Source organism: Eublepharis macularius, chromosome 2, assembly GCF_028583425.1.
Source record: "Eublepharis macularius isolate TG4126 chromosome 2, MPM_Emac_v1.0, whole genome shotgun sequence".
Lineage (NCBI taxonomy): Eukaryota > Metazoa > Chordata > Lepidosauria > Squamata > Eublepharidae > Eublepharis > Eublepharis macularius.
Window position 1 is genome coordinate 149,877,644 of NC_072791.1, and position 71,925 is coordinate 149,949,568.

The following is a 71,925-nucleotide window of genomic DNA, read 5'->3' on the forward strand; positions in this document are numbered from 1 at the left end:
TAACCGAATAAGTGCAATTTAGATCAGCCAATGGGCTGCAGGTCTCTGGGTTCACACCAGGGGGTGTGCTAAGTGCAACCGTCAGAACAAATAGTAATAATTCATAGCAATAGTAATTCATAGTAATAGGCAGCACTGATCAATTCATGCATATAAATAGCAATAATTCATATTTGTGTACATTGACTAATTCATGATTGAAGGTAATTCATATGGAATTCATGATGGGTTAAAGCACTAAAAACCAGGAGCAATTAATATACATGGATCAATTCATGGATGGTTAAAATCATAAGTAGATACATAGGATTAAAAGCAGGGACAATTAAAAGCAATTCATACAGGGTAAAGTGAAATGTGCAAGCATGGCATAATTCATCAAGGGGTAGAGTAATTCATAAATGGCTAAAATCATAAATACATATATGTGATTAAAAGCAATAGTTCATGAAGTCAAAAGCAGCAAGAATAAAAGCAAGTGCGTGGAAACAATTCATGAGGGGTAGGCGGCGGAAGGGCTCATGGGGGCAGAAAAATACACTCTGCAATTAAAAACCAAATCAATATGGCTGGATTAAAATCAAATTCATAGACTAGAACTGCCTCGGCGGAGGGAGTCGGGTTAAAAAGGCAATTCCTAAGGTTAAAATCAAATTCATAGGGATAAAGTTCATGGGCGCACTTGCAATAGATAGAGAGAGGGACTAGTTCGGGGCTAAATTCATGGGAGTAAAATTCATGGAAGCAATGGGAAGAAATTCATAAAACAATAGAGCAACAAAGATCACAGATGGCTCAGTCCGCAGTACAGCTGCTGGACTGGGTTGCATATTTACAAGAACAAGCAAGCTTAGTCCATGTGTTCCAAAACACACTTCCACCCCCCCTTGCTGTCTGCGTCAATCCGCAGAGCAGGGTCGGCAGGCGGCGAGAAGGGCTTCAGGCACACAGTTCTAGTCCTCATGGAGGTGGCGCTGCTGGCGGTCGTTTGGAGACGGGCCGTGGGCTGGGAGGCAGAGTAATAGGTCCCCCCCTAGTCCACAAGAGGGCCTCGGAGCGGTGTCCGGCAGCAGAGCGTCCATGGGGCTGGTTCAGGATCCATACACATAATAAACATAATCATAGTTCATACCAACATAAGCAACTAAACAAGGGTTAAAGGAGGGCGCCAAGAATAACCATTAGGGCAGGAGGAGGTCGGGGTTGTAATGATCCAAACGGTAAGACAGCTGGAGTTGCTGGAGCTGTCGGCGGCTCCAACAGCCCAAATAAAGTAGTGAGGCACATAACAAAACTTGAAAGGCCAAAATAACAATGATCGGGTGCAGGGCCAAATTGTAAATTCCAGTGGCAGTGGGGCTCCAGCCAAAGAGGGTCTCCCACCAGGAGTGCTCACCGGTGGTCTTAATCCGCTGGACCAGGTCCAAAATCTCCTTTCCGTTGTGGGACACAACTAAAGCAGTAGTGTCCCCGTCCCTCTGGATGCCCTGGAGGGTGCGGTGGAGCTGCGGGTGGGTCAGGAGCTCATGGATTAGCTCCAGACCGATGCCAAGGGAAACTGGCTTCACATGACGATAGATGGAGGGTGCCACCAGGATCTCTTCTTGGGTCCAGACCGGTACCGTGTAGGTGAAGTCGCAGGCTGCCACCGAAGACAGGTTGCAGAAGCAGCGGTTGACTCCCGGGATCACGGGCTTGAGCTGGAACGAGTTCAGGATCACAAAGTCGCAGGCCGTTCGCACGCAGGCACATCCTTTTCCAATGTAGACCACCACGGAGCTGTTCTCCCGGACGACCTCGAAAGGGCACTCATTGAGGGCGTCGACTTGCGGGGCTACACAGGGGTGATGAGGTGCAAAGGCTTGGTCCTGGCAAATGAAGCCGGTCTGGTCTCGATGCTGGCACCCTTGGAGGCTGACGAGCTGCCATCTGGTCGGGGTGAAGCGGGCCCAATGGTCGGGGTGGCGGGCGTAGAGGACTTCGGTGTCGCTGACTTGGAGTCCCAGAGGCACCACTGGATACACGTGGAATGACTCGTGCGCACTGGCCGTTAATAAAAATAATTTAAGCTCCTGGGTGGTCGGCGAGAATGAGGAATTTACGAGAGACCACCAGGATTCAAGCTCCAGTTCTATGGGTGACAATTTGGGCATAATCAATCTTTTAATTTCCAGGGGCAAATGCCCGTCCGTGGCTTGCCGAATTAGCCCCATGGCCACAGCCTGGTTTAATTGTTGGGCTTGCATACATGCCATGGCTATTGACACGTTGCGTTCCAAAGACTGTGTTCCTTTGAGCAGCAGAGAAAAATCTCTTTCAATTTGACTCTCCCAGTTAACTAAAATGGAGCTGATCTCGTGTTGCCCATTTGAAATGGAATTTAGGGACTGCACCACCGGTTTACCTAAGTCAGAGATGCTAGTCGTGACATGGGCAAACTTATTAGCGAGAGTCTCAATATTGACCGAATCCATGATTGCTAAGCCTCCGGCTGCAGGAGCAGTCCAGTCGGCAATGCTTCGTCTGGCACGCGAGAGAGAGGGGGAGGGATCGATCCACAGTTGTAGCCATGCATTCCAACCCTTGCTACCGGCCTCCAGATAGGGAGCGCACTGCGGCAGCCTCTGGGTTATATTTAGTTCAGCTAAGTCTATGCGGATCTCTTTTAAAGACATTTGCGGGCGGACTAGAACTTTCTCTCGAATGTCAGTTTTCAAAACATGGGAGCCCACTATATGCGTGCCGCCTTGGCTCAATTGTTTATTGCTAACAATCAAAGGGTCAATTTGGATGGTGTGGGTCTCCTGGGTCCGGATCAGCAGGGAATAATTGCCTGGTTCATGAGTCAAATTTACAAAGAGCAGCCCAAGCCGGTGAAATTTCTCTACTAGGGGCTTGGTTTGGCATTCGGGGGTCTGCTGAACCAGTATCCAATCGGGTAGGCCGTGTTTGGCTAGGTCTTCCTCTTTTACAATCCAGGTCAGGTTCTCCCAGCGCTCTATAGCGAAGGAGAGAGCTGTGCCTGAAGGGGGCGTGATAGTGACTGATGCAGACTCAGTGGTGGTAGTGCCTAGTAGGATGGTCATTCTAAAGGGGTCTCCTGCCTTCCATACTGCGGCCGACACTAAAATAACTTCACAGTATGGTCCGAGAGCCTCAGTGACAAATGGCGAGGTTTCGAAGTTGGCAGGGGTGGTATATTTGTCTACCACCGGGACTGTGGTGGGGGCTGGCCTGATACGGGGAAGAAACATACATGGGATCGGAGCAAGTGGTGACACTGTGTCAGTAGGCGAGTAACATACTAGTTCTTGGGACAGAGTTTTTACTCCCACACATAAAATAACAAGCTCTGGGGGTCGGATCCACTGCTCTTCGCAACTGCGGAAGTTAGTGCGATCCGTGGGGGTGGTCATATTGCTCTGCTGTACAACCTTGCAGACCATCATTTCATTTCCTGCTAGTGTATTGATGCATCTCCAGTGGGGGTAGGGCATTAATTTGGACGGGCGTCCCTCTGTTAGGGTGCCTGCCAGCATGAGCAAACACAGAGTAGCCAGGTGCCTCATCTCCTGGCCTTCCTTTCCTTTTTGTGCCGAAAATATCCTGGGGAGACCTGCGGATATAAGTACAGGTTCCCTGAGTTTGTTGCAGCAAAATAAATGAAGTGAAGTAGGGAGAAAGAAAAGGGAGGGCGTTTTTCTGCCAGCACTGTCTATTAAGCGGGGTTCGAACGAGAAGTCCCAGAGCACTAAGCGAGCCTTCCAGCTTGTTGCTCTGGGGAACTCCTGTGCGGAGGCTTCTTCCTAAAGCGTGTATATTTCAGGGGGGACGTCTTTGCGTCGGGCAAGGGTCGGCTATACGTTAGGCGGGATTATGCAAACTTGCCCCAGGGGTCCCTGGGTGCCTAGGCTATGTGGCCTTCAGGTGCCCCTTGCTCGGTGGTGGGCTGCTTTTATTTTGCGGGCTGAGGGGTGTTGGTCCGGCTCGGCCTGGCCTTGCCGTTTCAAAAAGAAAAAAAAACTAGAGAGCGGTTTCCATTAACTATAAGGGTTGCTGCAGACGGGGGCCCTCGCTTTAATTTTCAAAAAATAGGCCTTCGTCATATATTTGCAGGACAACCAATTTTTGGGGGGGGACTCCCTCGGGAGGCCCCATCTTCTAGTTAAGAGAAAAACGATAAGAAAAAGAAAAAGGAAAAATACACTGAGCAAAAGAAAAATGCACTGAGCAAAAAGAAAAACACACGGAGCGAGAAGCATACGGGTCTGGGGTACTTTTAGGTTGCCCTTACTTGGGGTGCCTGGCAGGGCTTCATTATAACTTCAATATGTCTCCCCCCCTTCTTTTCCCTTGTACGGTACGGGCAAGGGAAAAGATTACGTGGGGCGGGCGGCTGCTGGCGGAAAGGGCCGAAGTGGAGCCGAGGGCGCTCGGCGGCGTTTATCGAAAAGCGTCGGAGGCGGCCGAGATCTGTCGGCGCCACTGAGTCTAGGTGAATCGGGGGTCATCTTGGCGCAGGGGATCCTGGCTATGTAAATGAGGCACGCTGCCCCTTGTGCGTGGCGAACGCACCTCAATAACACATTCCAGAGGTAACATATTTACAGAATACTGGCGGGTCTTTTACTTTTGCACTAAAGCGTACTAAGTGGTGGCGCCGTATAGCAACTCACCGTGACGGATATGAACATTAGTAAAAGAGGGATGTTGGGCTATCTGGGGGTCCTTTTCCAGGGGAGGCACGGCCCTCAAAGCCAAAGCCGACCATCATGCGAAAGCATGGGTCCGGCAGGCGAGACCCCGAATCTACGTAGATGCGGGATCTTCACCAGCACGGCGGGTGATATATTTTCGAATACAGGGTGGTTCCACCATGGTGGTTCCACCATGTTCAAAAGAATACAGTCACCTCTGGGCTCAAGCCTCTCCAAACACTTCCACACACAGCAAATCTCTTTTGCCTGTGCAATTTTTTTCCGAACATGCGGCTTACAATCCAATTAAGAATCACCTTCGGCGGTGGTCCCACTTGGCCTTGGTTGCCGTGTCTTCCCCAAGGGTCCCGACTGTGGGGCCCGCCTAATGAAGTTAAAGAATAGAATTGGAAAAACTCTTGACACTCACACTTACATCTACATATTCTGCTGTTTCTTTTATACTAAAGCTACAAAGGTCTGGTCTAAGGGGACCCAGGGTATCTCTGGCCCAGGGTGAAGGGATATTTGGCGAATCACTGGGCAGAGGGGGGCTGGGCTGGTGGCGGTTCCCCCAGGGTCGTACACAGGAGGGGCGGTTTGCAGCGGCTTCCCTTTCCATTCTTTTAATTGAGAGGCGTGAAAGTATTTTAGCCACGTTCCTCCTGTCTTTCTCTGGATGGCTACCTGATAGACAGCTGGGGAGACTCTTTTTGTGATAGGGACTGGGCCTTGCCATTTGGCTGCTAGCGAATGCGCCTTTTGCGAAAACTTCCTGTATAGGACGAGCTGTCCTTCCTCCCACTGCCTGGGGTTCCTGACCCATCCCAATTTGCGGTCCATATCCTTCTGAGCTGTGCCCAACTTCTGGGCCACTTGCATGTGGACGGCGTGTATAGACGAGAGCAGGTCTTGGACCCAAGCATCATTAATCACTACAGGCTGCATATCGGAAGGGAGCTGCGTATCTAGCCAGAAGGCTTCTGGGAGCTGCATTCTTCGCCCTGTCATCACCATATGGGGTGTGAGCCCGTGAACTGCGGTAGTGCCTCTAATGGCCATTAGGATTATGGGGAGTTTTTCATCCCAGTCTCTCCCGGAGGAGCGAACCATCTTGCGGAGAGCCTCCTTGAGGGTCCGGTTGGTCCTTTCTATGGCGCCTGAAGCTTGAGGGTGGCCGGCTATGTGGAACCGTTGCTGGATGCCTAGTGCTTTACAAAGCTCCTGCGTAACTTCTCCGATAAAGTGTGAGCCTAAATCGGAGTCCATGACTCGCACAATGCCCCATCTGGAAAAGACATTGTTGAATAGTAGTTTGGCTGTGGTGGCTGCATTATTGCGCTTGCACGGAAACGCTTCGACCCATTTGCTAAAGGGGTCTATGACAGTGAGGCAGTAGCGATTGCCGCGAGCAGTGGGGGGAAGGGGGCCGATAAAGTCAATCTGTATGCGAGCCCAGGGTCCATCAATTCTCTGATGCTGGAGGGGAGCTCTAGGTCCGGTGGGGTCTGCATTGACCATAGCGCAGGACAGACAGTTGTCTACCCATTGCGCTACTTCGGTGCGCATGCCAGGCCACCAACCAACCTCTTTTACCCTTTCCAGAGTCAGATCCTTGCCTCGGTGTCCCTGCTCGTGGACAAACTGAATTAAGTCAGCCCTAACTTCCAATGGCACTACCCAATGGCGTTCGCCGGCTGCATCTACTGCCCAAACTATGCCTTCCTCTTCTCTGATCATGAGTCTCCCTGTCTGATCCCTTCCTGCGGCTAGGAGGTCAGTTATTTCTGGGTCAGATCGCTGCAGTTGTGCTAGGTCTAGTGTTCCTGCGGTTCCCTGAGCTTGGCTGCGGGCTTGTGCCCGAGTGGTGACAGGGCGGAGGGGACAATCGGTGGCAGATTCTGGTAGGGGAGCATTTTCAGTGGCGGCTGCCTTGGCTGCGAGGTCTGCCTGGTCATTCCAGTAAGCGGTCTCTGAGTTCGTCTTCTGGTGTCCCTTGACATGGGTCACCTGCGTTGGGCCTGAGCGAGACTGGAGGAGTGCTGCTACTTGCTGCCATAGCTGTAGGTGGGCTACGGGTTTCCCGTCGCTAGCTCTCCACCCCTGATTCTGCCACACCGGGAGCCAGACCGTGGCGGCTTTGGCCGTCCAATCCGAGTCTGTGTAAATGGCAAGTGGGCTTTCTGGGGGCTCAAACTCAAGCACTGCCAGAAGCGCTTGTACCTCAGCCGCTTGGCTGGAATGGGGGCGGGCTGGACCTTTGAGAGTATGGGCGTCGCTCACTCGCACGGCGCCGTAGCCTGTCCGAGGGGAGCCTCCAACGTGAAAGGAGGAGCCGTCACAGAACCAGCATGTGAAGCCGTTCTGTCGGGCTTCCTCTAGCGGGCCTCCCCAAGTGACTGGCCTGCGGTGGCGGGTCCAGGGGGCACTCGTGCTCGGTCCCGGTTACCAATAGGCCATAAGGGGCTGGAGGCTCGGTGGTCTCCTTTTTAAATTCTACTCCGCGGTTGACCAGGGCCAGGGTCCACTGTGCTATGCGGGCGTTTGAGACTTGTCCGTCTTGTATTTTTCCCGACAGGATATATTTGAGGGGCGTGTGAGTGGTTTGAACTATTGTACGTGAACCTCCTATGATAAATTCCCAATGGGTCAGACTCCAAACCAGAGCAAGGCATGTCTTCTCGCATGGGCTAAACTTAGTTTCTACTGCGGTTAGGTTGCGCGAGGCATAGGCTACTACTCTAGCGGTTCCTGCTTGCTGCTGGGTGAGCGTAGCTCCTATGCTCTTGTCTGATACTGCTAACTGGATAAAGAATGGCTGAGTTACATCTGGATGGGCTAGGGCCGGGGCTGCGGCCAGGCTGCGCTTTAGCTCGGCTAAGGCTGTCTGTTGCTCCGGTCCCCACTCCCAGGGAGTGTTCTTCTTGAGGAGAGCATAAAGGGGGCGAGCTTTGTCTGCAAAGGACTCGATGAAGTCTCGGGAAAAGTTAAAAGTTCCTAGAAGGGCTCTGAGGGAGGGGACATCGGTGGGTGCAGGCAGCTTGGAAATGACCTCCATTCGCTGGGCGTCCGGGGTGCGACCCTCGGGTCCCAGGGTCAGACCCAGGTACTTGACGCTGGTCTGAACCAATTGGGCCTTTTCCCTGCTTGCCTTGAACCCAGTCTCGCGGAGGAGTTCCAGGACTTCCCTGGTGATTTGGCGGGCTAATTCTTCCGTGGGGGCGTGGACTAAAATGTCATCCACGTAGCTCAGTACGTGGGGCCTCGAGGAGGGTTGGAGGTGTTCCCACATCTGAACTACATGGGCATGACAAATGCTGGGGCTGGAGTGGAATCCCTGGGGTGTCCGCTTGAATGCGTATTGCTGGCCGCGGAAAGTGAACGCGAACTTGTACCAGCAAGACTCATGCAACCGGATAGAATGGAAAGCATTGGCCAGGTCTATGACCGAGTAGAACCGGGACCCAGCGGCAATGGCCGTTAGGATCTCATTATACTTGGCCACAACCGGGGCAACTGGAGGGGTGGTGGCACTCAGGGCACGGAAGTCGACCGTCATTCTCCAGGTCACTCCATCTGCTTTCAGAACTGGCCACAATGGGGCGTTGCAGATGGACTGCATCGGGAGTATGACGTCCCACTTAAGGAGTCCTTCTATGGTCTTGGCTATCCCTGCCTCAGCTTCTGCTGGGTACTTGTACTGTCGTTGGGGAGGGGGGTCCTTTCCTTCAATCAGGACGCAGGCGCCCTTTACTATCCCACACTCGGCCTTATCTGTCACCCATACTTCGGGAAAGTCCTGAACCCAGGGGTCTCCTGTGATGGGGGCGAGAGGAAGGGGGGCCTTGAGGGCTGCGCATCGATGGACCGCATTAACAAAGTCTGGGCCTCCCGGGATGCGCCACAGGAGCCCGTTTGCTAAGTCAATGGTCAGTCCCTCGGCACGGAAAAATGGCATGCCCAAAAGTCCATCATCTTCTCCCCGGTTTGCGCACGCCGAAATCCGGGTGGCCAGGTTCCCAACGGAGAGGGGGATATCCTGCCAGACCGGGGATTCCTGCGTGCCGCCTCCAAAACCGGCGAGCTGCATGGTTGTGGGGGTCTGGGTGCCCTTTGTGACTAAGGTGGGCCGGAGTATATTAAGTGAGGCTCCGGTGTCTATAAGGAGAGTGGCAGGCTTCTTCTTTTCCCCGGGAGTCCCGATCCCTGCCTTTACTGTCGGTCTCCCCCATGTGTCCGGCTTTAGTTTGGCAACTATGCCCACGGAGGGAGACTGGGACTCGGGGCAACCCTATTCTGATCCTGCACTCTGGTCGGTGGAAGCGGTGCTTCCTCTAAAGGGGTTGTTGGGGCTCGGGCGCTCCCGGACCGCAGCTATCGGGGGACTCGAGAAGGGAGGGTCTGGCGGTAAAGGGGGCACCGACGGAGGTACTGGGGGCTGTTGCTGGTCTTCCCACTCCATGATCGCCTTCATTAGAACGGACGTGGGCTTTCCGTCGAAGAGCTCCATTTTCGCTCCAATGTTTTTGAGGCGCATCCAAAGTTCCCAACGGAGGGAGTCCCTGGACTGGGGCGTGCTGCCGCGGTCCCGGTAGCCCTCGTGGTCGCCCTGTGATGCTCCCCAAGCATTAGACTGATCTGGAGGCGGGTAGACCTGATGGTGGTACGGGTGCGATGCTCGCGAGTGAGAAGGGGCTATGGGTGCATCCTGTAGTCGGGGCTCGTGGGGTCCTTGCTGGGAGGAGGAACTGTAACTCGGGGCGGGCGCAAAGGAGACTCCCGGGCGGTAGTCCCTCGGTCCCCTTCCCTGGTTAAAGCTACTGCTCCTTCCCCTCAGGATTCCTCCCCTTGCCTCCGGATACGGGCTGCGTCCCTGTGGTCGGTATTGAGAGTGGGGGCCATGATTGGCATAGGTGACTGCACTTATCGGCTCGCTCTCCTTCCTACGAGAGGCCGGGGGCTTCACATGGCGGATGGCGCCGGTTTCTCGCAACAGGCCAGCAATGCTTCTGATGCGAGCCTCCAGGTCTCCCCATGAGATGCTCCCGGGCTCCACTCCTGCCAGTGCTAGGCGGGTGGTACTATTGAGTCCATCTAAGACTGCTCTCCTGAATTCTAATTCGTCAAAGTTGGGTACATCGCTTGCATCTAGGTCCACTTCGTCTGCTAGCTCAGCAAGAAGCTGTTTCCTAGCTAAATATGCCTCTGGGTCCTCTCCGGGTTTCTGGGACTCCGCAATGTACAGGGCTTTCAAGCTTTTAGTGGGCCACAGGAATGCACAAATTTCTTTAATTGCTCCGTACTGACTGCGGGTGGCTAGCCTTCGGTTAGAGATATAGGCGTTCAGGGCCGAGACTATTTCAGGGGCAGCGCATTGGCGAGCCAGTTGGGCTACATCGGAACCACTAGCGGAAGGCTGAGAGGTGGTCACATGGGTGAACCACTGGATGGCTGTGTCTCGGTTTAGGGGTCCCATACGATCTGCTATGGCTTGGAGCTCATCGGGCCTCCAATTGCGGGTTTCTTTAACGACCCGGTCTGTTTTCCTGCCATCCTCGTCCATGGATACAATTTCCTTGGTGGCTATTGGGTGGAGGGGCTGTGGGGCTTCCTCGGGTTGGGACGACTGAGGTGCCCAGCTATCCTTACTATCTTCTGGGAGGGCCAAGAGGGCTGAGGGGTGCACGGCGGAAATTACGGCCTGTTGCATCCCCAAGTGTCGCTTTAGGGCCTCTAGCTCCCTCTTACAAGCTGAATGGTCCGCGGCTGTGGTTTTAGACTGGTTGTGGTCCGCCATGAACCGGGCGGCATGGGTGAGCTTAGTAATCTCTTCTTGTCCCTCCGTTAACGCGTGCTCAGCCATATCGGCACGAGCGGTGGCCGCCTCAGCCTTGTGCTGAGCGTCCTGGAGGGCGGCAGTTAGTCCTTGCTTCTCTAACATGAAGTTAACGCGTTCTGAACGCCACTCGGCTGCTTTTTCCTCATGTTCCTTCTTTTCTCTCCTTAGCTTTTCTATCTCCTGTTCCTGTTCTTCCTGAGCTACTTGGAGCTTATTAATTAGGGACACGCTGTCCTGTAGGGCGGTGAAAAGTGCCCAGGCTCCATACCTGTCCTTCTTACTTGACCTAGGTTTCTCCTTTTCGCAAAAATCCTGGAAGGCGCTTCTAACTATTTGGAGCGGGTCAGGTCCCTTGAAGGAACCGGCTTCCCAAGGGCAATCTCCCTTCTTAACTAGCCACTTCTCCAGGCGGGGCACGGTGGGGTTTGCCCGGTACATTTTACTTTCGTTTAAGGCTGATCCCGGGGAGGTTAAAGAGTGGATCAGCGACACCAAGGGTGGGGCGATTAAAGCTGCTCAAGGGTTTTAACAACTTCTTCCTCTCTATGTTCCTTTTGGGAGGTTTATCCTTCCCTCAGGTCCTCAAGGGTTTTTACCAGGGGGTTTTAAGGTTCTACTTTTAGGTTCACAAGGGGATTCTTAAGGGTTCTACACTCGGCTCTTCTCCACCGGGGGAGAAGGAAAAATTCCTATTCCCGTTTCAAGCTTGCCTACAAGCCACGGGACCAGGAAAAGTTTACTGGCTCAGAGGGTGCTCTCAAGCTCTCTAAGCCTAAGAACCAAAAACGCTCAGTGCTCCCAAGCCTCTGCTCAGAAGCCAAAGCTCAGGGGTCTCCCAAGCCTATACTCAGAAAACCAAAGCTCAGGGGTCTCCCAAGCCTCTGCTCAGAAAACCAAAAAGTGTTCCCAAGCCTCTGCTTAGAAACTGCAACTAAGGGGTCTCCCAAGCCTCTGCTCAGGCAACCAGAAATGCTCCCAAGCCTCTGCTCAGAAGCTGCAAATGCTCTCAAGCTCTCTGCCCAAGAACTAAACTCAAAGTGTCCCCAGGCCTCACGCTCAGAGACAAACGGTTAAACTGTCTCCAAGCCTCGACCAAAAGACTAAATGTGCTCAAGGACTGCCTCTGCAAGTCCCCAAGCAAAAGTGCCCGTGAGTAAAGCTTACTGTACTCCCAAGCGAGGTGCGCTCAAGAGTTCTAACAACTCCCGAACAAAAGTGTGCCCAAGAGTCCCACTGACTCCCAAGCGAGGTGCGCCCACGAGTCTGACTTAAAACTCGCAAGCGGAAAGGCGCCCAAGAGTCTAACTTAAAACTCTTAAGCACGGTGCGGCCGGCTGCCGCGGGGCTTCAGGAACCTGGCTTCAGATTCCCAAAGCTAAACTAAAACGAACGGACTATCGATCCCTTCACGTTTCCTCCGGAGCGGGGATTGAAGCCTAAGTGCTCGCAGGAACGGGGGTTTGGACGGACTTAGGAGAGACGGGGGAGGGCGGAAGAGAGTTTTATATGTGCTGCTTCAGGAAGTATATATGCGTATATATCTAGAGCCTACTTCTGGGATCCCACCCACATAGACGCGTTTAGGCGGCCCGGAAGGTGGCCAGGAACTTCACCAGTTCAGAGGTCCTCACCCACAGTACACCGGTTATAACGGCTGGAGGGCCTCGCGGTGCACCACAAAAGGCAAGTAGTCCAAAGCTGGCTGAAGGAGGAAATGGGGAAAAAGCCAACCCACAAGATAGAAATGCTCACTAGAGCCACACACACTCACACTTTTAATTCCCTGAGCTAAATTGTGCTCTTTACACTGAGGTCTGGAAAATTTTCCTCTAAGTCAGTTCGCTGAAGACACGCGTGTCGACTCACGTGTATTCACACGAACTGGGTTATGCCCGCATTCTCCACCAGTAAACTGTTACCAGAACTGCTCTTTTATTATAATGGGGAATTAGCTGTAGCAGTCTGTAACTATTAATATTAAGCGAGGATCATAACCTATGTTTACGGAGGTCCCGATCCCAGACACTCTAGTGAAAAAGAGGCAGACAAGGAGTAAGGTCCAAACACGTGTATTGAGTGTAGCGTAAGCCTAGCTTGCACAATCATACAAAGAACATACAAGGTCTAAGAAACATAGAGTATGAAATACAGAGACGTTCGCATTAGCTGGTTCCCAACGATGATAGGGGGAATACTCACTTATCCTGAAGCGAAGCAGAGACACAACAGCGAGGTGGCCCAATGCCAGCACTGGAACCACAGACGGACAGCAAGGAAGTCTGGATAGGAATGGCCTGAGCACCGAGTGGTCTGGGAGACCAGCTTAAATACCCCAAAACGTACCCTGGGGCTGGTGCTGTACTTGGTGGTTCTCACAGATTAACACAAAGGGTAATCAGATTGTGATAAGTGACACCTCAGGAAGAGGGGACAAAGGAGGGAGGGGGAAATCCAAGTGGGCTGAAAGGATGTTCCAGCGGACAGGGCTTGTCCTGATGTCATCAGCTTTGGAATGCGGAGGTTTCTTTGAGATGCATTCTCTAAGTGCTTGGGATGGTCGGCACTTAGTTCCTTCTCCGGGGCGGCTCCTAAGATATGCAGAGCGGGGCGAGGGGCTCTCGCTGCGGACGTGGTGTGCCCGCTTCGCCGAAATGGCTTCCCAAAGCAGTCTTCTTCCCAGGGTCTTCTGGCTGTCTGAGAACATGGATGCCGGCTGGGCATAGCTGAGGCTGGATAGCAGGCTGCCCGGTAGCGAGGGCAAGCTCGGCGATCTACCCGCGGGAGGCTCCAGGCGGGAACTGACCAGGGAGCGCCTAGCCAGGCTCGCTGGAGGTTTCCCCGGCAGGCGCCCGGCTGCTAGCAGCGGCTTGGGCCCATGTGAGGCAGGCTTCCATGGAGGCAGCGGGAACAACACTTTAAAACACAGTCCAAAGCAGGGAACAGGCACGGTCCGTGGCAGATGGCAATGCAGGCACGGGGCACACTTGTAGCAAAGTCCAAACACACACTGGGAATTCCAGATACAGGCCAGGGCAGGGCTGCCCAGAAAGAGAGTCCTTTGCGCAGTTATCCAAACATGGAGTCAGTAAACTACACAGTCTATTACAGCAGCAGGGTAATTGACACGCAGGCAGGAAACTGACACGTGTACCAGAACACACACGTGCAAAGCAGTCTTTGGAGTAGCAGTAAAACAGCAACGCAGGAAACTTTAGCACAGTTCATAGCAGGCTTTAAAGCAGGGGAGGGGGCCTACTTGGCAACAACAGCAAGGGCTCAGGATGGCCATAAGCCACCTGTGGGGAGCGAGGGCCTAAGCAGAGGCTTGGCCTTGCTCATGGCAGGATAGAGTTGGAAAAAGGGAGCGGGCCGGCGAGCACTCTTGGCATATCCCCCTTATGGGGATTGGAGTCTGTCAGGATTGGCTGGTGGGCTTCATGGCGACCAGCTGAGAGGGTGGACTGCTACTGGGACCCCCCCAGGTTAAGTCCTTCACTCGGGCTGTATGGCGGAGTGGTTGGAACTTCAAAGGGGGAACCATTTGCCTGGCCGGCCGGGTTGCAACCATGCGCTGTATGGCTCGCACCCGGGGCAATGGGGCTCGCCCAGACAGGTCAGGGCGGCAGTCCTGGCGCGGACACCGGGCCTGACCTGTACCGCAGTTAGATCCCTTGCCGTATTTACAGTTTGTTAAATTGTTTAATAAAGTGGTCCCTTTTAAATACCAAATATTTTGTCTGCCTCTTTATTCCTGACTGGGGGGGCAATTCAGCTCTCCCAGCCAGCAGTCTGAGGCTGCTTAGGTTGGGGGCCACGTTTGCAGCCCTGGAAGGAGAAAGTGGCTGTGCACGCTCCTTCCTGTTCGCGGGCTTTTTGAGGGGGTGGAGCCAAGCCTTCACAAGGCAGCCCTGCCCCCTCAGCCCCGCAGTTGTGCTCTGTGCGCTCGGCCCACCCACCCTCCCTTTGACAGTGCAGGAGAGCCGGTCACTGGTTGCCAGGGCCAGGTAGGATTTTCTTCTTCTTTCCCCTTATTGGCTGATGGGGAGGGGAGTTTTTCGCCTACCTTGCACTGTGTATTGGGTAGGGGTAGTGGTATAGGTGGAGCCATAAATAGGTAGTCATCCAGCAGGATAGAGTTGGAAAAAGGGAGCGGGCCGGCGAGCACCCTTGGCATATCCCCCTTATGGGGATTGGAGTCTGTCAGGATTGGCTGGTGGGCTTCACGGCGACCAGCTGAGAGGGCGGACTGCTACTGGGACCCCCCCAGGTTAAGTCCTTCACTCAGGCTGTATGGCGGAGTGGTTGGAACATCAAAGGGGGAACCATTTGCCTGGCCGGCCGGGTTGCAACCATGCGCTGTATGGCTCACACCTGGGGCAACGGGGCTCGCCCAGACAGGTCAGGGCAGCAGTCCTGGCGCGGACACCGGGCCTGACCTGTACCGCAGTTAGATCCCTTGCCGTATTTACAGTTTGTTAAATTGTTTAATAAAGTGGCCCCTTTTAAATACCAAATACTTTGTCTGCCTCTTTATTCCTGACTGGGGGGACAATTACATTTTGGACATAGATATTCTTTACGGAGACTTCAACATGACTTGTTATGGATGATCTCTAGGTTTTGGATAGTAACAATGATATGTTCCAATGACCTGTCAATTATCCAACCCAACTACGGAATACAGAAAGCAAAAGGAAATTACTTAATTACTTCCTAACTGAAATGTAGATGGTTTGCGCATGGCGTCTTCCATCTGGAGATGAATCATCCTTTCTACTTCCCCTTGCCCTGACAAGAGTCAGACCTTGGCAAAACCATAACAAAGACTACATTCACTGGCAGTTAATTCAACAATTTATTCATTGAGTAAAGAAACACACTTTTTGTCCATCCTGAATCAGCTTGATTTTTTTGGCCCCGGTTTCTAGAATTATGGAAGAAGAAAGATCTCACTATTCACCTTTTCCTTTCCATTCATAATTTTATAAAATTCTGTCATTTCCCTGTTAGTTGTCTTTTTTCTTAATGGAACTGTCCCAAACTGTTTGGCCTTCATCATAGAAAATGTGCTGAAATACCTTAATCGTCTTGGTTTCTTCCAGTTTATGTTTGGCCTTACAAAAGTTGCTTTTAACTTTATCCCTCAAATGGTGTGATATTGTTCCCCAAATGAAACAAATAGGTGGTTTTGGTTTGTTTGTTTTTTATTTCATGAAAGACAAATAATATTTCCATTAGATATTAAAGCCAGTCATGGAGAAAGGAGATTCATCATTTATGGTTATTGATAAGATTGATGTTAAATTGGAATGGGGGATAGTCCTCCTAAGATGTTACTACACTGCAAGAACAATCACATGGACTCTTTATGACAAGAAATACACTACCTACTCTATCCTCAGGCCCTATGCCACCAGCACACCCAGCTATTTACGGGACACCACTGACTTCCTCAGGAAAATACAGTCCATTGACAACCTACCAGATGACACCATCCTAGCAACCATGGATGTGGAGGCCCTGTACACCAATATCCTGCATGCAGATGGACTGCAAGCCATACGGAATATTATCCCGGACAAAACCACAGCACACCTCGCTACTGAACTTTGTCACTTCATACTCACTCACAATTACTTCGAATTTGGTGACAACTTATATCTACAGGTTAATGGCACAGCCATGGGCACACGCATGGCACCACAATATGCTAACATATTCATGGAGGACTTGGAGCAACGCTTCCTCAGCTCCCATCCACTGGAACCACTACTATACTTAAGATTCCTGGATGACATCTTCATCATTTGGACCCATGGGAAGGAAGCCCTTGAGAGATTTCATCAGGACTTCAATAACTTTCACCCTACTATCAACCTAAGCCTGGACCACTCTACACAACAGGTACACTTCCTGGACACCACTGTACAACTACATAATGGACGAATAAATACCACCTTGTACCAGAAACCAACAGACCGTTACTCATATCTACATGCCTCCAGCTACCACCCTAAACATACCACTCGGTCTATTGTCTACAGCCAAGCCTTACGTTACAACCGTATCTGCTCCAATGTTCTCGACTGAGACTCACACTTAAGAGATTTACAACAAGCATTTTTGAGACTACAGTACCCACCAAATGAAGTGAAGAAACAAATCAACAGGGCCAGACTAGTACCCAGAAACAGTCTGCTCCAGGACAAACCTAAAGGAACTAACAACAGAACACCACTGGTGGTCACCTATAGCTCCCAGCTCAAACCCATCCAATGTATCATCAGTGAGCTACAACCCATCCTGGAAAATGATACCTCTCTCTCAGAAGCCCTGGGTGGAAGACCATTCCTTGCCTACAGACAGCCCCCCAACCTTAAACGACTTCTCACACACAATCATGAATCGGCCAGCAGAGTCACCAGCACAGGTACCAGGCCCTGCAACAGACCCAGATGCCAGCTTTGCCCCTATATCTACCCAGGGAATACAATTACAGGACCCAATGGCATCAACTACACTGTCTCTGGCTCTTACAGCTGCTCATCCTCCAATCTGATATATGCCCTCATGTGCCAACAATGTCCTTCTGCTCTGTACATTGGACAAACCAGCCAACCTCTACGCAAAAGAATAAATGGACACAAATCTGACATTAGAAATGGAAACGTCCAAAAACCAGTGGGAGAACACTTCAATCTACCAGGTCATTCCACCAAAGACTTAAAGGTCGCTGTGGTCCAACAGAAACCTTTCAAAAACAAAATCCAACGGGAGGCGGCTGAATTGGAATTCATATGCAAATTTGACTCTGTCAAGCTGGGACTGAATAGAGACTATGAATGGTTATCACATTATCACAGGTAACAGATTTCCTTTACAGCGGCGTGGTCTGGGGGAGCCCAGTGGCGCCTGGTGTGGACTTTCGGGGACCACAGTTCTCTTTGTCAGATGCATCTGGCAGGGAGAGCTGTGGTTATCGAAGGCTTATACTACATAGGAATTGGATGCTTTTACTGCTGCAAACTAACATGGCAAACTGACTCCAACACCAAAAGGAGATGTTTACGTTTACTAGCAAAGGAATGTTTTGGTTGCCTCTCCGCTAATTGCATCCTGTCCCCTTCTGATATATGTCCCCTTCTCTCCCCTCTCCACCCTCCTCTTCTGTATTTGACCAGTTTGTATCATGCATCTGACGAAGAGAACTTGATTCTCGAAAGCTTATGCTACAATAAAATTGGTTAGTCTTAAAGGTGCTACTGGACTCTTTCTGATTTTACTACCTACTTGAAATGCATACAACATACAAAAGGGCTATACCCTAGGCACCCTAATACTATAGTAATAATAATCAGTACGTGCCCCACCTAGACTGAATGCCAAGGGATGTGGCGCTGAGAGATTTCTTCCTGTTGATCAACCACCACCACCCACATGTCTTTAAAAAACATTAAGATGCATACAGCCTCTGGAGTCAGAATATAACATGAATAAAGCTCTGATTGACTGCAGGTAAGGCTGAGGCTGTACAATGATACTCAATTGTATACGATAAAGCCTATGTCAAACTTGGATACAAAAACTGCACTGGGGAAAGAAGAGTCTATTGTTTGTTGTAAGAATAGCAGATATGTTCCAAGGTTAGTGTTTTCTTTTTAATAAATATAGTAAATTAATTTTAGAAGCTTAAAATCACTGACCTTCTGGATTTCAGTAGCTTTTAATTATGATAAGTGAATTAAGAAACTGAAGCTATAATGTTTGATATTAATAAGGAAGCTTGGAGAAATGCTGCTTTTAAAATTAAAATATGTGGGATAGTGTCTTGAGTTTCCTTAACTGCATCATTTTCTGCTTCTCAGATTTTAATGTGGTTAATTACCAGACATCTGGCTAGCAGTAAATCAAGGTGATTCATCAACTTTTTTTCTTTGTGGCATCTTTCTAGGCTCATATGAAGCTTGTAGTTTCCAAAAATGCTGGACTGCTGGTTTACCTACATACATTTGCTACTACCCCAGACACTGCCATAATAATACATTTGTAGATTCTCTTTCTGCTACAATTGACCAGTAATAGTAGTAGTAGCTTATTTTTCCACGGTCAATGACCAGCAATTTACAAAAACACCAATAAAAGGTACCACAGAAGAAAATAAAACATCAATAAAACCATTCACAATACCTGGGTAAAATCATTCATGATACAATAGTATAAACTTTAAAATTCTCAGTGGTACAATAAAATAATTCACTTAGACACTAAGGATTTCCTGATCCTTGAAGCAATCCAACCAAATCTGGCCACCTGAAATGTGATCTTAGAATGTCTATCTGAAAAGAGACCCCTCAGAGTGCGTATCCTTTGGCTACGGGTAAGGGGCAAAGTTGAAAAAAGAGGAAGAGATTTGCGAAGATTGTTATACACCTTGCAATCAAATATAATGTGTTCTAATGATTCTATCCCTTCCTCACAGCAGGGATAAATCCTTTCCTCATAAGGGATTTTTTAAAACTTCCCTTTGAGGACAGCCGAGGGAAAAACATTCAGTCACATTAGTGTGAAAATTCGTCTGTACTCCTGATTTGATAGGTTGAGGAGATGGCATAGGTGTTACCCTATTGGGGGGCTCCAAAAGATCTCGTCATTTCTCTATTCTGATTATATCATGTTGCCTTGCAATATCTAATATCCTCTGTTTTACTATATCTTTAGCTTTTTCGTAACCCATAGAGCACAGGTATTGTTTAGAAAGACCGTATGAAAGTAACTTCTTATCCAGCACCTTGAGCCATGGGGGGGGGGAGGGAGCAAAGGGATCCAATATTATTAGACTTGTGAGCCCTTTGGGACAGAAAACTACTTTTAGCCAGTACAGGGTTACTGCAATCCACAACCTTGCCTCTACTGTAATCATGCCAGTTTCAATTCTGATAAGTGCATTTGGGACACCATGGGGCACTTGTAAGATTGTTCTCAGGAATTTAAATTGAACTGTGTCCAGCTTCTTTAAATTTGAGGTGACATTTATTGGGGCTCCATAGGTAAGCTGAGAGAGGGATTTAGCCTTGAATAGTCTGAGGGCCGCAGTCAGGCATTTACCTCCTTTATACCAATAGAATTTTTGAATTGCCCCTGAGCTTCTTTTGGCATCTAAGATAACAGAATTTATGTTAGCCGTTCTTTGGCTATTTGCCTGGAAAAAGACCCCCAAGTACTTGAAATATGAAACTTGTTCGATAGGAATGGAATTTCAAGACCAATGATAAAATTTTGGGGTCTTATTTTTTGCAAAGGCCATAACTTTTGTTTTGGAATAGTTGACCTCTAAGTTGTTTTGTTGGCAGTACTGGGCAAAAGAGCCCATAGCTCTCCTAAGACCAACTGGAGTCCTTGAGAGCAGAACAGCATCATCAGCATAAAGAAGCACCCCTATGTGTTTGTCGCCTAACCTAGGGGGATGGAACTCAGGTCTATTTATGTGTGTAACCAAATCATTGATGTAAAAATTGAAAAGGAGGGGAGCAAGAAGGCATCCTTGTTTGACCCCCCTGTTGGTTCTGATGGAGTCTGTAAGGTGACCTTGGGAGGTGCACTTGACCCTTATGGATGTATGATTGTACAGAGCCTGAATTAGAAACAGTAAACGTTTGTCAATGCTTGTGGACCTTAGTTTATCCCATAATATAGCTCTTGAAACTGAATCAAAAGCTGATTTCAGGTCCAGAAAGGCAGCAAAGAGTGACACACTTGAGTTGGAAGAGTATTTTGCAATCAGATGGTCTAGCAACATACACTGATCTAAGGTGGAGCGACCCTCCCTGAAACCAGCCTGTTCTTCTGCTAAATAAGATTCGTCTTCCAGCCAATCTCTAAATTTCCATAAAAGATGTCTTGCATAGAGTTTGCTAACTATACTAAGCAAACTGATTGGCCTATAGTTATTCGGGTCATCTTTGTTACCTTTTTTGTACAAAGGGATTATGACAGCAACCCCCCCAGTCCTTAGGGATTTTCCCAGATTGATCAATTTGAGTGAATAGTGAGGCCAAGTCAGGAGCCCACCATACTGCATTCTGTTTTATCAGCTCCAGGGGGATTAGATCTATGCCAGGAGCCTTCCCGGACTTCAAAGTACCGATAAGCTGTAGCACCTCCTTGGGCTTCACTGGAGGCCAAGATGGTAGGCTATTCAAATAATCAGAAATAGATTTTTTGGTAATTGTGTCCCCATATAGGCTTTTATAGTAGTTCTCCCAAGTGCCAGGTAAGATGGAGTTATTTATTATAGTTGGAGGACTGCCTGGAGGATCTGAGACCAATCTCCAAAATAAGGCTGAGTTCTTCTCCTTTACTGCCTTTCTGAGTTCTTCCCAGGCTGACTGGATCCCTTTTTGCCATTTCAGAGCCAGCAGGGATACTGCCTCTGAATTGGCCCTATATCTGGCGTAATTCATATTGAGGGATTTCTTTGCATTTATGCACTCTTTATCAAACCAAGATCTATGGTTGTCTGGTCCAGGTCCTGGGGGCCCAGCTCTGGAAGACTGCAAAACCCTTTGGAGCTCCTCCAGGATCAGTTTGATTGCAGGGTTTTGCAGGGTTTTGGCCAGAGTTTTTTCCAATAAGGGTTTCCATCCGGGCCGACAATATTTGACACTTTCTATGGTGCCAACATAGGGGTCAGTGGGTCTAGCCACACAGAAATCAGCCTTTTGCCTGTCTATTTTCAGCACAAGGGGGAGATGATGGCTGTCACAGAATGGAGCCACCTCAAAGGACTCTATGTATTGGACCATATCTTCAGACACCATAATATAGTCAATAGTGCTCATCCTAACACCTGACCAGTATGTGAACTCAGTGGGGTAGTCATTTGGGAGGGTCCCATTCAGGACAAAGAGATTTGTTCTGCTTATTATTTGACTTAACAGTTGATCTGCAAAATTAACCTTTGAGTCCTTTGAGAGCCTTTTTAAAAGTAGAGCTGTACCATTAACTTTAGGTGGGCCGTAACTGCTCTCATTATGTGAGCTATGATGCTCAGAACCAATTCGAGCATTGAAATCACCTCCCACAATAACGTGAGCTGCAGGATAAGTCGATATTAAATGATGTAAATAAGATTCAAACCCAAGCAGAATTGCCTGGGTTTGCTCTTTTGTTCTAGCAGGGGGAGAGTAGACATTAACAATTAGCAAGTACATATCCTGAAACTGAAGTAGCAGAGCCATCGCGAACTGCTCATAATGTGGGAGCTCCACTATCATTGTTTTCAATGAAGTGGAGATTAAAATGCAGAGCCCACCTTTGGCTCTCCCATGTGGGAGAGGCTACAATTGACCAGTATTTGTGTTTATTGAGTAAAGAGTCTCCAACAACCTTCTTCTTCTTCTTCTTTTTTTTTTTGAAAATTTTTTATTAGGCGAGTACAGGTTACAAATAGAGTTTTTATTTAAAAACCTAAATGTCAATTTTCCCCCACCCTTTCCCTCCCCCGTTTTTCTCAGACTTCCAACAGCTTTCCAACCCATATCTTATTCTGTTATACTTATCTATTCCCTCTATATGTTATTATCCCATATTTCCTTAATAAACTAAATAATATCCATTAAAATCATATCTATTAAAAACTTAAACTTAACGATAATTAAAACTTCACTTTAAATGGTAAAGATTCCTATCTCTAGTAATTCCCCCAATTAATAACTTTCAAATTGCCATAATTTCCCCTTCACGTCCCACTTTTTCTCCAAATACTCCTTCAATCTCCCCCAGTCATTAAAAAATTCTTCAGAATTCTGGTCTCTCAGCCTTCTTGTCATTTTGTCCATTTCTGCCATGTACAGCAACTTTTGTATCCACTCTCCAATAGATGGTGTTTCTTGCACTTTCCATTTCTGCGCATATAATATTCTTGCCTCTGTTGTCATATAAAATAACAATGTTCTATGTTGTGTAGGAACATCTTCCATATTTAAGTTCAGTAGCAGGAGTTTTGGGTTCTTTATTATTGAAATTTGCAAAATCTCATTTATCATTTCTAAAATATCTCCCCAGTACTGCCTAGCGAACTCACAAGTCCACCACATGTGATACAATGATCCTTCATGACTTTTACATTTCCAACACTTATCTGACATCTTAGCATTTCCATAAGCTATTTTTTTTGGCGTCAAATACCACCTATATATCATCTTGAAAACATTTTCCTTAATACTGGTACAGGTTGAAATCTTCAATGTATTTTTCCACAAATACTCCCATGCCTCCATTGTTATGTCTCTTTGACAATTTATAGCCCACTTCACCATCTGGACTTTAACAGTTTCATCCTCTGTATACCATTTCAAAAGTATTTTATAAATTTTTGAAATTTTCTTCTTACTTTCTTGTAGTATAGCTTCTTCCAATTCTGAGTCTTTCCATTTAATTCCATCTTTTGAACGATCCGAGTTATATAAGTCCTTTATCTGCCTATATTGAAACCATCCATAACAAAAAGCTAGCTCTTCTTCTGTTTTAATTCTTATCATATTTTGTTCCTGGATAAGAATCTTTTTATAGGACAGGCATTGGTCTCTATTATAAATAGCTCTCTGGTCGATAGTTTTGAATGGTACCATCCACGAGGGGATACCCTCACCCAAATGACTTTTATATTTTTTCCAGATTGTGAAGAGACGTTCTTCTAACATAATGATGCAGAAACATAGGCCCTTTTCGCACTTACGGTTTAAACCGCCATTTATGAGCATTCGCCCCGATCGCAGTGGCTTCGGCATTGCACCTGTTCATTTCACACTGTCCACTGCAATTTCGATTTGGTGTCTGTGCTTCATTTCAAAACCTCGGTGCAATTTTGGGCTTTTGGGGCCTTGCAGTTCACATCACACTTTTTTTAAAAAAAATCAGCATGCGTAGTAACGTTGCAATGTTGGAACCCTTCCCCCCTTTTTGCTGATTGGGCTGTCCCCTGCCCACCGGAGAGGCAATTGGTGGCAGAGTTCTGGGGGAAAACATGTACCACTCTCGATGTATTGTCGAAGGCTTTCACGGCCGGAGAACGATGGTTGTTGGGGGTTTTCCGGGCTGTCTTGCCGTGGTCTTGGCATTGTAGTTCCTGACGTTTCGCCAGCAGCTGTGGCTGGCATCTTCAGAGGTGTAGCACCAAAAGACAGAGATCTCTCAGTGTCAGACAGTGATCTCTCGTGACACTGAGAGATCTCTGTCTTTTGGTGCTACACCTCTGAAGATGCCAGCCACAGCTGCTGGCGAAACGTCAGGAACTACAATGCCAAGACCACGGCAAGACAGCCCGGAAAACCCCCAACAACCATGTACCACTCTCATTTTTTTAAATCAAGCCAGGAAAGGGTTAAAATGCTGCCGATTAATCTCCTCCCAGGAAGCAGAGGCTTGTTTCCAAAGGGCTGTGCAAAATGCTTGGGTTTTCCCCCCCTCTTTGGCAAAGTCTGAAACATGCCTGGGAGGGAGGGAAAAGCAGCCATTTAATCCTTTCCTGGCTTTTAAAGCCAAGAAGAAAGTGCAGGAACATTACAACGTTGCAACCCATTCTTGTCTTTAAAAAAAAAGAATGTGTGTGCATACCCTAAGGGAGGAAGGAGAAAGCAGCTATTTAACACTTTCCTTGATTTTAAAGCTAGCAGGGAATTAGCAGCAAGCTTAGGAATCATTCCTGGCTTTTGAAAAAAAATAAAACAGCATGCATACCGGGAGGAAGGAAACCAACGAAGAAGCAGCCTTATGACCCTCAGCTCGCTTTACTAAAAAAAATGGTGGACAAGGAGTTCAGAGAGCTGAGGAGGGTGGGAGTGGTTAATTCTGCACAAACCAGGGAAAAGGAGAGGGGGGGGGAGAGAAGCAAAAAGGAGGCAAAAGTGTTCACATTAGCAAAATGCGGGCCAGCTGCCAGTTGGCAGCGAACTTAAAAAAACATCGGGGTATGTCCGCAGGGGGAAAAATCGGGGATACAGCGGACAAAAAGCGGGACTGCATCCCATGACTGCTTTTAAGTGTGAAAACCTTGCAAACATGGGATGTGGAACAGGTACAAACGCGCTCTAAAAACCGAGTGTGAAATGTACCATAGAATCAGCTTTCAGTTTATCATGCCACAAGTAGGCATGCCATCCAAACAATTTTTTATAGCCTTCCAAAGTTAGTAGCTTACAATTCTCCAGTGACATCCAATCTTTAAGCCAAACCAAACAAACTGCTTAGTCTGATATTCGGCAATTGCAGTCCACCTCTCTCTTTGGCATCGCACAAAACTTTCATTTTTACTCGAGGTTTCTTGCCTGCCCATACAAAATCGGAAATCTTCCTCTGCCACTTTTCAAATTGCTTACTGTCTCTAATAATTGGAATTGTTTGTAATAAAAACATAATCCGTGGTAACACATTCATCTTGACTGCCGCTATTCTTCCCAGCCATGACAGATTTAATTTATTCCATTTAATCAGGTCTCTATCAATCTGCTGCCATAGCTTTTCATAATTATTCTTGAACAAGTCAATATTCTTCACTGTAAGCTCAATTCCTAAATATTTTACTTTATGTGTTACTTCACAATTTGTAATTTCCATCAATTCTTGTTGCTTTTGTTTGATCATATTCTTACATAATATCTTTGACTTTCTCTTGTTAACATAAAATCCAGCCAGATCTCCAAATTCCTTTATTTTATCTAGCAGCTTTGGCATATTTTGTATTGGATCCTCAACAATAACCATCACATCATCCGCAAAAGCTCTAACTTTGTAGGTAAAGTCTTTAATCTTTATGCCTCTTATAGCATCATCCTCTCGAATCTGAATCAATAGCATTTCCAAAATCAAGATAAACAAAAATGGAGATAATGGGCAACCTTGCCTTGTACCCTTTCTGATTTCCATTTTTTTAGTTAAATCATTATTAACTACAATTGCTGCACATTGGTCTTTGTAAATCGCTCTTACTGCTTGAATAAAATCTTTTCCCATTTGCAGTTTTTCCATTGTGACGAACATAAAACTCCAGTTTAGATTATCAAAAGCTTTCTCTGCGTCCACAAAAAAGAAACCAACTTCTTTTCCACAGTGTTTGTCATAATATTCTATCGCGTTTAAAACAGTTCTCAAATTCTCTTTGATTTGTCTATTTGGAAGGAAACCTGCTTGTTCTTCTGCAATAAATTCCACGAGCCCCTTCTTTAACCTATCCGCCAAAATTTTTGCAAAAATTTTATAGTCATTATTCAGCAACGAAATAGGTCGATAATTTTTAACATTACATAAGTCCTGGTATTCCTTTGGTATCAATGATATAATGGCCTCATTCCAAGATTCTGGAACCTTTTGTCCTCTTAAAATTTCATTCATTACCACCTTCAAAAAAGGTACCAATTCATTTGCCAATGATTTATAGAATTTAGCCGTAATTCCATCTGGACCTGGTGCCTTGCCTAATTTAGTCAACTGAATAGCTTCTTTTATCTTTGTCTCTGTAATTTCTGCATTCAGCTTTTCCTTCCATTTTTCTGATATCAATGGTAATTTAATTTTGTTTAAATATTGTTCAATAACATCCAAATTTACTTCTTTCCTTTGATACAGTTTTGCATAAAATTTAAAAAATGCTCTGCTAATCGCTGGTTGATCCATCAATGTCATTCCATTTTCTTGAATCTTCGTTATCACCTTTTTTTCTTTTTTCTTTTTCAGCTGCCACGCTAAATATTTCCCAGGTTTATTTGCCCCTTCGAATGACTTTTGATTTAATTTCTTCAATTCCCATTCCAACTCTTTATTCTCCGTTGCTTTCAATTGTTCTGGCAAGATTTTAATTTCTTGATATAATTTCTTTTTCCCTGGTCTTTTCTTCAATTGTACCTCCTTAATTCTTATATTCTCCACAATTTCTTTCTTTTTTTCCTCTTTTCTCTTTTTATCCCTTGCACTTAAGTCCATTAATACTCCTCTAATAACTGCTTTGTAAGTATCCCAAACTTTGTAAGTTAGAACGGTGTTATTCAAATTATACTGTATAAAGAATTTGGTCTCCTTTTGTAACAATTCTAAATTACCCTTTTGCTGCAACAGATCCTCATTTATTCTCCATCGTCATCTTTTGGTGCATTTTCCAAACTTCCACATAATTGGATTATGATCTGAGCCTACTTTTGGCATTATCTCCACATCTTTTGTCCATACAACCAAGTCCTTAGAGGCCCAGATCATATCAATTCTTGATAGTGTCAAATGTCTTGGCGAGAAATATGTATACTGCTTTACTTTAGTATTATTCCTTCTCCAAACATCCTCCAAATTCTCCTGATTTTTAATTTCAAAGAAGGATTTTGGCAAAAGTCCTCTTTTCTTTTGTGCACCCTTTGTTTTTTTATCAACGTCTAAGGCCGTAACTCCATTGAAGTCACCTGCCAAAATTATTTGTGAGTAAGTTAGTCCGTCCAATTGTTTCTGTAGATCCTTAAAAAAATTGTCCTTAGCACCATTAGGTGCATAGATCCCAATCAGCAAAATCTTTTCCCTATTCCAAATAATTTCCACGGCTATATATCTGCCTTCCACATCATTAAATATCATTTTAGGTTGCAATTCATCTTTAATATATAAAACGACTCCTCTTTTTTTTTGCTTCGATGTAGCTGCAAATTCCCTTCCCAATTTAACATTTTTAAAATATTTCACATCTTGTTTCTTAATATGGGTCTCCTGTAAGCAAATTATATTACAATGCTGTTTTGATAGCCAATGGAAGATAGTTTTACGTTTAGAAGGTGAATTCAGTCCATTTACATTCCAAGATCTGATTTTGCATTCCATAATCAAATTCTGGATCTTTTAGGTAAGTCTTTTTCATTGTCCATAAAAAACCTCTCCATCTCATGACTGGACCTGATTGTTTTCTTGACTGTTTGGAATTCAAAACTCAAACCCTCTGGTGTCTCCCATCTATATCTAATATTCAAATCCTTCAACATTTGAACCAATTCTCTATATTTCTTCCTTTCCAACAAGACTCCCCTAGGTAGCTCTTTCATTATTCGCACTCTTTTTCCAGCAATTTCCAAAGGGTTTTGAAACTGCTTACTCACAGTATCTTCTCTTGTTCTTTTTGTTGTAAATTGCACTATCATATCTCTTGGTAGATTTTTTTGAGCTGCATATTTTAAATTAATTCTGTACGCCACATCCAGAAGAACTGCAACTTCTTCCACTTCCTTGTCCAAAAATTCTGCAAGTATTTCTGATATCTGCTCTTGGGCTGATTTCCCCTCTACTTCTGGGACTCGGCGAAATCTAAGTTGTCTTTCCATGTGTTTACATTTCATCACGGCCATTCTTCCTTGCAAACCCTTGGTTTCTATCTTAAAAGAAGCAGACAATTTATCAACTTCATCTTCCATTACTTTAACTTTCAACTGCATCGTTTGTAATTCCTTCTTGACCTCATCAATACTCTTGGTTACTTCTGCCACCTCCGATTTAAGTGTCTCTTTAAAGTCTTTCACCATATCCCTTATCATATCCTTAATCTCTTTATTTCCATCCGCCACTTTCTTATCAAGGCTCTCCAACGCCGACTGCCACTCCTTCTTTGACTTTGTGGGGCTGGCTTTACCTCGCTCCCACAAGTCCGCTCTCTTCTGCAACTCCATGGCGAAAATAATTTATTATTTTCAAAATTAAGTCCTTTATTTTGAACGAATTCTTCTCCAACTAAAAAATTCCAGTGTCCAAAATGGCGGGCGTCTTTTCTCTATGGTTTCAACTCAAAGCTTCTGCCCTTATCCTTCTCCAAGATGGCCCACTTCCACTTAAGTTGAGGTCTTGCCCTTTCCCTTGTCCAAAATGGCGCACTTCCTTTTCCAGGTTCCCTTTAACTGCCGCTTCCAGCCCATTACTCTATTGCTTTGACGCACTTCCTGCTCCGCCACAGCCACACAGCAGTTCTCGCGTTTCTTCAAGTTTCCCACAGTTCGCTATCTCTCTTAGACCACAGGTATGTAAACAATAATTACTTTCCCACTCTAATTCTTCTAAATAAATTCTTTTTAACTCAGTCACTTTGCCAGAGCATAGCCAGTAAGTCTTTAAAATTTAGCAATCTTTATCTTCCAAATTAATTCAGTTCCTCTTATCAAATTTCTTCTTGAAAAGAGAGATAGCAATCTTTACCTTAACAGTTCTATTTGCGGGTTGTAATCGCTGTTTCAGTACTCAAATTACTCCGAATTAGTCCAAATTAATTGCTGAAGCTTGGGTACGATGATCTTATGTCAATTCAATGACTCCAAAGCCGCTGCAGAGATCTTTGCCATCCTTCATAGAGCGGGACCTCAAGGCTGGGTGGGCGATCGTTGCGCAGATCTCCCTCCACAGCTGAGATCAACGCACCCTCTGGATCCTGAGCATTCACACCTGTTCTCCGCCTGAGAACAGGGGGCCACAGGCGATCTAGCACCCCACTAGCCCTCACAAACAGCGGCTAGGACAGCTCCGCTCCCTGAGCTGCGTCAGACCACCATGATCCCAAACCGGAAGTCAATCTCCAACAACTTTCTTAATCAGGTTAAGAAGTCTCCAACAACCTTCTTGATCAATGCAAGTAACCAGGTATTTAATATATAGTTGTTAACCGTAAGTCAGATTAGGGTGTGTGCTTTTTGAGGATTTCTAAACCACCACAAAAAGACAGTACTTGTTAATAAGCACAACATAACATCTACGTGGGTCATTTACACACACAAACTAAAAGAGTATATCTCCTGTTTCCCTTGAAGTCTCTCTTACTGAATTCACTGGTGCTTATGAAAGGATATTTTTAACCCTGAATCTCTAATCAGACAAATGGGGGCTTTAGTGAATCAGGAGCATGTCAGAATGGTACTGCACTCACTAGTCACTACCAATTTCCAAACATGCACTATGTCACTATGTGAACTAGTTTAAACTTATTTACGCAAACATTCTGCTTTTCAGTTCTTAATTCTTGGAATAAGAACTAATTTCATATAAGAGTTAATCAATACATGTTTAGTAGTTGCCAACTTCATTCAGAAAAGCATTAACAGCATTTTCTAATGAAATGAACAATGAAAAAGAGTAAGTGGTCAGCCAATAAAAATCATAAGTGGTTGTACCTATTAGTAATCTAAGTGTTGTCTTGCCATCTGCTTTCGTCCTTGTAAATGAATGCATACATTGTAAATTGAATCTTGGAGTTGCCATATTTTGTGATAATGCAAGGAATAATTTAGGCCATAAGAAGATGTCCCTTGAATACCCTGGATAAAAGGTGAAAACAACCCCCGCCTTTTGTTTCCCCAGATTCACAATTTGCAATCATTTCAATTTTTCATTATTATTTTATATCTGTTTCCATACTGATGCAATTTGTTTTAATTTTAGACCTTATTCCTGTATGATAATCCTACTGAAAAAATGCAAGAGGCAAATTGGACCCAAGTATCTGAATTCATTCTCTTAGGATTCTCAGAGCGATCAGAAGTGCAGATAACTTTGTTCTTTCTCTTTCTACTCATTTACCTATTGACTCTAATAGGAAATCTGGGTATGATTGTGCTTATTCAGACAGATTCCCTCAGATACTCTCCAATGTATTTTTTCCTCAGTAATCTGTCCTTCATTGACATCTGCTACTCTTCCAGTATCACACCCCGGTTTCTATATGATCTCCTTGTAGGTAAAAAGTTGATTTCATACAATGCATGTGTAATCCAAATGTGGTTCTTTGCTACCTTTGCCACAACTGAGTGTTACCTTTTAGCTGCCATGGCTTATGATCGCTTTATGGCCATCTGTAACCCACTGCTTTATCCAGTCACCATGACCAGAAATATTTGTCTCCAGCTTCTTGCTGGCTGCTACGTGGCTGGGGTTGTGACTTCAATTGTCCATACAAGTGGTACATTCCGACTCTCTTTCTGTGGTCCCAATGAAGTTAATTCTTATTTCTGTGACATCCCCCCTTTGCTGAGGCTCTCCTGCTCAGATAATTATGTTTCCAAGACAGTACTATTTGTCTTTTCTGCTTTTGTTGTTGTATTGAATGCAATTGTTGTTCTAATCTCTTATGCTTATATCCTTTCCACTGTCTTGAGAATGCGATCATCTACAGGTCGGCACAGAACCTTCTCAACCTGTGCATCACACTTGATGGCCATTGTACTGTATTATGGGACACTCACCTTCATGTATGTTCAGCCTGGAGGGCTTGAAGCAGTGGAACAAGACAAAATAGTGTCTGTATTCTATACCATTGTAATTCCCATGCTGAACCCTGCCATCTACAGTCTAAGGAATGAGGAAGTGAAAAATGCCCTGAAGAAAAAATTGAATAAGAAAATCTTTCTCCAGCTGCCAAAGTTATGAATCATCATCACCTCATGCTGACTGCAACAATTTACACATTGCTCCTCATGTTCTGGCTTCTCCAACAAAAGCAAATCCTGTTTATTCAGTGTATTTTATGACTGAAACATGTATTATACTAATTATACTCCAACATGGCAGCTACATTCTTCAGACAGCTTTTTCTTTGAGGTATCCTCTGTTATGATTCACAGCACAGACATTTTGTGTGGTAGGTACATTCCTCAGGAATAGCAAGATTGGTCCAGTGGCACCTAGACCAACAAGAAATTTGTTCTCTCTCTTCTTCAGGTGTCTGAAAATCTTGTAGGTCTCTCAGGTCATGGTGCCATTGGACTCAAATCCTGCTATTATACTGCAGACCAACCCAGCTACCCATCTAAATGTCTTAATAGAAACAGGAATGTCTTAATAGAAAAGGTATGGGCACTCTGTTGCTGCATTCATGATAGCATGTAAGATTGGGTTTTTTTATCAGAGAGCAGAGAGTACAGTGTTTTGATATTATTGGCTATGTTTTCAAACTTTTAAATCTTGTTAGTTAATTGTTATGTTTTTGTTACTTTGTTAGCTGCCTTGAGTTTATGGAGATCAGGCAGGATAAGAATTATTTTAAATAAATAAATAAAATTATTCAAAAGGTCTTTGGGCTTTGTATGTTTATGTAAAAAATGTATACTGTCAGATGTTGGAAACTGTAGCAAAACACATTTCTCTTTAATTTAATATTCTGTTCCATTTTAGAATTCCAATTTGACTTTTTGAATAGTGACCATTTTCAAATGTTGCTTTGGAAATATGATGGCTACTGTTATAACTTTTTGTTATTAGTGGTTTTGAATTTTAAGCAGTAATATTTTTGTATCATTAAATATGCTTCAAATGGATCGGTATCCATCATGGAATGATTTTTGAAAAAAGAAATTTGGAGAATATGAATTTCAATATTTGCATACAAAATTAAGCCAGAATTTATCTGAGAATGAAAATGTTGATAAAGCCAAATCTGTTCTCTATGTTACAAACTGTTCTTGTACTTCCTATTGTTATATGGAACTGATCTATACTGCAAGTTAACAATGAGGGCTAAACTAAATGTTTCAGTGGCCAAGTGTTCAACCTGTGGCTGTTGCTGCTATTTTTGAGAAGAATTTGACCATTAAAAATGCCATGAGAGCCCAAACCTGATCAGGTCCTCAGCATGGGGGTACCAGGTGATCTAGTTTTCCTCTGTGCCTTTTCAAGCACTGAAACAAGCTGTTTCAGCAATTGAAAAAGCATGGGGGGGGGGTGGACAAGATTACCTGTTGCCCTCAATGCAATGGCATTTTTAAATTGCTCAAATTCTTTCCAATAAGGGTGGTGGTGGCCAGGGATAGACCAGATGGCAACTGAAATGTCTCGTTTGGCCATAAAATATAAAACAGACATACAGATGCAGTTCTCCACATTAGGTAGAGCAAGCCAAGGGGTATTAAAAACTAAAGCACCCTGTTCCCCATGGCTTGCAAGCTACACAGAAAGGGGCACTTTGCAACCTCCCTCGGCTTATTCCAGCTGACCCGTGGGGGAGTCCCCACGGGTCAGCTGGAGCAAGCCAGGGGGTTCAAATGTTAAAGCGCTCCTTTCCCCATGGCTTGCAAGTCATGTGGAAAGGGGCACTTTGCCCCTCTAGGCTTGCTCCAGTTGACCCATGGAGGAGTTCCCACAGGTCAGCTGGAGCAAGCCAAGGGGGGTTTAAATGTTAAAGCGCTCCTTTCCCTGCAGCTTGCAAGCCATGTGGAAAGGGGCACTTTGCAACTCCCCTCGGCTTGCTCCAGCTGATCCACAGGGGAGTTCCCATGCATCAGCTGGAGCATGCCCAGGGAGTTTAAAAGTTAAAGTGCCCTTTCTACGTGGCTTGCAAGCTGGACAGAATGGGGTGCTTTGCAACCTGATGCAACTTGCTTCAGCTGGCCAGCAGGGGAGGCAGCCTCCTCGCCCATCAGCTGATGCCAGCCCCGTGGGGGAGCGCCCATTTCCATGCCGCTTACACAGAAAATAAACAGGACAAGCAACGAATAATAAAAAAAGAAAATACAACTTAGAAAAATAGGAAAAAGAGGGGAAAAGGGAGGGGGGATCCCTAAACTACAAGTTCTGACTTTCTCTGTGACAAATATATATCATTTTCAAAGATTAATTTATTCTATGTTAAACATAAGAGCTCTCTTTTTTCTATTGTTCATGTTTCTTAATCGATAAATCCAGATTCCATCAAATCATTATCACTGGAGATGTCTGTTCTCTAATCAGTGAAGTAAATTTTGCCATTGATGCAAACTCCAAAACTTTTATCCACCATCCTTCCTTTGTAGGCAATATTGGAATTTTCCATTTTTGGCCTATAATTGACCCAGATGCAGCTGACCTTGAGTCAGAAAGAGAGCAACAAGAAATCAGTTTTCCCACTGATTCCTGGAATCACAGCCTACAGCTGAGGCTGAGCCAACATCACAGGACATTGAAGCAGGCCACAAGGCTTCAGATGCCACCTCCATCTTACCCGATTCGCCTGCATCCTTGCAATGCTGATGCTGTCAGAGATGTGTAGAACTGCAAGAACGGAGAAAGAGTGCAAGACTCATGAGTTGTTGTCAGCTGTCAGCTGCTGAGATTGATGAGTAGTTTTGGGATGGCTGCCAAGTAATTGCATGGGAGTTTAGGTCATTAGGACATGGCCATAAAAACAGCTGGGAGAAACAGCAGTTTGTGAACGCAACAAGTACACTTTACGGCTGCTCCACTGTCCTTGCTGTTACCCAAACTCTGGAACACTGACCCTTGGACTGGACTTGCCTTTTAGCTTTTCTGCAACCCCTGACATTTGAACTGGACTCTGTTTACCCTTTGCTGCCTGGTCATGACTGGGCTCTGAACTCTGGCTCCTGGCCCATTGGACTATACCAGTACACATGCACTGCACACGTGAGGTAACTCCTTCCATTTCCCCCCTCAACAACCCCCCCATGCCCCACTTTGACACACATAGTTCAGCCCAGGAACAATGCGGATCAGGAGGAGCCCAGGCCCAAAGACCTGGTGTTGGAAGAGGAGGATTTAACACTGTCCCTTTCCTCAGGTTTCAGAGGGTGACAAACCAAATAGTTAGAAAGAGAGACAGTCAGTTTACTGTTTACTGCACTGACTGTCCTTTGATATGGAGATTGCTATTCTCAGGATTTCCTCCTCCTGACTTCCTCCCTCTCACTTTTTCTCTTCCTGGCTTTGTTCCAGTCAAAATCTCTCTCCTCCTCCCCCCATCTAGGAAGCATGGATGCAGGCCTTGTCCTGCCATCCATGCCCATCCTTAGACTAGATAGGTAGTTAGAATCTGTCTATCCTCCTTTCCTATCAGAGTATGGAGTTCCTAAAATAAAGAACTCTCATTTCTTTCCCAAATATAAAGGAAGTGTTTGTTTCTATTATTTTCATTCCTGCACACACACCAGCCAGTAGAACCAGCTCACAACCACCTATAATCATGCTTCCTACGCCAAACGATAGACTCTGCTAACGCCTCAAATATGGAATCCTTTAATTAGGTTTCTGGGGCCTATATAATGATTTATTTTTCACCTGGGGCAGGCTGGGACAGGGAGAAACAGAAGTGGGGCCCAAGGGCTGGCAGCCTAACCCAGACAACCTCCTGGCATAGCCAGTGGGAAAGGAGGGGAAACTGGAAGTCAGGGACAACTGGCAGCCCAGTATTGAGAGAGGAATAGGAATGAAATATCACCCTTTCCCCAGAGAGAGACCAAATCAAGTGACACAGGGTGGCAGGAATGGGAGGAATGGAGCTACAGTACCTTTTAGAGGCAGGTTCCTGTAAGAGGCTGGGGAGGAAGGCAGGGCACAACTCTGGGTCTGGGAGAGCTGTTGTCCTTCAGAAGGAAAAGGAGCAAGGTAACTCAATTCCCTTCCCTTCCCATTCTGCAGCCTGGAGCAACTGACCTGCACCATGCAGCAAGACAGCTGATGGCCTGTCCACAGTGCTGGAGGATGAGGAGTCTCATATTTGTTAAACCTCAAAAGTTTTGGGTCTGGGTCTGGGTGGATACGGTCCCAAGCAAGTGAAATAAGCTGGCTTTCTCACTCCCCCTCCCAATTTATTTAGATATTACAGTCAAGCACAGAGAAAGGATATTAATCTTGTATGGTTGTTGAGTAAATGAATCTTAAATTGGAAAGGAGGACTGCTTTCCTGAGGAACCGCCAGATTGCAAGAACAATCATGTGCTTTATAAGAAATACACAAACTACTGAAACACATATAATGTACAAAAAAACCCTATACCCTAAACACCATAATATGATAGTAATAATAAACAATACATGGTCTATTCAGGCTGTGTGTCACGGGATGTGTCATCAAGAGAGTACTTTCAATTGATTAACCACCACCACCCACAATTCTTTAAAGAAAATGCAGGCATGTAATCCCTGGAACTGGAGTACAGTATTAACGAAGTTCTGCCTCTGCTTGCTTGTAGGTAAGGTGGGGCCTGTGCAATCAAACCCAAGTGTATATGTGGAAACCCATGTATAACTTTGTGAGACCAAACAGTGCTGGGAAGGAAGTGTGTATTGTTTGCAGCTCAGATAATATTTCTCATGGTTTGTGTTTTTTTATTCATAAATACTGAAGCCTTACATTTTCAATTAATGTTAATAGTTTTAAATGAGTGAGCTCCTCAATTTTAGTAGTTCTGTTCTTAGTATTTATTTGATTATGACAAATGAAATAACACCATATGTAATATTTTATAATAATGTGAAGCTTTGGGAGAAAATGCTACTTTTAAATCTTTCTCTTCCTTTATTCTCTGCTCTTACAGTCTTGAGCATCAACAATACAGAAGAACAGAAAGCACTTATAATGTTAACAGCAAGTAATGATAATAATAATGATGGATATAACCAACACCACCCAGCTCTAACACGGATCAAAACATGTGGGATTCTTGTTTAATGGATTTCCTCAGCTCCATGGTATTTTGCTGCTGGAAAATGTTATTGATTGATAATGAAGTGTTTAGCTAAGAGTGAGGTAGGATATTTTCAGTACCACACTAAGCAGACTTACACTAAATCAGTGGACTTAGAGAATGTAACTGTTTAGGAGGATACTGTTTCAGTCCCATTTTGAGATGATATTTTTCATCTGCAGCATTAGGGGCTTCATCTGGAACTGTGAGAAGGCTGGATAGGGAAGACAAATAGCAATACACATTGCTAGACATGCCCTAGTAAAAAGGTGTCAGCAAGAGCATCTGAATAAATGCTTCAATGAGACTATTAACAAATGAATGAGGTATTTCCCCAAATTTTACTTAATTTTTTTACTATACACATGCAAACAATATTGTTAGCTTAAATTTGTATCCTTGGAAAACACTTTTGATTCATTCATTCATATCAAGGAAATGTGCAAAGGATTGCAGTGTTAAATGGATTCATTCAGCATTGGGGAATTTCTAAGGCAGGATCATCAGCTCATTTCACACACATGCTTGCTCCTGCTTGAGTGCATCAGGACCATGTGGGAATGATGCTGAGCTCACTTTCAGTTGCAGACATGCATAAAGCCACCATGTGAAGCAGCATAAAGTTTTTTAACATCCCAATTTTCAGTTATTGAACCTGAGATTACCAAGTACATATTCGTTTTTTTGTTTTAGTTACGAATCATTTTGAATACTCATTATAATTGTATATGCTTCTTTATTGAAAAGCTTTATTTCAATTTTACACCTTCTTGTTGTAGGGTAAACTTACAGAAAAAATGAAGGAGGCAAATTGGACCCAAGTGTCTGAATTCATTCTCTTAGGATTCTCAGGTCGATCTGAAGTGCAGTTAAGTTTGTTCTTGCTCTTTCTTCTTATGTATCTATTAACTCTAATAGGAAATGTGGGTATGATAGTGCTGATTCATACTGATTCTCTCCAACACTCTCCGATGTATTTTTTCCTGAGTAACTTGTCTTTCATAGACATCTGCTACTCCTCCTGCATCACACCCAGGTTTCTGTATGATCTCCTTGTGGCCAGGAAGGTAATTTCATACAATTCATGTGCAACCCAGATGTGGTTCTTCACCTCCCTTGCTACAACTGAGTGCTACCTTTTAGCTGCTATGGCTTATGATCGCTTTGTGGCCATCTGCAACCCACTGCTTTATCCAGTAATCATGACCAGAAATATTTGCTTCCTGCTTCTAGCTGGCTGCTACTTGGTGGGGATTGTAAATGCTGTTGTCCATACCAGTGGTACATTCCAGCTCTTTTTTTGTGGCCCCAATGAAGTTAATTCTTATTTCTGTGACATCCCTGCTTTGCTGCGGCTCTCCTGCTCAGACAACTATGTTTCCAAAATGGTGCTCTTTGTCTTTTCTGCTTTTGTTGTGGTATTGAATGCTGTCATCATTGTAATATCTTATGCTTATATCCTTTCCACTGTGTTGAGGATACGGTCAATCACAGGCAGGCAAAAGACCTTCTCAACCTGTGCATCACACCTGATGGCCATTACTCTGTATTATGGGACACTTACCTTCATGTATGTTCAGCCTGGAGGGCTTGAGGCAGTGGAGCAAGACAAAATAGTATCAGTTTTCTACACCATTGTGATTCCCATGCTGAACCCTGTCATCTACAGTCTGAGGAATGAGGAGGTGAAAAAAGCCCTGAGGAAAAAAATGAACCAGAACATCTGTCTTCAGTAGCCCATGTTGGCTACTAAACCTAAAGGTGATTGCAAGAATGTTAACCAGTGCTCTTCATCTTCTGACTATCGCAAAATATATTTTATGACTGATCCATGTGTTTTACTAACTATAGCATATATTTGAAAGATGAATTCCTTTCTTTTGGGAATCTATCATGGAAATCATTTCCTGGATCTGGAAACGTAAGGTCAATTACCGTAAACAATTTCTATGGTAAAATGAAGAAGACAGATTCTGTGTGAACTCATAGTTTGGAAATTGGAGCAGAAAACTCCATTTTAAAATTTGTCTAAAATGTAAAATTCCAATATGACTTTATTAATAGCGATCATTTTCCAATGTTGCTTTGGGAAAAAACACCTTAAAATGGGGATGTACATTCAGATACTAACAACTCATTGGGCCAAAAAGACTGGGCTCATTTACATAGTCTTTGTAACAAATTGAAATAAAAAAAAGACTAATCTGTTTTCCCCTAGTTTTTTTCTGGTTCTTTTGAGACCACCAGGAATTCACACAACCTGCTGATATTGTGACATGACGTGGCCTGCAGCGGTGGTGATGGCTGCTTCTGGTGCCAGGAATAATGGTGCAGTTTGAAACGGACATAACCGCTGCTGTTCTGGGCTCCATCTCGTCAGAGGTTGCCCCACTAGTGCTGGCCTCTGCCTCTTCTCTTTGGTTCAGGCAGGTTTGAAAGACAGAGAGGGGTTAAGGATGGGTGAGATTGCTGAAATGGAGTTCATTTACAAATTCAGAACAATGGCGCCCCTGGGGTTGAATACAGATATTGGATTCTTATCTCACTACAGATGCCAACTTCTACTCTAACCAAATTGCATTGTACCACTGTATCTTTACATCCTGACAGCCTGCTTTGCTATAACCCTCCCATCTAATCAAGCTGCATTGTACTTTTGCATCATCGTGACACCCCCTCCCACTTTCTGGCTGGGATATAAGGGGTTAGGGTTCTCCCTACTCATATCTGAAGAAAGGAGCTGTGACTCATGAAAGCTCATATGTTGAATGTCTTGTTGGTCTCTAAGGTGCCTCACTCACATTCTGCTGTTCAACTGCAGACCATCACAGCTACCCACCTAAAACTGTGCCAGACCAGAAGCTCTCCAGCTTTTGTTGGCATTCGCCAGAAGTTAGTTTAAAAGCTGCTCTAACACATTTAAAATACTAAGTTCTAGCATCCTAGTTTTCATCACTTTTGTACAGGTTTGGTGTGATCCAGAAAATTTCCCAATGCATAACCAGTCTAAACCTTTCCTCAGTTTGTGCCAGTCTAGCTAAGCTGTCCCTGTGCATGGAACAGGTAACAGTTCTGAGAACACTACCTTTAAGGTCCTGGAATCTTCCTGGTGATTAATCCTCTGTCTACTACCCTATTTTTCCCCTCCAAGATCACAACTACATTCACTAATGTCATTCAGGCCAACATGCACCATGACAACTGACTCCTCTCCCAAATTATCTATCAGCCTGTGTAAACAGTTTGTGATGTCCATAACATATACAACAGGTGGGCAAGACACCATGCCATCACACAGCCCATTGCAGACTCTGCCTTGGATTTCTAACAAATCATTCATTAATAGAGGTGGGCACGGACCAGGGAAACCCCACGGATGCCAGTCAATTGTCACGGACCACGAACTTTTCATGGACCAGCCCCATTCATGGACCAGTTCATTGGTCTGTGGTCCATCATTTCCAGCAGCCCTGGATCTGCCCCTTCACACCCAAAGAGCCCAAACTCACAGACAATCTTCAGCAGCCTCTCCTTCAGCCACCCTCCAAGTTTGGTCAAGGTTGCATTTTGGATGTCTGAGTTACAGACTCCCAAAGCAGCCACCCCCAGTAAACTTCCAGTAAATACTAGAGTCACAAATGCCAATTGACTTGCATTGGCTCGCAGCACCAAAAAGTTGCAATGAGGCAAAATCAAACAGAAAAGGGTGGGAGAAGAACTCTCTCACTTGCCACACAGACACCTTCCCAGCCATTGCCTAGGGAATTAATTCTTGCTCCTTGCTCGCATAGAGAAGAATGAGAGGTCTCTGGTTGGCAGGCAGAGCTGCCTATCAAGGTTTTGAGAGCTAAGATTGGCTGCAGAACGTCCACTCCTCTGTTACAGAATGGGCACGCTCTGCTTGCCAAGTACAGCTGCCTATCAAGATTTTGAGGGCTAAGATTGGCTGCAGAATGTCCACTCCTCTGTTGCAAAATGGGAGCTCTCTGGTGGCAGGCAGAGCTTTCTATCAAGATTTTGAGGGCTAAGATTGGCTGCAGAACGTCCACCCCTCCATTGCCTAGGGAATGCATTCTTGCTTCTTGCTCCATAGAGCAGAATAGGAGCTCTCTGCTCAGCAGGCAGAGCTGCCTATCAAGTTTTTAAGGGCTGAAAAAGGTCTTTGGACGTCCCCTCCATTGCATAGGGAATTGATAGATGGGTGCCAGGATGTCTGGACTCATGGACCATGGACCAACAGACCAGCCCAAACGGACCAAATTTCATGAAAAAGGAGAGTTCCATGAACTGCATGTTCGGGAACCATGAACTGGGCTGAAACGTGCAAAATTTTAGTCCATTTTCTGGACTGTGTCCACCTCTACTCGTTACCAAAGGCCACCTCCCCCCAACCTCCAAAGGGAATCCTCAACACAAGAGGCTATCTGTTGATCATGCACCAAAGGGTCTCTTCTAAGAGATTATTTCCATCCTCCTTAGTCGTCCTAATTTGAAAGCCTCAATCTCAATGACGACAGTGGAGGTGTCAACACTAAAGTGGGACAGTTTCATCCACATCTTTCTCATCATCTCCCTTGAGGCTAGGTTGGGTAACCCTAGGGTGGGTAACCCCTAACCTCAAGGGAATAAATCTATTCATTGAGAGACAAGAGGTCCACACATTGAGCACATACCCACAATATAGTCAGTGGGTTTGAGCATGTGGCACTCTTTGCAGAACATGGGATAGGAATTGTCTGGAGCAAGTTTGCATAGGAGTTCACTCTAAGGATTCTATACCTTCTTCTGGCACTGTCTCAACCAAAAAAATAAGCTTCCTTTAAAAACTCTGCAGATTGTTTATTTTTGTGTATTCTTCCTATTTTTATATTTGTTTAAAGAAGTCTGTCATCTCATAGGCAGATACCCAACCATTAATACATTAATACCATAAAAGTACATGGTGTGATGCAGCATAAAATTCATCAGAAAACCTTAAAGTCAGGCCTCTGCTACAAGAAGCTAACAGTTTAAATTTAGATAATGGAGGGGAGATAACTGAGAAAAGGATAGAAGGAAAGTTGGAATGAATAGAAATTCATACCCCAAACAGCCCTTATAATATGAGCAACACCATGAACCTATGATTAATATTAGGTTGGGTTTTGCTTGAAATTTAGTCTAAGGGTGTGCAATTTGGGGTTCTGATTCCGAAAAAAACCCTGAATTGGGCTCAATTTGGAAAGATTCAGGATTCCCGAATTCCTTTTAGAAGGGGAGGTGAAACTGACAGAGCCTTCAGGAGGCAAAGAGGAAATTAACAAACTCTCTGAGCAGCTATCTCCCTGGCTCTGTAGAGAGGGGAAATTGACAAAGCCTTCCAATCTCTTTTAAAACTCAGCTTCCTGGCTAACATTGCGACCACTTCATATACTCCGCCTCGTGTAATTTGTCTCTTGCAGCTTGGCTGTTAGCCCATGCATAGCAGGATTTGGAAGATGCTCTGCAGACCCTTAGGAACAGGTCTTCGACACCCCCATTCCCAGATGGAGTCATGACCTGGACCTGCTTCTGGTGAACTGGGGAAGTTGGGGACCATTCAAGAATTCAAAGGAGTTTCTTGGCTTGGTTGAACCCTTTGCCCTGCTAGCCCTCTCATCTTCCAGTTTGTGCCACAGATAGCCATGGCCACAACGAGGCATGTTCTGGTTTTACTGGGGAAAATGGGGCTTTGCCTCCAACACCAGGAAAGATCACTTGGCTGGTTCCCTCTTGAGTGGGACCTGTGGCACAACCCCAGGCATGGTCCCAGGGGCCATGAGGAGGTGGGGGGGGGCTTTGGGGGCTGGGGTGATTAGGCCATCCATGGACCATCCATTGGGGCTCAATGGTCAGCTATAGGGGGCCCTCCCTCTGCTCCAGCCACTCTCATTCCTTGGACCGTCTCCTCTTCCTTATGACCACCTACCTGCTAGTCTTGTCTCATTTGGTTTGTTTATGTACTCATTTGGCTGGCCACTATGGACCTCTGCTGGCAGTCCAGTGAGAGAGGCATGTGGGGGGTCTGGGTCACATGGCCCCTTCTCAACTGCCCAGGGAATGCTGATCGCAAGTTTGGGGTCAGAAAGGATGGCACTGCCCCCCACTTGGGCAGATCCATGGCTTATTTCTAGGCATGACCCTGCTGATTGGTAGGTTCGCACAGCCGGGGGCACCAAGTTACATTATTGGAGCCCAGACTCCTCGCTGATTCTCTCTTTCTAGTTTCAGGTGCTGAGGTGATTCCTTTGTGGCATTATCAGATGGGAACAGATGCTTCCAGGTCTATTGATATCAAAGGGGCTAGGACTTGGGGGGGGCAGTGCTCCAGCACTTCTTCGTACCAGCAATGGCCCTCTGAAGACAACCTGAGACATTCATTCAAGGCCAGTTTGGGACTCCTCAAGGGGCCCTTGCCCAGGATGAGCCCCCTGTGGTACAGCTTGCTGGAGCATTGCTCATGGTGCCCAGCTCTCCATTTGACAGGAAGCAGCAGGCCAAGGCTGCAGGGCAGTCTGTTGTGACCTGAGGGGGAGTTGGTGATTCCTCACCTGGTCATCTCTTGTGGAACTGTGGCTATGTTCTTGCCTGGTGGTGCCTGCCCAGCTGGGGTCTGGATGTGTGGTTACAGGACATTTAAGGGGCCCACTGGATTTGGTTTTTCAGCTCTAAGCGTGTCGGCAGGATCCATTTTGTGGCTCTTGTGGTGGATTGGGCATTGGGCACTGATCCTTTTGGGGGAGAAACAGGGCCCACAAGCTCAGCTTCCCTATTATGGGTATCCTCTCAAGGGATCTGGGGAGTGAGGCATGGCAGGTGCATGCCCAGTGAGGGCTGTCAGATCTGCCTCACTCCCAAATGCCTGGAGTTCCACACAGGGGTGTACCCCCACATGGCATCCCACTGACTGTCATCCCATGGTTTCTCCCCTCAGCAGCAGTCTGAGGAGGCGTGGGGGGCATCACCTGGCAGACGGGTCAGCTGGTGCTTGGATCAGTGCCCTATGCAGTGCCAGTGCTCCGCTAGCTGTAATGTCAATAAAGTTGTGGCCTTTTTCAATTCCAACACTGTTGTCTGTTGTGTTTTTTTGCTTTGCCCCCTCGGTCTCCTCCCCATTCAGCACTGGCCTGAAAACACTGGCCCCCAGACTTATCTTGGGTCCCAGGTTGCAGGCCTTGCAGGGGAGGAGGGTGGGGAGGGCATAGTGGTAGCCTTGTTGCAGTGAGGGGTGTGGAAGCACAGAAGGCCTGGGCATCAAGGCACATCTGCTGCAAGCTCTGGTTGGGGGAGCTGGTCCCCACCCCTCAGCACTTGGCTTTTGGCCGGCATCCCACCCAGCTCTCCCTTTCATCACAACTTTGGAGCAAGCAGGTGGATTGGGCATTTGACACTGATACATTTGGGGGGAAACAGGGCCCACAAGCTCAGTTTCCCTATTATGGGAATTCCCTTAAGGGGTCTAGAGAGTGAGGCACGGCACGTGCATGCCCAGCAGGAGATGTCAGATCCACCTCACTCCCAGGTGGCAGGGGATCCACACAGGGATGTACACCCATGTGGCATCCCACTTACTGTCATCCCATAGTTCCCCTCCACAGCAGCAGCATGGGGGGGCATGGGGGTCATCAGCTGGCAGGCGGGTCAACTGATGATCAGATCAGTGCCCTATGCAGCGCCAATGCTCCACGGGCTGTAATATCAATAAAATTGTGGCCTCTTTCAACTCCAATGCTGTTGTCTGTTGTGTTTTTGTCTCCTTACCCCCGCCCCCCGCACTCTCCTCACCCATTCAGCACTGGCCTGCAACAAGAACTTCAATCCTAGGTATGGGACAGAGATAACTTTAGTAGCTCTGGTAGACAATCTTTTTCTAAATGGACAAACAGACATGCTTTTTTGTTTATTTTTTCTTTCATAGGGGTGAAATACACATTTCTATGAGATCTTAAAATTAGGTATAGAAAAGGACCCATTATATATGATTACAGATGAGAATGATCTTAAATTGGAATGGAGGTTTGTTCTCCCGAGGAACAGCCAGAGATTGCAACAACAATTACATGTACTCTTTTGGGAAAGAAATACATAAACTACATGAAATATATACAACTTCTATAAACAACATAATACGGTCTTAATAAGAATCATTACAAGTCCCATCAAGGCTGCATGTCATGTGAGGAGCCATCTAGAAATTGATCAACAACTACCACACACATTTCTTTAAAGAACATGAAGACACACAGCCCCTTGAAATGGAGTACAATATGAATGAAGCTCTGCTTGACTGCAGGTGAGGCTGAGACTGGGCAATGAAACTCGTACATGTGGAATTCTGTGTCTAACACTGACAATCAAACAGCACCAGGGATGGAAGAATCCATTATTTGCAATAAGGACAGTTGATGTTATAAAAAGTTTTATCTATGGTTAGTGTTTTCTTCTTAATAAATATATTCAATTAATTTTAGTAGCTTAAACCACTGAATTCACAGATTTTGGTAACTCAGTTTTTAGTGCTTAGACAATTATGACAAGTGAATTAATAAACAGAAGATATGTTTCATACTAATACTGAGGTTGAGAGAAATACTGTTTTTAATGGAAATATGTAAAATAGTGTCATGAGTTGCTCAAGTGCATCATGTTCTTGCACTAACATAACAATAAACTCATCACTTCCCATCATGCTACAATTTTACCACTTTCTTAGTTTATTTAGTAAAAAGTGTTTCCTTTCTTAATCCAATTTCCAACAGCCTTCTTAATCAGAACATTTGCAGGGTGGTAAGGAATTAGGTGCAAAGGTTTTATAAAGAACATTTTGACAGTTTTTAAATTTAATTACAAAATATTTAATATATAATTCTTACCAGTAAATTAAATTAGGCATTTCCCCCTTACTAAGATACAAAAATATTAAGCAATAGAGGATTTTTCTTAGCCACAACTTTAAAGCAGGTCTTGTTAATAAGCATGATGCAAAATGCATATTGGCTATGGATAATAGACGTACAGACAAAATAATATAGCTCTTATCTGTGTTTGTTTTCATGAAAGTAACTCTTGCACAGTTCAGTGGACTCACACCAGGTAAAGGTGCTCAGGATTTCACCTTCAATAAATTCAGTGCTAGTGAAATAGAACGAAGGGGCATTTCTAAATCAGAATCATCAACCACATTCAGCTACGTCATGGCTATAGTGCATCAGGAGCAGGTAAGTTTGGTGCTGGCCTCAATGCCAAAACATAGAAGTGTACAATGTGAACTAGTGTACTCATCTATACGTATATATTTTGATTTCCAGCTGTTTAATCTGGGTTTAAGAGGAAATTCCATGTAAATCAACATATGGTTCCTCAAAGAGAGTTTCTTCTAGACATATATTAACCACATTATCAACTGAACAATAAACAAGAGTAGTTCATCAGTTAATAAAAATCTTGAATGATTCTACCCATTCACAGCCTATGTGCTTATCTTGGTATCTGCTTTTGTCCTTGGTGCTGAACACACACATCATAAAATGAATCTTGAAATGGCTACATTCTGTGCTAATGTAAAAAATGACTTAGGCCATAAGAAAGTGTCATTGAGCATTTTAGGTAAAAGGTGAAAAATAACTAACACTAACATTTATTTGTTTCCCTAAATTCATAATTTGTAATTGTTCCAATTGTTCATTATTATTTTATATCTGTTTCCATAGTGATACATTTTATTCTGATTTTAGACTTTATTTTAGTAGGATCATTCTACTGAAAAAATGAAGGAGGCAAATTGGACTCAAGTGTCTGAATTCATTCTCTTAGGATTCTCAGAACAATGGGAATTGCAGATAATATTGTTCTGGCTCTTTCTACTCATTTACCTACTAACTCTAATAGGAAATGTGAGTATGATTGTGCTGATTCAGACAGATTCCCTCCGACACTCTCCAATGTATTTTTTCCTCAGTAACCTGTCCTTCACTGACATCTGCTGCTCCTCAAGCATCACACCTAGGTTTCTGTATGATCTCTTTGTAGGTAGCAAGGTTATTTCATTCAATGCATGTGCAACCCAGATGTGGTTCTTTGCGATCTTTGCCACAACTGAGTGCTACCTTTTAGCTGCCATGGCTTATGATCGATTTGTCGCTATCTGTAACCCTCTTCTTTATCCAGTCACCATGACCAAAAATATCTGTCTCCAGCTTCTTGCTGGCTGTTATCTGGCAGGAGTTGTGACTGCCATTGCCCTTACCAGTGGTACATTCAGTCTTTCTTTCTGTGGACCCAATGAAGTCAGTTCTTATTTCTGTGACATCCCTCCTTTGCTTCGACTCTCCTGCTCAAATAATTATATTTCTAAGGCAGTACTCTTTGTCGTCTCTGCTTTTGATGTGATATTGAACGCAGTTATCGTTCTTGTCTCCTATGCTTATATCCTTGCCACTATCTTGAGGATGCGGTCATCAAAAGGAAGACGTAAGACCTTCTCAACCTGTGCATCGCACTTGATGGCCATTGTACTGTACTTTGGGACACTGTCTTTCATGTATGTTCAACCTGGAGGGCTTGAGAATGTGGAACAAGACAAAATAGTGTCAGTTTTCTATACCATTGTGATCCCCATGCTGAACCCTGCCATCTACAGTCTGAGGAATGAGGAAGTGAAAAAAGCCCTGAAGAAAAAAATGAATAAGAAAATCTTTCTTCAGCTGGCAAACTTATGAGGTTCCATCTGGTGCTGATTGCAGCAATGTCCCCTTGTGCTTCTTGTCTTCTTGCTGTTCCAGTAATTGCTAAGCCAATTTTTTTAAAAATGCATTTTAAGACTAAAGCATATATTTTACTGACTATACCGCATATTTCATTTCCCCATATACTAAAATGTGCCAGCTACATTCTTCTGAAAACTTTTTCTTTGTGCTGCTCTGTTAGGACTCTTTGTATCTCAAGATTTAGATCAATGGCCTTTTATGTTTTAGGTCCCATCTTCTGAAATGGCATATCAGAATGGGTGCACTGGACAACTCCACTTGCAGCACTAAGAAAGGAATGTAAGACTGTTGTATTTCAGAGTGCAGAATGTATTCTGTTTTGGCATATCTGGCTTTGTTTCAACCTTTGCATTGTTTTAAACTTTTTAATGGATTGTTATATTTTTGTGTATTTGAAGCTTTTTGTTGCTTTGTTAGCTATGTTGAGTTTAAGGTGATAAGGAGGGATAAAATATTTTCAATAAATTAATATTTGAAAAAAGTTTTTGCTTTTGGACACTGGACCAGGTTCTAAACAGAGTTCTTTGGTCATTGTATGGTTATGGAAGGATTGTGGGGATGTATTGCCCCTGTATAAATCAATGGTACAGCCTCATTTGGAATACTGTGTACAATTCTGGTTACCACACCTCAAAAAAGATATTATAGCACTGGAAAAAGTGCAGAAAAGGGCAACTAGAATGATTAAAGGGATGGAACACTTCCCCTATGAAGAAAGGTTAAAGTGTTTGGGGCTCTTTAGCTTGGAGAAATGACAACTGAGGGGTGACATGATAGAGGTTTACAAGATTATGCATGGGATAGAGAAGGTAGAGAAAGAAGTATTTCTCTCCCTTTCTCACAATACAAGAACTTGTGGGCACTCAATGAAATTGCTGAGCAGTTGGGTTAGAATGGATAAAAGGAAGTACTTCTTCACCCAAAGAGTGATTAACACATGGAATTCACTGCCACAGGAGGTGGTGGCAGCTTCAAGCATAGACAGCTTCAAGAGGGGATTGGATAAACATATGGAGCAGAGGTCCATCAGTGGCTATTAGCCACAAGGTATAGATGGAACTCTTTGTCTAGGACAGTGATGCTCTGTATTCTTAGTGTTTGGGGGGGCAATCAGTAGGAGGGCTTCTAGTGTCCCTTCCCCATTGGCAGGCCTCCTGATGACACCTGGGTCTTTTGGCCACTGTGTGGCATAGAGTGTTGGACTAGATGGGCCATTGGCCTGATCCAACATGGCTTCTCTTATGTTCTTATGTTGGAAAACGGAGCAAGAACTTTTTTTTATCAACTTCAAATTCAGCTAAAACTTAGAATTCCAGTTTGACTTTTTGAATACTTAGCAACCATTTTTAACTGCAAGTTTAGAAATATGAAGGCTAATTTGAAAACGACACATCATTAAGGGTGATTAGTGTAGTGGCCATGTTTGCAGATGAAACAAAATTGTTCAGAATGGCGAAAACTGAAGCTGACTACATGCTTAAGCCAAGATGAAAGGACAGTTTCCCATTTGAAGTGATTTTTCTCCCTTATGTTGCCATATTTGATTACTTTTGTCAGCCTGCTAAGGCTACTACTGCTACTTAATTATCACATGATCAGTGTTGAGAATTCAAATTCATTATCTAGTTTTAATATTTTTTATCTTGGATTTGTAATACAGTAATTCCTTGTTCTATTGCAATGTTGATTACCTTTTATTCTACAGAAGGAGGCAATTTTGAAAGGTAGTAAAATCAATCCTATGGAATTTCTCCAATAACATTCTAAACTTAATTCTAAGTAGGTGGGCTTAGGATAAAGCTACCCTGAGTCACTTAATCTTCTAAAAGAACTTCAGAAGCAAACAATGCCTTGTATGCCACTATGGAAAGGTCAAATAGTTAAAGAAAGAGTTGTGTGTTCTTGCTTTATGAATTTAATAGGGTACAAGTGACTTAAAGGCAAGTGTTCTTTTATATGTACACTGCATACTTAAACACATCAAGAATTTTAGTCAGATGTAAATTTTAATTTACATATAAAACCATAGCTGTTAAAAAAAAGTATAAACTATCCAGCTAATTACATACAACATGTAAAAAGTAGCCATGCCAGCCTATAAATAGTTCAGTACAACTGGAAATGTATGAAGTCCTGATGTGTATCCTTGTCTTTATTTTCTTCAATGTACAACTGAGTTCAAAGGTTCTGCTCGAATGTCCCGTCTGTCTCTTCATCAATTTCTCCGATTACAGCACTGTAAAAGGAATTAAAGAGCTACTGGTGAAAAGCATGTTCAGCTTTGAAATAAACTTGATACAGTGGTGCAAAAAAAAAAAAAACTGAAACTGACTGTGAAGAGCCCCAGGAAGACCTCCACAAATTGAGTGGGTGGGAAACAATGTTGCAAATTAAATTCAATGTACGTAAGTGTAAAGGGATGCATATTTGATCAGTCAGTCACTAGTCTCTATTTGATTACAGAACAAGAAGTGGACCATGATAAAAAGCAGCACCCTTTACTATTTGAATTACTAGTAGAGATGGGCACAAACAACAATTTTATATAAAAAGCCACGAACAGCCCAATCCGCTGTTCATGAGCAAGCTGTTTGTGAGGCCCTGTTCCCAGTGAACATGTGTTCATTCCAAGCCCTCTTCATGGCGTTCATCAGCTGTTCGTAAAGCCAGATAGTCTGGCGACTTTCAATCAATTCCCCTGGCAACACAGGCATGGACTGTCTGAACTCCTTCTGGCTTTCCTTCTGGCTTGTAAACCCTCAAAGTAGCTTCGAGCAGACAGTCCAGTTTTTGCCACTGTGAAGAGAAAATGACATGAAAAGGGGAGACCCATGGATCATGCCTTTCCCAGGGTGCAATCTCTCTGAAACTTGGGGGGTCTTCAGAGGACAGTGAGGGCTATTTCCCCTGCAAATGTGGTGAGTATTGGACATTGGGAAGGTCAGTTTGTAACTCCTCAATTAGCTTCCAGCAGACAGTCCAGTTTTTGCCACTGTGAAGAGAAAATGACATGAAAAGGGGAGACCCATGGATCATGCCTTTCTCGGGGTGCAATCTCTCTGAAACTTGTGGGGGGGTCTTCAGAGGACAGTGAGGGCTATTTCCCCAGCAGATTTGGTGGGTATTCAACATTGGGAAGGTCACTTTGTAACTTCTCAATTAGTTTCCAGCAAACAGTCCAGTTTTTGCCACTGTGAAGAGAAAATGACATGAAAGGGGGAGACCGATGGATTCTCCTTTCCCCAGCTCAAGTTCAGCTAAGTCCCAAGGGGGCTGTTCTGGCTCCCACGAACCTCCAACTACGAACATGTTTGTGAACATGTCACGTCCGTTGATGTACGTGAATCCCTGTTCGTGAATGGTAATGAACAACGAACATCACGCCCTTTCCCCCCTGCCCTGTCCGTGCCCATCTCTAATTACCAGTCCCTCCCCTAAACAAATTCTGTTGACTGCTCTGCTGAAAAAAAGGTCTGGAAAAGCAAGTCTGTGTGGTGCATCTGTTCTAAACAACGGGGTGTTTGGGAATATTATAGATACTGATACAGCCAATATTTAAGCTTCCCAACACTGGTTCCAGAAATTCCAGGAGATTTAGGGGACAGTGCCTGGGATGAGTAGATTTTGAGGAGGGCAAAGCTCAGCAAGGACATTATATCACTTTGTGACATCATGTTCTGTGATACCACTTCCAGGTCAAAAGATGAGTCCTCAAAACGCTGAGGCCTGGAGGGAGAGAGGTTTGTCCCCTGTATTCCATCTTGTTAAGCTATCAGAGCCCAGGTTGGTGATCACTGCTCTGATGAGTGTGCATGGCTTAGCTGCAGAGAGTCATGTTCACATGTCTTAGCAAGGCCCTGATCGATTCCTAGAGTTTGCCTGTGTTACTGTCCAATATGGTATAAAACGGAGTTTCTAATATGATTCTTTTGTTCTTGGACTATCAGTCTGACAGGTTGCTGCCCTTAGTCATTTCATTCTTGGGCTAGCCTTTAAATGGAGAGCTGGCCCTTGGTATTTTGTTCTGTTTGGAACATTTCAGCTTGACTTTTGCAAGGTAACATCTGTTTCATTAGGTAGAAGAACCTATGAAATAATTTGAGGGGTTAGTTACAGTCGTTCATACTATTTCTGCAGCCAACCCGCATAGCAAGCTGAGACTATAGTCCAAGACAAACATTCAGGTTTGTATCCTTCAGTTTTTCTCAGCAAGGTTTGAAGCCTTCCTTCAGCTTACACGTAGAGCTATTTACGGAATGACAGAAACTCAAACCAACAAAGGTCTTCCTCAATGGAGAGAAGAAAAGAGATTGAGAAGCCAAGAGTGATAAGAAATTAATGTGAGCATATGCGGTGCTTTTATTTGTATCCTACCCTATGCACATATTGTAACCTGTTTAGAACCATACCATTAAGCACCATTAAGACTAAATATAAAGGGCCAGATCTGTTGAACCAGGGCTCAACACTTCAACAGGGATGAAACAGGGATCAACGGGAATCATGGTAACTAAAGTGCAGGGTCCCCAACATAGTGACCATACACTGACCTCTTTCCTGGCATCTGCCAAGAGTTTTTAGGACGTGGATGAGGCAGGATGGGGATCATAGCCAGCAGAAGTTCTGATTGGCTACTGTAAATCTGACCAGGTGCCACCAAAGCACAAGGATCGTCACTGCATTACTGAGGTAAGCTGTGTGAATTCTAGAAAATATGTTTAAACTATACATTCATTTTAAAAGGCATTCTATTAAACAAGACATTCTGTATGAAATGTTGAAGAGCTATGTGAAGAAGGTTTCCTAAGTGCAGCAAGAGAAAGGGAAAGAGTTAACAATTGCCTGGAATGAGATCTTGATTGTACAGTGAGAACCAGCCCTGACTGGCCAGTGAGAACCAGCCCACAGGTGGACAGTTGCTGATAGGAGTTTGTTTTCAGAAGGAGTGTGGGCAAGAGTCTGACAGGGAAGGACAGACAACTTCCTCTATGGTGTAAGGGAAAAAGAATCATTGTAACATTTTGTAACATTGTTGTCAGACCCTGCGTTGGGATCATCAGAGCCTGGAGGGGGGGCACCCTCCAGGATGGCCTTGGTGGTGTGCTAGGCTCTGACAAGGCCTCAGAAATGGGGGGAGGAGTGGGGTTCACAACACCCTTGTCTCCTCTCTCTTTCCACTGGGCTGGCACTCTCCGCCACTGCCTCATTGTCGTGCTCATACCTGCTTGCTTGCTTGCTCTCTCCATCTCTCTTCTCTTTCCTCTGTGAACTCCCAGTCTACTCCTCACTAGCTTGCCTGGTAGGCCCACTTTATATGGCACTTCTGGGGCAAGTCCCCACCTACCTCCATGCTTTGTCCTGTCTAGGTCTGTCCTGTTTCTCCTCTGTGTGATGACCAGCACTGCTGGCCTGTCCAGGGGCCTATCTGAGGGTTCCCCCTGCCCTCAGCCCCTCCCCCTTCAAGTGCTGTTGTGCAGGGTAGGGCTGGCTGGGCCGCACCAGCCTGGATACCATGGTGGTGCCCTCCTCCGCGGCTCCACCCCAGTGCCCTGGTCCCTCAGCAGGTCAGGAGATGAGCCGTGGCTCAAGTGAGGCCCATGGTGGCCCTCTGCTGCCTTGGCTGTTGCTCACTGCACCTGCTGCATGGAGACCTCCTCTGTCACCTCCTCCTGACATCCTGGTGCCTGTTGCCTCCTCTGCTCCTGTCCTGGTGCCTCCAGCTGTAGTGTTCCATGGTGCCACTCCTGAAACCTCAGCGTTGCTCCTGGGAAAACAGTTTTAAACTAACTCCAGGAAACTTGAGTTGTCAAAGGGAACTCTGTGAAGAAACATTGTTGCTGTAACCAAAGTAGTAAATAAAACACCTCTCACTGTTAAGAACTAAGAATATAATTCACTAAGCTTGAAGAAAACTATTTTGTCTGTTGTTCAAAGAGTATTCTGTTTTATCAACAAAATTTTACTCCAGTGTTTTCATTGCCTGACTGCCCTTATTTAATTCCTGCCTGTTCAATAAAGTTGTTGTTTATTTTGAAATTTATATACTCTCCAGTGCCATTTCGAACAACAAAAAGGAAAACGGTCCCTGCTTCTCTCCATCAGGTTTTTGGGCTGCGCTAAGAAAAGACGTATTTCCACCCAGCGTAGAGGCTCCAAGTCGATCAACAATAAAAAAACCCATCTAAAATAAGATGAAAAACACATATGTAACTTTATACAAAATTATGAAAAAATTGAATGGGAGAAAGGGTCAGTGATAATCAGTAAGGGAAAACAAGATAAAACAGAAAACCCTTCATTTGCTTATCTGAACCGTCTTTGTCATTGATGACATCTCCTAAGTGTGTATGCATTTGCTCTCTACTAACATAGAGGACACCTTTTATTTCTGCCATTGACCATCCCTCCCCTCCATCTTTTGGACAGGTATGATGCCTATTGATGGGGGAAGGAGAAACCATGTCTTGCACCTCTATGACCCTGGTTTCTTTCTAACCATTAGCATATGTATGCAAGACCCTTTTCCTCTGTCCCCATAAAGCAGTTGGGCTAGCTGCTGAGCCTGTGAGAGAGAAGTTGGAGTCCCATCATCTCCCATCTGGGACTCTGCCTTTATACTTCTATGTGCAATGTATGGTAGTTACCAGTTAGAAGGAACCAGGGAATGAAGCCACAACTTGGTTCAATATCAACTTTTCAAAATCTTTTTATACCCCTCTTGTCATAAAGCAAACTGATTATTGTCTCTTGGGGAATAATTAGTTGTTCTCATTCTTGCTTCATGTGTACTAGTTTTTCATTTTTCTAGGTATGACAAGTCTGCTCTTAATTGGTTCCATGGTGCATATATGCCATTATGAAGTCTCAAAGGACTGCCAAAGCCAAATATAAAATCTATCTTATCCATGGGAAGTCACCATTTGGGGCCCTCCTCCTCTTTGTTTCTTTTAATAGTTACCATTGACAAGTTAAAACTGAGTAAGAAAAATAAACTTCACATAGACATGCTAGTAAAATCTGGTATGGTATCTGAAGAGAATTACTAGAAGATCTTACACATTTTCATTGTTACATCATTTACATTGCTACAAAAGCTAGAAACCTGTGATTCACCTGACATCTGTTTTATAAGTGCTTGCTTTATCAAGGAGTTGAAGGTAAAGAATCCATGATGGACCTTGGTAGATATCTTTGCAGCAGGTTTGATTTTAGGAGAACTTTATGCTGAGATTGGGAGGGGGGAGTCAAGTTGTTGGTGGCTTTACGTTCCAATAACCCAATTGGGGAGGAACAGGATAAAATGGTAGCTGAAATTTCTTTGGCAGAAAGTTGTGGGGGGGAAGCTGGCAGCAAACTTTGCACACCAGAATGTCTACAGGGAAGTAGAGGATGAAGGCCATGGAAAACAAAGCTCTGGGATGAAAACTGAAGTTACCATCAAACATGGACCTATTTATTTGATGAAAAATCTAATGACAAAAATTTACTGTAATTTAAATGCAGCATGTACCCTTTCACTTAAAGTTATCTCCTTGAAAAACAGCAGCAAAAGTTTGGCTAAAACACTGTTTGAACCAGATTTCTTGGTCAGTATTCCACTGAACTTCCAGATAAGGCTTGGGAATCTGTTGGATAATTGATCAATCCATGTAATTGCATGAAAGGCTGTAGGCCATTTTTTATGCAAGTTGAGGGCTAGCAGAGCCTCGAATAGCTTGGATCACTTTTGGATTCTTCTGTCCCATGGAAGTATTCCAACACATCCTTTTACAAATTCTGGGGAGTTCTGCTCTCACTCAAAGGAGCTGCAGAGCAGCCATTAAAATATGATCAAAACAGATCTTTATAAAGTAAACAGATCCATTTATGAAAGAACCAGAAAAGTGTTACTTTGGAAGAGCATAGTTTCAAACTGGAATGGTTAATAAGGATAATACTTCCAAAATATTTTAGAACATAAATATAATGTGCTTCCAATGTCACTAAATGCTTGATACTTTCTTGATTTCAAATGGTGAGGACATTGGTAAGTGGTTTCCTAAGGGTTGATGGCAAAATATTGGCAAAAAGTAAAAGGTGGAGTTGCAGCAACTTGTAATGGGGATATGGATTAGAGCACATTATACCTTAGTGATACACGTGTATTCTAGTGATTTTGTATGAACTTTAATGTAGTTTTTTTAACAGATTGTATAACCACACAACTGTTCTTTTAATTTTTGACAGCCAATTAAAAATAGTGACAATAGCAGATAAATACTGTTATAATGGATCAACAATGATCTACTTACTTAACTTTTCTTTAATGAGTTATATAATTTATCTTGCCTCTGGACATAGCATTACTTTTTGGCTACATAGAATGTCACATGATTGAAAATCTGAATAATTAACTAAATCTAAAACCAATCATGATTTTATATTGCTATCACATGTGAAAGATCTTTGTTTTCTCATTGGATATCATGTGCCAATTTCTATAAAAGAAGCTACTCAGATAAGGAGTCTCGCTGAAAGAAATTACAAGAAGATATAGGTGAAAAAATTATACTTATCTGTGCACTTATTGAAAATTCAATGCACTTCATAGGAAATTTGATTTTGAATCAATCTTAGATTTAATTAAGAGATGTTAGGTGAATTAATCCTTGTTGCTTGTTATGATGGACACCCCTTCACTCCCCCACCCTGAGGCAGATTTCCCCACCAAAATCCAAGTTTGCCTGCTTTGGCTGAGCAGCCCCAAGTAGCATGTCTCTATTTGTGCTTTTAAAGTTCTTTTGTGTCCCACCCTGATAAGCAGTTATAATTATAACAACTCAGGTTTCTGAACTGGGAAAAGCTGTGTGGGAAATGGCACTGGAGACTGTATAATGTTCAAAATAAACAACTTTATTGAACAGGCAGGGATGAAATAAGAATAGTCAGGAAATGAAAGAGCTGAGATAAAATTTGTTGGCAGATCAAAATACTCTTTGAGTAACATGCAAAATAGTTTCCTTGGAGCTTAGTTTCTTATATTCTCAGTTCTTAACAGTGAGAGGTGTTTTATTTAATACTTTTGTTACAGCAACAATGTTTCTTCACAGAGTTCCCTTTGACAACTCAGGTTTCCTGATGGTAGTTCAAAACTCTTTTCCCTTTACAAGAGACCTGGAGCCCTCCTCAGAGTCAAACTCTCTTTAAATACTGGACAGGAATTATTTTTCACCTAAGAAGATATAACCCTTCTTTGCTTGGCTTGAATGGGAGACTCCACTTGCTACCCAATCATTCTTTGAGAAAGAAACACCCCCTGTTCTATTGTGGCTGTGTAAACAGGTTTCAGCTTGTGTTGGCTTTGTATTTGAAATTCTTAATTAGAATTCTCCTCATGGCAATGCTATTACAGTTAGGCCAAGTGATCTCTTTTTCCTCATACTAGAGAGGAACCTGTCTGATTTTCCCTGTCAGACTCTCACACACACTCTCCTCAAAAATCCTATCAGCAACCAACTCTCATTCAGAAATTTGGTTCTGACTAGCCAATCAGAAAGAAAGGTGAAGCCTGCCAATCAAACCCTTAACAACAAACAACAACATTTGATTTATATACCACCCTTCAGGATGACTTAACAGCCACTCAGAGCGGTTTACAAAGTATGTTATTATTATCCCCACAACAAAACACCCTGTGAGGTGGAAGAAGCTGAGAGAGCTAGAAGCTGCTTGTGACCGACCCAAGGTCACCCAGCTGGCTTCAAGTGGAGGAGTGAGGAATCCTGCGCTCTTAACCACTACACCAAACTGGCTCCAGGCAATTGTTAACTCTTTCCCTTCCAACTCTGATTGATGCACTTAGGAAACCTGCTTTAAGGTGCATTCTGCCACACTTGTATTTGTTTCATTCTTACTGGTTCTATCTTAATAGTCCTTTTTATTTTGATATATTATTTATTTCAATAACAAATAAATATAAAACTCTAATTAGAAGTCTTTGTGCATCTTGATTGGGAAAGTAAATAAAGGATAAGCCATATAAAATATTTGTACTAATTAATCAGGTCTCCAAAAGAGAGATCTCTGTTTTAAGTCTTAGTTCATAAGGCCTTGAAGCTGCCCAGAGTTGGGATATAAATCTTGATAGTTAGAAAGCTTAATGAGATACAGATAAGCATTCTGTTACACACTGTCAACTCACTTTCCCACTGTCAGTTGGTGTACTATATCTTTTAAGAGGGATGCACTGATGGTATCATGCCTGGGGACCCTTTATACCTGAATGTTTTATCTAGAAGGCCAGGCATGAAAATCATGAGGCAGCATAATTTTAAACAGATAAAGAGTTTAAACCGATAAAGAGATAAAGAGTTTAATAAAGCGGTTCCCTCTCTGCCAGAGTTAAAGCAACAATTAAACTTATTTGCTTCTAGAAATTGATTTTTCCCCTTCTAGTCCACTGTGACTTTCAGAGTGCATTATGTATGTATGTGCTATCAAGTTGCAATGGACTTACAGTAACCCCAGAAAGGGGCTTTCAAGGCAAGTGAGAAGTAGGGTTGGTTTACCAGTGGCTTCCTCTGCAGGATCTTTGATGGTCCCCCATTCAAGTACCAACCCTGCTTAGCTTCGGAGACCTGATGAGATCTGGCTATACCATGCCATTCCACATGCTGCATAGTGGATTAAAATGTGTTTAATCCAGGACAGTATAAAACACTGGCCTGGATCAAGGAATGTAATTCATAGAAACACAGAAATTACACTGATTATAATACTAGGGGAAATGGTAGCGCAATCTTGGTAATTGCTGCAATTCATATCCAGAATGAATATCCAGAATTTATTCACACAAGTGTGGGTGGGGGAGGGCTTTTTTCAAGGGCAAAATGTATTGTGAATGAGCTCTAAATGTGGAAATTTACAGCTGTCTCTCCCTGATTTCCCCAAGTGCAACCAGCCCATCAGCCCCATGGAATAATCCTGAGGTTGAATTGTAGCTTTCCAAGTGAGATTTTAGGAAAAAACTGAGAAACACAAAACCTGTTAGGACATCACATGTCAAATCAACTGAAAACTATAGAAGCTCCCATGAAAGTCACTTGATATAAGGATCTGAATTAAAGGGAGAATTTGAAGTTCTATTTAACTCTCAGTCACCTAAACAATTTTAGCTGTCTGACATTTTTTTATCATTTCAGGAGAATAAAATGCACATGGTAAGATAATGGACAAAGAAAATTACACTACAATGAATGAATTCATTCTCCTTGGACTGACAGATCGACCCGAGCTACAGATTCCACTCTTTGTAATCTTTCTATGGATCTATGCTGTCAGCTTGGTAGGAAATCTAGGGATGGTGGTCTTAATTGGAATTGACTCTCGACTTCACACCCCCATGTATTTCTTCCTCTGCCACTTGTCCTTTGTAGACTTTTGTTATTCCACTGTCATCACCCCTAAGATGCTGGTGAACTTTGTAGCGGATGTCAATGTCATTTCATTCAGTGAATGTGCTGTGCAATTCTACTTATTTGGTTCATGTGCCGGCATTGAGGGGTTCCTTTTGGCAGCAATGGCATATGACAGGTACAATGCCATCTGTAATCCACTTCTGTACAAAGCTATCATGTCTTGGAAAGTCTGTGCCTACTTAGTAATTGCGTCATTTCTAGCAGGATTCATTAATGCAGCAATACACACCTATTTTACATTTCAGCTACAATTCTGTGACTCCAATATCATCAACCATTTCTTCTGTGACACTCCCCCACTTCTAGCACTCTCTTGCTCTGACATACACATCAATCTGATCATCATTTTTGTTTTTGCCACTTTCAATGAATTAAGCTGTCTCCTTACAATTCTAGTCTCCTACAGCTATATCCTCTCTGCCATCTTAAGAATCAGCACTTCTGAAGGGAGACATAGAGCCTTTTCCACCTGTGCCTCCCATTTACTGGCTGTAACCATATTCTTTGGAACTATCTTGTTTATGTATTTGAGACCCAGCTCCAGTCATTCTATGGATCAGGACAAAATAGTGTCCGTATTCTACACTGTAATGATCCCTATGCTGAACCCCCTTATCTATAGCTTAAGAAACAGGGAAGTAAAAGATGCTGTGAAGAAAGCAGTTGGCAGGAAAATCTTTTAATATGACTAGGCAAAAGATGTGACCAAAAGAAGGAGTCCTGTCATCATTTAGGTTTAGTCCCTTCTGCAAAAGCATAATTCTTCACAATCCACACAATCCCCTCCCTGGTAGCATAATGGGAAACCTTTTCTTCAGGAGAACCACGAGACATTGTGATTTGGTTTCTTACCTGGACTTCAGGATGAATCCAACTGTCAATGCAAAGTATGCAGAAGAAATGGCCAGCAGATGAGAGCCAGCTTGGTGTAGTGGTTAAGCATGGCAGGACTCTAATCTGGAGAACCGGGTTTGATTCCCCACTCCTCCACTTGAAGCCAGCTGGGTGACCTTGGGTCAGTCACAGTTTCCTGGAGCTCTGTCAGCCCCACCCACCTCACAGGGTGTTTGTTGTGGGGATAATAATAACATACTTTATAAATCACTCTGAATGGGTGTTAAGTTGCCCTGAAGGGCAGTATATAAATCAAATGTTGTTGTTGTTGTTAATTCCTTTTACCACCTTGTCTAGCCTTTCTGTGGCACTATGTTCTCTACTAATCCTCCTGCTACAGAGAGGTAAGCCCATTGTTCAATAGAACCAGAGAATGTAAGGTAATGGCTTCCTACTTTAACCTTAATCCAAGATGGACAAAGAGCAATGGTATTTGGAAGATCCAAACAATAGTGCCTGGTTTCTTCATTGTATCATATTCAATTGTTGTTGCTGCTTGAAAAAATGTTGCACAGAGGTCTACACAGAAAACTTGTGAACATAAAATGCTTTAGACAAAAACAACAACACCCACCCTGTATATTATAATGGTTAAACACAAATTTTCTGTAGAAAAAAACACATTTGAGGAGACAATCAATTAATTTTTTCCAATTCATTTACTAGTTGGCTGCTTTTTTTCCTGTAAAATTCTCAAGTTGTTAGAAACATTTTATATGCTTCATGGTGGATCAGGAGGATATTGATTTTTCTAATCCCTATGAGAGGTGTGCAATTGGACATTGCCAACATAATACCATATCTGATATTTCCTGTATCTGTTCAATAATATTCTAAACATCAAAAGGCACTCCCAATATTTCCAAATGTGCATATTTCTCTTTGGATAAATATCAGAAATATCCACAATTGCATTGGGAGCCCTTTTGCTGTTCACAGCTGGTTGGCAGTTCCCTGGTCCTTCAAATGGTCATTATTTACATTGGGCTTTTGAGCACCTAACCTGTGAAGGGGTGTCAAACAAAGAAAGAATTTTACTTTAAAGAGTTCAAGTCTGGTAACACCAACCTCTCTTAAGTAAGTCAGCAATCTAAGAAACTAAACCATACCAAACATTTTGTGCCTCACACCAGTGAAGTAATCTGTACAAAAAACCTCCTAATTACTTCAGCTTTTAAGTACCTGCCTATATCCTATCTGACCTACCTGTAAATAAACCTTATGTTTCCTTTTAAAACTCCATAAGCCTTGCATACTAACCCTGGTTAGTACTGCAAAGGAGAAGACGACAATGGTAAACCACTTCTGCTAATCTCTTACCTTGAAAACCCTATGATGAGACAATCCAAAATGAAAAAAGATACAGTGCTGGAAGACAGGACACTCAGGTCGGATGGCACTCAATTGGCTACTGGGAAAGAGCTGAGGACAAGTATGAATAGTGCTATTCTTAGTGATGGCACTGGATTAAAGCCAAAAAGACATCCAGTTGTGGACATGAATAGATGCAAAAGGAACATCTGAAGCTGTGCGACACAGATAATAGGACATGGAACATGAGAGGCAAGCTAGAAATTGTAAACCAAGAAATGGAATGTTTAAACATGGCAGTCCTGGGTGCAAATGAAATAATGTGGACCAACTCAGGACATTTTCAGTCAGAAAACCACACTGTGTTTTACTGTGGAAATGAACTCAAAAGAAATGGTGTTGCTCTAATAGTGAGGTGAGACATAGCACAAGCAGTCAAGAACTACAATGCAGTCTGACCAAGTAATATCAATCACACTTCAGGGAAAGCTTGTGAAAATAACCATCATTCAAGTTTATGCTCCAATTCCAGATTTTGAGGAGGAAGAAATTAAAAATAGAAGAAATTGATCGTACACCTAAACAAGATATGCTGATAATCATAGGTGACTGGAATGCAAAAGTAGGAGATAAAGCAGAATCAAATACAGTTGGAAAATTTGAACTTGAATCATGAAATGAAGCAGGAGAGTGACTCATAGAATTTTGTGACGCCAACAACCTGTTCATTGCTAATACATGCTTCAGACAACCAAAAAGACAATTGTATACATGGAAATCATGGGGTGACCGATACCAGAACCAAATAGATTACATAATTGGAAGCAGAAGATGGAGAAGCTCTATTCTCTCTGCTAAAACAAGACCAGGAGCTAATTACAACACAGATCATGAGTTGCTAATATCAAAAATTAGAAATAATCTGAACAGAAACACTAAAAGAATCATAGTGCCAATATACAATCTAAATAATATTCCTGAATAATTTAAAGACCAAGTAAGGAACAGCTTTGCAATACTGACTGAGCAATCCTATGGAGAGTTACTCCAGTCTAAGCCCATTGACTTCAATTGACTTAGATTGGAGTAACTCTGCATAGGATTGCACTGTAAGTTTAATTGATCATGTGCGAGAAGAACTATGGGCTGAAACCAGAGATATTATCAAGGAAGAATGTGTAAAGACTATTCCTGTAGCTAAAAGAAAGGAGAAGCCTAGATGGACGTATGAGGAAACTCTTAAAATTGCTAAAGATAGACGAGAAGCAAAAGCAAAAAGTGACAAATAGGATCAAAATTTAGCTTTTCAACGACTTGCACTCAGAGATAAAGAAATCTATTATAATAATCAGTGCAAAGAAATAGAAGACAACAATAAAAAAGGAAGAACAAGAGATGTGTTCCAAAAGATCTGAGAAATCAAAGGGAAATTCAAGCCATGGCTTGGGGTGCTGAAAGATCAACACGGAAATACAATATTTGATAAGGACAAAATAAAGATGGAAACAATACACTGAAGAACTATACAAAAGTGATGGAAGGATGACAGATACTTTTGACGAGGAATATTTTGATGAAGAACGGGAAATCCTAGAAAGTGAAATAAAAGCTGCACTCAATGTCAGAACTGTGGCTAGATAATGTCCTTACTCCAGACTACCTTCTGCAATCAGACAAAAGCCCGTTGTTTGTAAAAGTTTACTGAAGAAAGAATGCATTATAGTCCACGAGCCTGAATACAATATTCAGGATGGGACATGTGAATTGTTACCAATGACAGGCAGAGCATAAGGTACAAAGTAACAGATCTCAGCAGGCCCAACCTCCCCCCATAGTTCTCATAACAATCCCTTTGAAGCTTGGAAAGCGAAAGTCCTTCGAGGCTGGAACAGCGGTAGCCAAAACATTCCTCTTCTGGAGATAGCTGCGTGGGAACGTCCTGGCACCTGGGAAGAAAGCACTCATAATACTGAAAGGATTAATATGGAGTCTCTTGGGTACTCGTATACCTGAACATAGCATAGCATATTCTAAACATGACATTCTGCCCCCTCTAAGATGCCCCCCCGGGTCTATGGGGATAACGTTTATGGAATGCCCTCACAAGCCAAGGAGCATGTACATGTACAGAGCTCACCCACTCATCAAACCCAGAGTCAAAGTCTTTCCATCGGATGAGGTAAAAGAGCTGGTTTCGTTTTATTTTAGAGTCCAAGATTTGCTGTACTTCGTAATGGGTTTGATCATCAATTAGAGTTGGAATCGGAGGGGCACGGGTGTGCCATTGGTTTGCTGGAGGAGCTCATTTCAGCAAGCTGACATGGAAAGTATCATGAACGTAGCGTAAATTTTTTGGTAAATCTAGGGCAACTGTCACTTTGTTTATTACTTTACGAACAGGAAAAGGTCCCAGGAATTTCAGAGCCAATTTACGGCTGGTTTGGGTTACTTTCAGATTCTTTGTGGAAAAGTAGACAAGATCACCAGGTTGTAATTCCCATTCAGCCGCACGGTGGCGATCGGCGTATTTTTTGTAATCCTGTTTGGCTTTGTCAAGGTGTTTTTTAATTTGAGTCCATTGTTGAGCCGCTTCCCCCCACCATTCTGTGACGTCTTGGGATGCTGTAGTCGGAGGAGGGAGCGCATCAAACGGGAAGGGTTTGAAGTGAAAGCCATAGACGACTTTGAAAGGAGTCTCCCCTGTGGAGGTGTGCACACTGTTATTGTAGGAGAATTCTGCCAGTGGGAGTAAATCGACCCAGTTGTCTTGCTGGAAATTAATATAACAGCGGAGGAACTGTTCTAGTATTTGATTAGTTTTTTCTGACTGTCCATCGGTTTGTGGATGATGGCTTGAACTTAAACCTTGTTCAATACCCAGCATTTGTAAAAGCTCCCACCAGAAGTTGGCAACGAATTGTCCGCCGCGATCCAAAATCACCTTTGATGGAAAAGAATGTATTTTTACAATGTGCTTTAGAAAGATATCAGCTAGTTTTCTAGCAGAAGGTATAGTGGTGCAAGGTATAAAATGAGCTTGCTTGGAGAACAAATCCACTACGACTAAAATACAGTTGTGCCCCTTGGAGGGAGGTAAATCAGTAATGAAGTCCATAGATATTATTTCCCACAGTCTGCTTAGCGTTTCTAAAGGCTGCAATAGTCCTGGTAGTTTGCCTTTGCGGGATTTGGCACTGAGACAAATGGGGCAAGACGCTACATATTGGGAAATGTCTTTGCGCATGCCCGGCCACCAAAATTGACGTTGCACTAAATGAAGCATTTTTAAGTACCCATAGTGCCCTGCCATTGGGGCATCGTGACAGCGTTGTAAAACTTCTTTTCTTAAACTTTTGGGTACATAGAAGCGGTCTCCCCAAAGCCATTCCCCCTGATTGGATTGTTGCAGTTTGTCTTTGGGCACGTCCCCCCCCTCCTTTTCCACTTCAGCTTTCAGTTTTTGTCTCCACCCCTGATCGGGTTGAGGGGATTGGGTTGTGCGGCTGCGTGTGGTTACCACACCCCCTAATTGCGTAGGCGAAAAGACGGTGTCAATTGTCTCCTCCCTTTTGCTTTTGTGCTGGGGCATGCGTGATAGAGCATCGGCCAGAAAGTTAGTTTTGCCCGGTAGAAAGTTTAACATGAAATTGAATTTGGAAAAGTATTCCGCCCACCGCAGTTGCTTGGCATTTAGCCTGCGGGGGCTGCGTAGGGCCTCTAAATTTTTATGGTCCGTCCAAACTTCGAAAGGATGATGGGCTCCTTCTAACCAATGTCTCCAGGTAGTGAGAGCTGCTTTTACAGCAAAAACCTCCTTTTCCCAAACATTCCAATTCCTTTCCGCTTCTGAAAACTTTCTGGAAAGGAAGGCACAGGGCTTGAGCTTCCCGTCCTCCCCCCGCTGCAACAGTACGCCTCCAATTGCGGTGTCGCTGGCGTCGACCTGCACTACAAAGGGGCGGTTTTCATCGGGGTGTTGTAGAACGGGTTCTGAAACAAACTGTGTTTTAAGGTGGTTGAATGCTGTTTGGCATTCTGGTGTCCAGGGTAATTTGGCACTCGGTTTTTTGGCTTGGTCCCCCTTGTCTTTGGTTTTTAACAGTTCGGTTAGAGGGAGTGTAATTTGGGCAAAGTTCGCAATGAACTCTCTATAGAAGTTAGCAAAGCCCAAAAAGGATTGTAGTTCTTTGCGGGTAGCAGGAGTTTGCCAATTTTGTACTGCTTGTATTTTGCCTGGGTCCATTTTCAAGCCATCTTGAGAGATGCAGTAGCCTAAGTAAGTGAGTTCTGTTTTGTGGAACTCACATTTAGACAGCTTGATGGGCAGTTTGTTACACATTAGGGTGGTTAAGACTTTTTTTACAAGTTCCACGTGTTCCTCTTCGGTTTCCGAATAGATTAAAACATCATCTAGGTACACCACCACGCCTTTGTATAAAAATTCATGTAGTACTTCATTGATCATGGACATGAAAACCGAGGGGGCCCCAGCCAGACCAAATGGCATAACTAAGTACTCATACTGGCCGAGGGGCGTATTAAAAGCAGTTTTCCATTCGTCCCCTGCTTTGATACGAACATGGAAGTAAGCATCTTTCAAGTCCAATTTCGTAAAGATCTTACCTTGAGCCACGACGTTGAGTAGATCTCTGATGAGCGGGATGGGATAGGCGTTACTGGAAGATACAGCGTTAAGTCCCCGAAAGTCCGTGCACAGTCTTAAGGCCCCGTCCTTCTTTTTGACGAAGAGTACTGGCGCAGCATGCGGACTGTTGGCCGGTCGAATAAATCCTCTTTGAAGATTGGTGTCGATGAACTTGCGGAGTTCTTCCCTTTCGTTAGGGCTCATGGGATATAGGCGACCCTTGGGCAGGGAGGCACCCGGTAAAATTTCTACCGCACAGTCCGTCCTCCTATGAGGAGGTAAAGCGTTCGCTTCTTCTTCTGTGAAAGCTTGGGTGTAAGCTCTGTATTGCTTGGGTATTTGGTTGATTTCTTCCTGGGTGAGGAGAGCAGGCTCAGTGATGGTAGGGTTGTTGTCCCAATTTTGATTCCAATGATGACTTTTGCAAGCCTCATGGGTGAACGTGATGCTTCCCTCTGCCCAGTTGATGTAGGGGTTGTGATCGCACAACCATTGGCTTCCCAGGATCAAGGGGTATTTGGCAGTGGCACTAATAACGAATGATCTTACTTCCCAATGTTGTCCCATGCCGGTTATGACCGGAGTGGTTTCGGTAGTGACTGGATTCATGTTAGTGCCATCCATTTGCTCAAAAATGACAGGTGTTTCCAATTCTTTCACAGGAAGTACTAATCCATTCACTAGGGCTGGGGCAATAATGTCTCTGGAGCAGCCCGAGTCTATTAGCGCTTGCACACGGATGTGCATTTTCCTGTCAGGATTCACTAAAGTTACTGGTATGAAGAGTATGGACCCTTGGGGTCTGTTCGAAATAGGAACTGACTGATGTTTGATCTGCCGTTTGGGTCCTTTTACGACAGATCCATTTCGTTTCCTGAGATTGGACTCTCTGGATTCTCCTCCCCGGTTAGGGCTGTTGGATCATATTCCATAACTTCTTCCAGCTCTAGTCCTCTTTCGGGAGGGTTTCTCCGAGGAGCTCCTCTACCTCTCGCTGTTCTGGGAGCTGGAGTTGGGCGCGGTGGCGCCGGGTAGGCTGCGGGGGCTGGGCATCTTAGTTGGAGCGGAGGTCTTTGCACAGGCCGGTACGGGCATTGCGCCGCAAAATGACCACTTTGGCCACATTGCAGGCACAACCCTTGTTGCCATCTAGCATCTCTCGCTCTGCGAGTAGCATATCCAGCACCTCTGCCTCCTCTGACAAGTACTGAGGAGCGCCTTTGTCCCATATGTTGTTGTTGTTCCACTAAACGAACTTCTAGCATGCGGTTTTCTACTTCACAAGTTAATTGGATCCATCCTAGTAGAGTGGGAGGATTATCTTGCATCAGGGCTCTATCCAACAGTCTAGGGTTTAAGCCCTGCTTGAACAAAATTATCTTGGTCGATTCCTCACACCTTGGGCATTTAGCAGCCAGTTGTCGGAATTTTGTAACATAGTCTCTAGCCGACATACTGCCTTGCCTAATCGACTGTAATTCAGTCCGAGCTCTAGTTTCTTCTAGAGGGTCTTCATCAAAAGTAGCTTCCAATTTCACCCAGCCCATGGGAAGTTCTTGCCTGGGAGCTGGCGCTGGCATCGGATAAACGTCGAGCGGGGCGAGTTGCAACGGAGGCTGCTGTGGGGCGGGCAGTGGTAGTAACGGAGGCTGCTGTGGGGCGGGCGGTGGTAGTAATGGAGGTTGCTGAGGCCGAGGTTGAGGTTGTCGCAGAGGAGGTCCCCCCGGAATCGGCTGCGGAGGGCCCCTGGGTAAGGGTTGTAGCGGAGCTGGCCAAAAAGACGTTGGCTGAACCGGCGGCGTATCTTGAGGTGCCGGCAATCTGGGTGCTGGTAACAGAGGAGCTGGAATTGGTCCTTGGGGTGCCGGTTGTAACGTCCACCTCCTCCGTCGGTTCCGTCGTCATTTGGTGCGACCGGATCCTCTGGGCAGGGGTCTTCTGGACAAGGGTCCTCTGGACAGGGGTCTTCTGGACAAGGTCCTTCCCCAGTATCAGGCTCAGACTCTCCAGTTTCCGGAGGCTGTTGCGGCCAGGGCTGGATTGGGCCCTTGGGACGGGGCACAAGGCTTTGTAAAGTAGACAAACTTTGACTGATGTCTGGTAGACCAGCTGGTGGTTCTCGTCCACTGTCCCCCACTACGAGTACGGATAGTAGGTGGACGGCGTGAGCTAAACTTTCTTCCATGCTTGTTAGTCTGGTCTCCAAGACTTGCACTCTATCTGGATTTTCCACCTCCTGTTCAGTATAGCCAGTAGCTTGCGAGGTTGGCACATATTCAGCATGTGGCCTCGGTTGACCAGGCAGGGTCTCTTCCATGCCTTGTTCTTCTTGAGATCTTGCAGCTAAGATCCCTTTCGCCAAACCAGTGATTGCTGATATCCCAGAGTCAATTGCAATCGTTCTGCTTTGAAGCTGCACCCACTGGTGCTCACTTACATCCTGTTGCCCCAACCACGGGGTAACTTCTGAATAATCCCAGCTTAGGACGCCGCGGCGGGACGTCTCCCACTCGGTTTGTTCGGTCGTCCTGTTCCAATAGAGCCACGGTTGGCTGCTGGCGTGTTCGGGTATCGATTCTAAACTTCTTCGACTGTCCACCTGTGCTTGCATGAACATCGTACTAGCTCTCCGTTCCCTCGTCTCCCTTGGTCTCGCGCCCCACTGCGTCGGGGTGGGTACGGAAAACAGTGGTTCAGCTGTAGCTCTTGGCCGAGTATCTGCACTGCTGGGAGCGAGAGTGTAGAGCGTAGTAACAGAAGAGCCGTTGCCTCTTGGTACGGGTCTTTGAGGTTCCAGTCCTTGAGAGCCGGGGGAGGCATACGGGTCAAACAAAGGGTCCCTGACTGGGACAGCTTTGGAGTCCGTCTGATCCGGCTTAGGCATTGGAAAAGGTGTGATTGGTAACAAAATGTCAGAACTGTGGCTAGATAATGTCCTTACTCCAGACTACCTTCTGCAATCAGACAAAAGCCCGTTGTTTGTAAAAGTTTACTGAAGATAGAATGCATTATAGTCCACGAGCCTGAATACAATATTCAGGATGGTACATGTGAATTGTTACCAATGACAGACAGAGCGTAAGGTACAAAGTAACAGATCTCAGCAGGCCCAACCTCCCCCCATAGTTCTCATAACAATCCCTTTGAAGCTTGGAAAGCGAAAGTTCTTCGAGGCTGGAACAGCGGTAGCCAAAACATTCCTCTTCTGGAGATAGCTGCGTGGGAACGTCCTGGCACCTGGGAAGAAAGCACTCATAATACTGAAAGGATTAATATGGAGTCTCTTGGGTACTCGTATACCTGAACATAGCATAGCATATTCTAAACATGACACTCAAAGCAATTGGGAGAAACAAAGCACCTGGAGTAGATGGAATACCAATAGAGCTATTTCAAGCCACAGAAATGGAGTCCTTCAGAATCTTAACAAGAATCTGTCAACAAATATGGAAAACAATGGCTCACAGACTGGAAATGCTCAGTCTACATTCCAATTCCACAAAAGGGTATGCCAAAGAATGCAGCAACTATCAGACTATCACATTAATTTCCCATGCAAGCAAAATGATGCTCAAAATTCTACAGCAAATGCCAGATGTTCAAGCTGGATTCAGAAAAGGAAGATGCACCAGAGATCACATTGCAAATGTACAATGGCTAGTGGAACATACCAGGGAATTTCAGCCTGTGTTTTATAGCCTTTGACTGCATGGATCATGAAAAGATATGGAGAGTCTTAAAAGAAATGGGGGTGCCACAACATCTGATTGTTTTGATGCTCATCCTGTACTCTGGGCAAGAGGCTACTGTCAGGACAGAGTATGGGGAAACAGAATGTTTTCCAGTTGGCAAGGGTGTCAGACAAGGGTGCATATTATCTCTCCTACCTGTTCAACCTCTGTGCAGAGTATATAAGGAAAGCTGGATTATATGTAGAAAAAGGGGGAGTGAAAATTGGTGGAAGGAGCATTAACAATTTGAGACATGCAGATGACACCACATTACTGGCAGAAAATAGTTAAGACCTGAAACGACTACTGATCAAGGTTAAAGGAGGAAGCAACAAAGCAAGATAGATCTGAACATCAAGATGACAAAAGTAATAACTACTGAGGAATTATACATTTTTAAAGTCAACAATGAGGAAATTGAAATTGTTCAAGAGTTTCTATTCCTTGGCTTAATCATCATCTAAAGGGGAGATTGCAATGAAGAAATCAGAAGAAGATTGAGACTTGGAAGAGCAGCTGTGAGGGAGGTAGATAAGATCCTTAAAGATAAAGGTCCAAACTATGGTATTCCCCATTATTATGTATGGATGTGAAAGTGAAGAAAGCTGAGAGAAATAAAATTGATACATTTGAAATGTGCTGGCCGAAAAACAGCAACTGCGGCTGGGCAGGGCAGCTCAGCCTCTAAGGCTCCTGCTCTGCCATGCCCATCCAACCCCTTATATGGAAGGAGGGGGGTGCTGCCTCACTCCTTCCAGGGCAGCAATGAACAGCACCCAGCCTGAGCAGCATTGCTGCATGCTGGGTAAGTGCCATATTGTATTTAATTTTTAAAGTTTTACAGATGAATGTAGGATTTGTTTTATAACTTTGTGGAATTAAAACATGAATAAAAGTAAAGATTTGGCTACCTCTGAGAATTTTTCATTTCTTTCTACATGCATGCAAACACTTTAATCACTGAGGTGGACATTTGTTTTCTGCTGTGGTTCAGTGAGTACAACTAAATAGCTGTATAGCTGTTACAATGTACACTGAATAAATTAATTTCAGGATGAGGTCTAGAAGGAAGGTGTTGGGGTCAAATTGGCTGTGGGGATAGGCAGGATATGACTGGGTTTGGCTTTCCTCCCTTTTTATGGATAACCATAACTCATTGTCTTGAGGCACCCCAAAAGAAGAATGGTGTGTTTGCTGAGCAAAATAATGACAACAAAAAGGGGAGAAAAACAAGAACCCTACAAACCAGAGGTAACCAAGGAGGTTGGAATAACTGGAGAAAATGTGGAAAATAACTAAAAATATGAATTAAAAATACCACAATGAAGTTTAATTAGAAATGCATAAAATAGATTAAAAATATCATATGGTTTTACATATATGTACTAAAACCTTGTATATAAATAAAGTAAAATCACTAATATACAGGTATAATAGTACAAATCCTTGCCATATGTACAGAATCAATAAAACCAGACAAGTTTATCTTTAGGCGGTCTCCAGATTAAAGAGAGCTCTTAAGGATTGCAGAGGCCAATTGAGAGATTTGACTGATTTTGAGAAGACAATCATGCAGAGAAAGAATCCCATACTAGGCCAAATCTACAAACTTTTACTCCAATATGATACAGAAACAGAACAAGTTGAAACCTGTATGCTAAAATTGATAAAAAAATTTGGGAGAAAAAAATAACATTTCAAAAGCGGGAAAATTTATTGATTAAGGGCTTAAAATTTACAGCAAGCCCAACACTGAGAGAAAATTGGTATAAGATGTTTTTCAATGGTGCATCACCCCAAAAGATATTGAAAAAATAGATAAGAAATATATAGGGACACTTTGTTTGTTTGTTTGTTTGTTTGTTTGTTTGTTTGTTTGTTTGTTTGTTTGTTTGTTTGTTTGTTTGTTTGTTTGTTTGTTTGTTTGTTTGTTTGTTTGTTTGTTTGTTTGTTTGTTTGTTTGTTTGTTTGTTTGTTGTCTGCCTTTCTTTGACTCAAGGCAGATTATACAGAGTGAGATTAGTACAATCACTATCAAGGACATTTCCATACAGTATCAAGGACATTTCTATAAACAGTGCCATAGGGTAAAAAAAAACACGTCTACAAAGACATAGCATTAGCATAGATCCAGAGGAGTTAGCCGTGTTAGTCTGTAGTAGCAAAATCAAAAAGAGTCCAGTAGCACCTTTAAGACTAACCAATTTTATTGTAGCATAAGCTTTCGAGAATCAAGTTCTCTTCATCAGATGCATGATCCGATCTGACGAAGAGAACTTGATTCTCGAAAGCTTATGCTATAATAGCATTAGAAAAGATCCAAAACAAAGTTGAAGGAATGCTGAAACAGAACATTAGACAACATGAAGCACAGATGGAGCACATATTTAAAGCATCAGATAATATGAAGTCTATGGTCCTGAACTCATTAGCAAAGCATCTGAGACCCCATCCCTACAATATAGCTCTCCTATCTGAGTAAAACGCCTTTTTGAATAATTTGGTTTTGCATTGTTTGTGGAAAGCCAGGGGAATGGGGCTCTCTTGACCTCTTTAGGCAGGCTGTTCTACAGGGTAAGGGCCACCACAGAGAAATCCCGTGTACAGGCTGCTGTTGATTTTGTTCATGTGTAGGCTGGCACCTACATGAGACACTGTTCAGATGAGAGAAGCTGCCATGGAGGAACATAGGGAGGGAGGCAGTCCTGTAGGTATGCTGGACCAAGGCCATGAAGAGCTTTGTATGTAATAACCAATACCTTGAACTGAGCATGGTAACTGATATGTAGTCAATGGAGTGACTATAGGATAAGAGTGATGTTCATGCTCCTCATCGCTCCTGATAACAGTCATGCAGCAGGATTTTGCACCAATTGGAGTCTTCTAGTTAATTTAGATGGGAGACCTATGTATAGAGCATTACAATAGTCAAGCTTTGATGTTACCATAGCATGGATCCAGGTGGCCAGGTCAGCCGTGTCAAGGTAAAAATCCATCTTCCAGGCTAGAGTGAGATTGTAGAAAGCATTTTTGTGGCTGCCTTAACTTATTTTTCTAGTTTTAGTGTTTGATCCAGTATAACCCCTAGGCTCTTAACTGAGTATGCAAGCATCAGGC

General features: G+C 44.0%; 3 protein-coding genes across 4 annotated transcripts; all 3 read left to right on the top strand.

Moving 5' to 3' along the window:
- The first annotated feature begins 25,066 nt into the window (after positions 1-25,066).
- On the top strand, positions 25,067-30,960 carry LOC129323516 (olfactory receptor 5B21-like). The gene is made up of 3 exons (XM_054970051.1): positions 25,067-25,080; positions 27,783-27,805; positions 30,017-30,960. The coding sequence occupies exon 3, from the start codon at positions 30,142-30,144 to the stop codon at positions 30,958-30,960; it is 819 nt and encodes a 272-aa protein (XP_054826026.1). The 5' UTR covers positions 25,067-25,080; positions 27,783-27,805; positions 30,017-30,141.
- Positions 30,961-36,775: 5,815 nt separating this feature from the next.
- LOC129324233 (olfactory receptor 1020-like) lies at positions 36,776-37,723 on the top strand. Its single transcript, XM_054971372.1, has one exon. The coding sequence runs from the start codon at positions 36,785-36,787 to the stop codon at positions 37,721-37,723; it is 939 nt and encodes a 312-aa protein (XP_054827347.1). The 5' UTR covers positions 36,776-36,784.
- Positions 37,724-45,772: 8,049 nt separating this feature from the next.
- LOC129324251 (olfactory receptor 1020-like) lies at positions 45,773-58,910 on the top strand. 2 transcript variants are annotated; one of them, XM_054971410.1, is made up of 2 exons: positions 45,773-46,360; positions 57,975-58,910. In XM_054971410.1, the coding sequence occupies exons 1-2, from the start codon at positions 45,773-45,775 to the stop codon at positions 58,908-58,910; spliced, it is 1,524 nt and encodes a 507-aa protein (XP_054827385.1). The 2 variants fall into 2 exon arrangements, with proteins under 2 accessions (XP_054827385.1, XP_054827386.1); XM_054971411.1 differs by lacking the exon at positions 45,773-46,360 and adding an exon at positions 54,783-54,797.
- Positions 58,911-71,925: the final 13,015 nt, after the last annotated feature.

Coding starts and splice junctions, on each gene's coding strand:
- LOC129323516 (XM_054970051.1), top strand. CDS start 30,142: ATGATTGTGCTTATTCAGACAGATTCCCTCAGATACTCTCCAATGTAT.
- LOC129324233 (XM_054971372.1), top strand. CDS start 36,785: ATGAAGGAGGCAAATTGGACCCAAGTGTCTGAATTCATTCTCTTAGGA.
- LOC129324251 (XM_054971410.1), top strand. CDS start 45,773: ATGAAGGAGGCAAATTGGACTCAAGTGTCTGAATTCATTCTCTTAGGA. Junction 46,361..57,974: donor CAAATAATTATATTTCTAAG/GCAGTACTCTTT, acceptor GCACATGGTAAG/ATAATGGACAAAGAAAATTA.